At 36.7% G+C, this 72,089-nt stretch overlaps 2 protein-coding genes and 3 non-coding genes across 5 annotated transcripts; 3 read left to right on the top strand and 2 right to left on the bottom strand.

Annotated features, from left to right (window-relative positions):
* Positions 1–28,973: 28,973 nt before the first annotated feature.
* Positions 28,974–29,080, top strand: LOC116142206. The gene has a single exon (XR_004129968.1). It is a non-coding gene; the product is annotated as a small nucleolar RNA R71 (small nucleolar RNA).
* A 10,776-nt stretch (positions 29,081–39,856) lies between these two features.
* LOC116142211 lies at positions 39,857–39,963 on the top strand. Its single transcript, XR_004129972.1, has one exon. It is a non-coding gene; the product is annotated as a small nucleolar RNA R71 (small nucleolar RNA).
* Positions 39,964–42,327: 2,364 nt separating this feature from the next.
* Positions 42,328–42,431, bottom strand: LOC116142213. Its single transcript, XR_004129974.1, has one exon. It is a non-coding gene; the product is annotated as a small nucleolar RNA R71 (small nucleolar RNA).
* Positions 42,432–42,488: 57 nt separating this feature from the next.
* On the top strand, positions 42,489–49,358 carry LOC116142133. Its single transcript, XM_031427573.1, is given in 10 exon segments — positions 42,489–42,636; positions 42,745–42,997; positions 43,046–43,430; positions 43,511–43,644; positions 44,560–45,880; positions 45,883–46,126; positions 46,631–46,919; positions 46,921–47,200; positions 48,270–49,019; positions 49,134–49,358. Coding segments are annotated over 10 exon segments (4,029 nt in total).
* Positions 49,359–59,995: 10,637 nt separating this feature from the next.
* LOC116142186 (cytochrome P450 94C1) lies at positions 59,996–61,657 on the bottom strand. The gene has a single exon (XM_031427630.1). It carries the CDS (start codon positions 61,573–61,575, stop codon positions 60,067–60,069), a length of 1,509 nt encoding a protein of 502 aa, XP_031283490.1. The 5' UTR covers positions 61,576–61,657; the 3' UTR covers positions 59,996–60,066.
* Between the last annotated feature and the right edge of the window lie 10,432 nt (positions 61,658–72,089).

Below are 72,089 nucleotides of genomic sequence, written 5' to 3'. Positions count from 1 at the left end.
GGCACAGCAACTGTTGCAGCACTTTTAGTCCTACTACTCACTATCATTCAAACCATATGTTCTATCTTGCAAGTTGTGTTTATGTAATTTATATTTACAAGTTGTGTGGTAATTTTGTATTGAAGCTTGTTGTCTTAATAATGTAAAATGCTTGCTATGTATTTCATTATTTCTCATTCTCTCAATGTAGCACGTTTCATTTATATCTAATAATTTTCTTTTCTCAAACGAAGGCCAAGCCAGAAAATATTTTCTGGGGGGACGAAAATGTTATCTTCAATGGATAATGGGGCCAGAAAGTGGTCAAATAGTTACATTTATTAATGGGATTGCTAGATTCCGACACCAATGTGATCAATGTCTAGTGATCAATCTATTAGTGCTAGCGGTGTAGTCTAAATCATCACATTTGTAGTTGCTTCTAAAAAGCTAAAAGTTTGAATATAGATCTCGGCCAAATCAAACCTTCAATGCTATGAAACGTGGACAAATATGTTTATTTTATCTTCAATGACTGAAGAGTAGGAAACTTTTGTAGTTGTATAATTTAATGATAAATCCTGAAAACATAATGTATAAACTTTAAAACATGGATCACAAAATAAGGCTTTCCTGCTGGGCAATTCAATACACAATAATTTTTATATCAGTTCTCACCGTTTCCACTAAGAAAACCCAGATTTTGCGGATCTTTAACATCTCTGTCAATCTGCATTTGTCTTCCAAAAATTTTATAGATGTGACTAAGCCTTGGATTTCTTCCCTTTAGCTTCAGCAACTGGTTTTGTTTTGAAAGGCAGGAAGGTCTTGCCACCCATGAATGGTTATAAGACTTCTGGTACTTCAACACCATCTTCCTTCTGGTAGTTCTCAAGGATACAGCAAATGTTCCTTGCAGTAGGCATGATGACATAATTAATTCTCAAAAACATAACGGCTGTTGAGCAGTACTATCAAATTGATATTCTGATTTGTTACAATTAATTTTTTTCTTCAACTACGATAAAACTGTGAAGTAAATGTACATTCAATTACAATTAAGCATGAGAAGCTGGAAACCAGCAGAGCTTAGAATTAAAAGAAAAATATATAATCTCTTGACTAATTACGGGTAATTGCTGCTAATTATTCAAAACAGAGAGGTTTGATATAGTTTGACTAAATTACAGGGGATTTCACTAAAAATTTAGTAGATGCATGTCAAAACTACTTTCCGGGACTTAAACCTAGAAGAGGACGTCTATATGACGCAACCCAATGGTTTCTTTCTCAATGGACAAGCAAGGAAGGTATGCAAGTTGAAGAGATCCATTTATGGACTCAAGCAAGCATCAAGGAGCTGGAACATTCATTTTGATTAATCCGTAAAGGAATTCGGATTTATACAAAATGAAGACATGCCTTATGTATACAAGAAATTCATTGGGAGTGCAGGAACATTCTTATAGCATTGTATGTCGATAACATATTGATCACTGGGAATGATATACTGAACTTGCAAATGGTAAAGACTTGATTATCCAAGTCCTTATTCATGAAAGACTCAGGGGAAGCAACTTACATCCTTGGTATAAAGATCTATTGTGATAGATCTCATAGGTTGCTAGGACTAAGTCAAAGTATATACATTGACAAAGTACTGAAAAGACTCAGTATGGAAGATTTAAAGAAAGGTTATCTTCCAATGTCCCATGGCATTTATCTCTCTAAGGATATGTGTCCTAAAACACAAGAGGAGAGAGATAGGATTGGAGGTATTCCCTATGCTTTGGCAGTATGATTCATAATGTACACCATGTTATGTACTAGGATTGATGTCTCATATGCCTTGAGCATTTGTAGTAGATATCAATTAGGTCAAGGCAAAACACACTGGACAGTAGTAAAAAACATCCTTAAATACCTTAAGAGGACTAAGGATATATTCTTGATCTATGAAGGAGAAGATGATCTCACTATAAGACGATACAGTGATGATAGTTTTCAAACTAACTAGGATGACTATCGATCGCAGTTAGGTTACGTGTTCTGTCTTAATAGGCTGTAGTCAGCTAGAAAAATTTAAAACAACGCACTATAGCGGATTCTACAACGGAAGTCGAGTACATCGCATTGGGTGATGCAGCAAAAGAGGCTTTTTGGATCAAGAAGTTTGTGACTGAACTAGAGGTGGTTTCGAGCATTGTTGATCCAGTTGTGCTTTACTGCGACAATAATGGTGCCATAGCTCAGGCTAAAGAACAATGATCTCACCAAAGATGCAGGCATATACTCCGTCAATACCAGCTCATCATGGAAATCATGAAGAGAGGTGACATACAAATCGACAGAGTACCTACCGACAATAACATTGTAGACCCATTTACGAAAGCTCTGTCGTAGTAGAAGCATGATAGGTAAATAGGATCATATGTGATCAAACATATGAATGATTGACTATAGTGCAAGAGGAAAATTGTTAGAGTAAGTGCACTAGAGCCAATAATTTAGCTCTTGTAAACTCATTTCAAATAAATGCATAAAAGGCATAGCTTATTTATGAGCATATATACTGTAGCATCTCCTTACTATGCATCAAGAAAATAATATATGTCCTTAAAAATGCTAGAACCAGTGAAGAGGGAATTAAGTGTTATAAACCTTAATTGTGAGAATCCTATGAGCAAAAATGGTGGCCTTTCTTAAACCGTTCATAATCATAGTATAAATCTGACCAAGGACACAGATTATACGCAAAGACTATCATCACGTTGAATGACCTTATCAAAAGGTAGTGACAGATCTCACATGTCAAGGTTGTAGGCATCAACCTAGTGCAACACATGGGTGCTTGCTTGTACACTAGACTAACCCATCAAAGGACTCCAAACGAGATGCTAAACCTAATGTCTATGGAATATATCCTCTTACGGATGGTGGTCCATGTGGTCCTTCAACTTAAGATCACCAGAATGCTGTGTGTAAATATCGATGTGATTTGACGTTAACCTAACGTCGTCTCTTTTAGGGATTAACAAAATGGTAGTGATTGGTTACATCAAGAAGTACATTGTGGCTATGGTTGATTAACAAAGGATTCATCACTCCTAATTATAGGAAATCTTATCTTGGTGAGATATTTGGTTAAAGAACTACGACCTCAAATCCATGGCCACGGTGGAATCAAGTTGGTGCTCGAAACCAATTTTATAGTCATCAGATTCAAGAACCAAATATAGAACATGTCAAGGTAGCTTTTGAGGTAGACATTATTTTTGTACCTTAAACCTTGATGAGATAAAAGATGATGAAATAGATTGAATTGCACGATAACCATACAGAAGACAAGGTAAGCCTAAATCGCTGATTCTTTATTTACCGGAGAATCATGATGCCTTGCTAGAGGCCAATCTTGATTGGTGTACAAAAACACTAATCGCTTGATGCTTAATTAGTTATCGGCACATTACCGGCAAAGTAAAGAGCCTTCAGGTCACACACATAGAAGATAGTTAAGTGAGAAATGGAAATGGAAGGACAATCTTATCATTTGGCTGAAAAGGGCATTTCGATAATTTGGGAGTCCAGGGGCATTTTTGTCATTATGGGTGAAAATGGCACTTTGGTAATTTTGCTAAGGGGTTGACGCCATTATCCAATTTATTGGGAGAATTTTAGCAAAATTGGAATCATATTAATTTTAATTAATATGGAGAATATATATTTAATTTAATTTAATATATATTAAAACCCATTTATTAAATATGATAAATATACATATGGATTAAATAAATAGTAATATTTATTAAATTAAAATATGTATTTATATAGGAATTAAATAAATAGGAATATTTATTTAATTAGGATTCATATCTAAGGAGAATATCTTTAAGAGATATTCTAATCCTTATATCAAGGATTGTAATCCAATTCAAATAGGAATTAAAATGATTGTAATCAAATCCAAATAGGAATTAAGGATTTACAATCCTTATAGGATTCTTATATGGGATTGCCTATATAAAGTGTCATTAAGTTTTGATTTAATAGAGGAATTTCCACAAAGTTAATTTTGCAAATTGAATAGCAAAATTAACTCTCCCATTCATGCCAAACCCTAGCCACCTTTTGAGTTTTTCTCACACTAATTTCCACCACCTTTACTTAAGTTCTCCTATTGATCTAGTAGTCAATCCTAGGGTGATCTCGAGCCTGCCTTCATGTAGATATCAACCGACTCAATCCTACGTTGGATCAATAGCGAAGTATCTATGAACAGTATTCATGAATAGTGCCGATGAACAGTATTGAAAGTTCTAATCTAGAGAAGGAGCCACCAACGGGAGGTATATCACATAACCTTGTATGGTTGTTTTAATTTATGTTGATTAATTTAGTCGAAATTGTGATCTTGGGTAAGGGAATCGTGCCATGGCAAGAATAAGTTTTTTTGTTATTCCGCGCTTGCCACGGCACGGTTCCTACAATATGTGTACTTATTGAACTCTACACTCATAGCAACCGAAAGGACCAGTTGTTGTATCCTTGAGAACTACCGAAAGGAAGATGGTGTTGAAGTACCAGAAGTCTTACAACCATTCATGGGTGGCAAGACCTTCCTATCTTTCAAAACAAAACCAGTTGCTGAAGCTAAAGGGAAGAAATCCAAGGTTTAGTCACATCTTTCATAAAATTTTTGGAAGACAAATGCAGATTGATAGAGATGTCGAAGATCTGCAAAATCTGATTTTTCTTGGTGGAAACATTGAGAAGTGACATAAAAATTGTTGTGTATTGAATTGCCTAGCAGGATAGGGTTATTTTGTGATCCATGTCTTATAATTTATGCATTATGTTTTTAGGATTTGTCATTAAATTATAGAACTACAGAAGTTTGCTACTCTTCACTCTTCAGTCATTGAAGCTATAAACATATTTGTCAGAGTTTCATAGTCATTGAAGGTTTGATTTGGACGAGATCTATATTTAAAGTTTTTTTTTTTTTTTTTAAATAAAACAACTAGAAATGTGATTATTTAGACCAATGTTTTAATAACCAACCCAGGGTGAAACCCAGCAAAGTTGATGGGTCTCGAGTTGACTGATTTAACCGGGTTGATTGGCCAGTCAAACGAGGTGTTAAAAAGTTTAAAATTTAGCACATACACCCTAAAAAATTACACGTAAGTCCGCATAAGTTTGAAATTTAGCAAACACGCCTTAAACACAAATTAGCGGTTGATTCGTTGGCGGTGGTGACACATTAAATGCAACCCAAATCATCCCTTGAGCCCATTCCCCAGAAAATCTATACAAGATTTAGTCGAAATGGTTTCGATTTCATCTAGATCTCACCATCATTGGCATCAACAACCCAACCAAATCTCACCACCGTTGGCATCAATAACCCTCCCCATCACCACAAAAATACTTTCCTCAACCTCTTGACCAAAATTCATCTCACCCCAACCCCGTTCACCTTGACAATCATTGGCAAAAGCCGACTGTTGTTGCTGTGTTTTTTTCAATTTCTGGTCAATTAACTTACCGAAAATCACTTCCGTTGCCACCGTTGCACTCACCGGCACTTCCTATTCAAAAGCCCTGATATCTCAACATTCAATTGTTCGCCGATCAACATCCCACTTTGAGTCACAAGAAGTGCTTACCTCTCAAGCCCATGACATATTCTCCTAGGCTTACGCGGCTCTTATATTGGAGGTTTGGTTTGTTCCACTCTTTGTGGAGCGATCTCCTCATGATGCTCAACCATCTCTGATGGCACATCTTCTTGTCTGTCGTTTGATGCAACTTGTGGTTCTAAAACTTTATCAAGTTCTACCTTTCTTGCACCATCTTCTCTTTGAAGGAAATCCTTCTCTAAGACTCTAGTTCAAGCAACGAAAACTTTCTGCTTAGCTAGATCATAGAAATAGTATCCTCTTGTCTGTTTAGGATACCCCACAAAGATACACTTATTTGACTTTAAGGTAAGCTTGTTCGAAGTCAATTTCTTGACATAAGCATCATAACCCCAAACTCTTAGATGAGACAAAATGGATTTTTGCCCGTTCCATATTTCATATGGTGTCTTATCCGCTAATTTCGATGGTACACGTTTAAGTGTATATGTCGCAACCTTTAGGGCATAGCCTTGGAATGATGTGGGTAAATCTATGAAACTCATCATTGATCAAACCATATCCAACAAGGTTCGATTCCTCCTCTCAGACACTCCATTATGCTGAGGTGTGAGTTGAGATATAATCCCACATTCTCTAAGGTATGCGTCAAACTCTGAGCTCAAGTATTCTCCTCCCCTGTCTAATCGAAGAACCTTGATATTCTTGCCTAGTTGATTATTTACTTTGTTTTTGAATTCTTTGAACTTGTTAGAGGATTCAAACTTACGTCTCACTAAGCAGACATATCCAAATCTACTAAGGTTATCAGTAAACATGATGAAGAATATCCACCTCCTGTTTGTACTATTAGCGGTCCACACACATTACTATAGATGATGCCTAACAGTTCCTTTACCCTTTCACTGTGCCCAGCAAAAGGTGACTTGGTCATTTTGCCTACTAGGCATGACTTGCATACCTCATAAGACTTGAAGTCAAATGGGTCCAAAACTCTTTCCTTATGGAGCTTTGCTATGCAAGTTTGATTTACGTGACCAAGTCTACAATGCCACAGGTAAGTTTGATTAAAGCCATCAACCTTGGCTTTCTTATTCCCTAGATTGAAGATCTCATTATTATTGAATTCTAGAACATACAAACCAGTATGTAATCTTGCAATTCCATATTGAATACTATTCAAACTAATTGATAGCAATCCATTAGTTATCAAAAATTGATATCCAACACTATCCAAAGCGGACACAAAAATAATATTCTTTGAAATCAAAGGCATATAAAAACAATTTAAAAGTTCTAGTTCCGAGGCCTGAGGGCAAAATTAAATAATAATCCCCTACAGCTAATGCAACAACATGTACTCCATTCCTAACTCGTAGGTCCACCTCTCCTCAACCGAACAGTCCACTCTGTCGCAGTCCCTGCATATAAGTGCAAATATGAGAACCACATCCTTTGTTAATAACCCAAGATGTAACAAGAGAGACATTATTTCAGTCACATACATACTTTTAGAAGAAGATGTAGACTTCTTCTTCTTCTTGCTTGCTGTAAAGGTTTTGCAATGTTTCTTCTAGTGGCCAGGCTTACCACAATAAAAGAAAACTACCTTCCATCATCACAAATAGACTTAAGAGTATCCTAAGGTTTGGACTTGAGCTTGGGCTTGGTCTTAGCCTCACCATTCCTCTTGTCTACCCCTCAATCAGTGTTAGCAACTACTATCACTATTGGCTTCAACCTTTTGCTCTTACTATCCTTAACGAGCTCAAGGAGGGACCTCTCATTCATGCTCATGTTATATATGAACTGAGAATCTGGTAAGGGTTAAGTCGACTACCAGGTCACTTTCCAAACTAGAACCCAAAGTCTCAAATCTCTTGACATACCCAATCATGTTGAGTACATGAGGGCCAACTTTGGAACCCTTATCCATCTTGCTTTTTCCAGGTGATGTCATCACATTGCTCTTGAGGCAAAGCTTGTCCAATGGTATAATTTACTGTTAGACCCCTAGTACAATCTGAAGGTATCAATACATGTCTGAAAAATTACTACCATCCAGCCTGTTTTTTTTTATGATCAATCACAATGGGCGTCAACCCATTAAATGGATTTCTACAAGTACAAATTTTAAATAGAGTTAGTATTATTATTAATCGACAAGACCTTTTTTTTTTATCAATTAATAAGCTCCCACTATTTTTATTCAAGACTATTAAACTCGGGAAAGCCCATTGGTCTTCCTAGTGGGCCAAAATCCCATCATTCCTAATTTGACCTCTCACAGGGGCAAGTAGACCAAATAGGATAAGTAGGTAGGCCACAAGCTCTAGCTTACACCATTTAATAGCACCAACTTATTAAACTCATACGTAAGTACTACAGACAAACCAATTACACAATCCAATGTCACCAGCCATTGGATTGTGTAATTTGTGAGAATACATATAATGACCATATATATATATATAATAATATATATCAAAGATATATATATAATATATATTCTCACCATTTTATTATCTTATTTAGCATGTATCATTTGGCATTCAACCTTAGCATGCTTCTATAAATAAGACACTCAATAAACTCGCGTTAATACATGGCCATTCTAACATCAATTTCCTCGAGCTTAGAGGAAGTTGGTAGGTCACCCAAGGTTTATTCTTCTATTACAAAAAATAAAACATCTTCGAGATTCGTCACTCCTTTGCCTCGTCTTCAAAGCCTATTCTACTTTACATACAAATTTAAAGAAACCTTGAGTTACATTCGAGGGGATTTAGATGAGAAGAGAATTTATATTTAAGAATGGGAGGTAAGGCAGGACACACAAGTCCTATTTAAAACAAACAATTCCAAAATAATAAAACCTAAGGTATATGGTTGAGTACCGAACACCATGCATAATAGACACCAATCATATAATGCATAAATTCAAATTTACCATATTTGAATTTTTGGGTAAATTTCACTTTACCCCTTTTAATTTTACAGAGTTTGATATTGGTCCCTAAACTTCATAAAATTATGTTTAGTCTTTGTCTAGTTTGAAAAATGACTAAACAATCCAGAATAGCGACAACTTATTCTTTTATTGATGGCTAAGCGTGAAAGTTCAAAAGGCTTTTCTCCATTCCCTAAAATACCTTTATCTCATGGCAACGGGATAATTCCTTTTCAACCTTCTAATTCCCACATGAAAGATTGCGGGGTTTATCCTCATCAATGGAAACAACCATTAAACCTTAATTGCTCAAAACGAGCCGCTCCCACTAGGCCCAAGCATGTAGTGCAAGGCCTATAAGTCCCAGGTGCCTAGCTTTGTGTTGTCGAGGCAAGGAATTGTCGTGCGCTCATACACGCAGCAGGGACTATCGCTGTGCAGTTGCGCACACAGCATAGGGACAACGCTACATGCAAGCACGCAGTGTTGAGGCAAAGTGACATGTGCTAGCGCGCAGCAATTGCCAAGTGCCATGCACTAGGGGGTAATGCGTTGTGAGGCATATACTCCTGAGAAAGAGCCAGCCGTGCATTAAGGCATGACCAAGCGCCCTTGAGGCTACATGGTGGTATGCGACAATGCGCAACCAGGCATAGTCAAGCACAGCAACGTGCAACAGGAGGCAGGGCTACTGCGCACTAGTGCATAGTAAAAGGGGCAGATTGCCCTAGGGCTGTGCATACCAACACATAGCCATGGTTAGGGTGGCTGTGCACAATAGCACACAGCCATAGAATAGGGAGATGCATGAGCCAACATACAGCCATGGACAATGGTTGCGCACAGTGACACACAGCCCACAAAATTCAGCTTCAATGCCTAGGGTTTTTGAAGACCCTAATCCAACCAATCTTCCAAAAAAAAAAAAAAAAGAACTCATCAACAAAATTAAATCCAAAAACAGTAGGTTTAAAATTAAAATTAAAAACCTACACATGCCAATCTAGCACCTAATCACGTACATGCAATTAATAGCCGAATCAAAGCTTTGATACAACTTGTGAGAACTATGTCGTGGCAAGCGCGGACTCAAAAAAAAATTTATTCTTGCCATGGCACGATTCCCTTACCCAAGATCATGATTTCGACTAAATTAATAAACATGAATTAAAACAACCGTACATGGTTATGTGATATACCTCCCATTGGTGGCTCTTTCTCTAGATTAGGACTTTCAATAGTGTTCATTGGCACTATTCACAAGGGTATTGTTCACCACACTATTCATGGGTACCGCTCACAGATACTGTTCATGAGTACTTTGCTAACGATCCAACGTAGGATTGAGTCTGTCGGTATCCACACGAAGGCAGGTTTAGGATCACCCTAGGATTGACTGCTAGATCAATTGGAGGGCTTAAGAGAAGGTGGTGGAAATTAGTCTGAGAAAAACTCACAAGGTGGCTAAGTTTTGGCATGAATGGGAGAGTTAATTTTGCTATTCAATTCGCAAAACGAACTTTATGGAATTCCTCTATTAAATCAAAACCCAATGACACTTTATATAGACAATCGCAAATAAGAATCCAATAAGGATTGTAAATCCTTAATTCCTATTTGAATTGGATTGCAATCCTTGATATAAGGGATTAGAATATCTCTTAAAGATATTCTCCTTAAATATGAATCCTAATTAAATAAATATTCCTATTTATTTAACTCCTATATAAATACATATTCTAATTAAATAAATATTACTATTTATTTAATCCATATATATTTGTCATATTTAATATATGGGTTTTAATATATATTTAATTAAATGAAATATATATTCTCCATATTAATTAAAATTAATATGATTCCAATTTCGCTAAAATTCTCCCAATAAATTGGATAATGGTGTCAAGCCCTTAGCAAAATTGCCAAAGTGCCCTTTTCACCCATAATGACGAAAATGCCCCTAGATTCCCAAATTACCGAAATACCCTTTTTCGGCCCAAGGACAAGATTGTCCTTCCATTTCCATTTCTCAATTAACCACCTTCTATGTGTGAGACCTAAAGACTCTTCACTTTGTTGGTAGTGTCCCGATAACTAATTAAGCATCAAACAATTAGTGTTTTCGTACACCAATCAAGATGGGCCTCTAGCAAGGCATCATAATTCCCCGATAAGTAAAGAATCAGCAATTTAGGCTTACCTTGTCTTTGGTATGGTTACCATGCAGTTTGATCTATTTCATCATCTTTTATCTCATAAAGGTTTGAGGTACAGAAATAGTATCTACCTCAAAAGCTACTTGACATGTTCTATATTTAGTTCTTAAATTTGACGACTATAAAATTAGTTTTGAGCACCAACTCGACTCCACTGTGGCCATAGATTTGAGGTCGTAGTTCTTTAACCGAATATCTCACCGAGATAAGATCTCCTATAACCGAGAGTGATGAATTCTTTGTTGATCCACCACAGCCATAGTGTACTTCTTAATGTAACCAATCACCATCGTTCTGGTAATCCGTAAAAGAGACGACGTTAGGCTAGTGTCAATTCATATTGATATTTACACATGGCGCTCTGGTGATCTCAAGTTGAAGGACGACATGCACCACCATCCGTAAGAGGATATATTCCACAGACACTAGATTTACCATCTCGGGTGGAATCCTCTGATAGGTCAGTCCAGTGTTATTGCATAAGCAAGCACCAATGCGTTGCACCAGGTTAATGCCTACAACCTTGACATGTGAGATCTGTCACTACCTTTTGATAGGGTCATTCAACGCGATGGTAGTCTCTCTGTATAATCTGTGTCCTTGGTCAGATTTATACTATGACTATGGATGGTTTAAGAAGGGTCATCATTTGTGCTCTTAAGGTTCTCACAATTAAGGTTTATAACACCCAATTCCCTCGTCACTGGTTCCAACCTTTCTAAGGACATATACTATTTTCGTTACGCGTAGTAAATAGATGCTACAGTATATATGCTCATAAATAAGCTATGCCTTTTATTCATTTATTTGAAATGAGTTTACAAGAGCTAAATCGTTAGCTCTAGTGCACCAACTCTAACATGTATTGCTTCGTCTGTTCATTCCTCTGCAATATTTCAAAATTGCAATTCTTGCCACAAAAACAATATCAAAAGATTAAGGAATACTCTGATTAATTTCCATAACACCTACAAAGTTTTATTGGTAAATAATACAACATGATACCAACTATCCCCTTTAGAACCAGTACCTCAAGGAAAATCGATAACAAATTATGAGTAATACCAGTAGACGTTGTTAGCTTCTATATCATAATAGAGTTTGTTTATCTTGAAAATGAATAGAGGCATCACACTACTCATATCTTATGGCTTTACTCACACTAAATAGGAACAAGTAAATAGAACATACCTTTCTCTGTCCATATCGAATCTCCAATCTTCTCAACTGATAATTTGTACCATTTGAACATCACATCAACTCTCTATAGGTTTGTCATGCGGGAAACCATCCTTCTAAATTGTTGATATTTTTGTCAAACTTATGTTATGGTGACACATTTTGCCAAGTGGCATTTTCTCTTTGTTGTCTTGCCCATCAAGTTTATTTTGTTCATGATTTTCTTGTGTGACCTACCTTTACATGTGTCACAATTTCCCTATGTGGTCCTAAAAAGTTGTAAGGCTTTGTCTGTGGTCTCGCAAGAAAGAGAAAAGATATGTTTGTGGTCCAACCAAAAGTTGGAATTCTTTTTGTCCTCCACGTGTTCAACTGTCAAGTTCATGCCTTATACATTTTCATTTCATGTGTGTTCACGGTGGATGTGTGCTTGCACACTTATGTTAGATATATGCATGTTGCATTTCATTTCCCATTTTACTTCATGTGTGCACACCTTTCTGTTGTGCTAACATCGCATGTCTGACTCATTTTTCACAAGTTGCATTTTTATCTTTATCAGTTGAGATTTTTTCTTTGTATCTTTTGTATTGTCATGAGGACCACTTACAGGTGTCCCAATATCCTTTAGTGGTCTAGGGAAAATCAGCCTTTTCCTCTTTTTGGTTGTGGTCCCAAAAGATAGATGGAATCTTTTCCATTTTTGGACCAACATATTTCAGCCCTTGTTTGTTGACTTGGCAAGAATTGGGAAGCACGAAATTGGTCTATATCTTCTTCATTTTTGCTCATTTGTGAACTAACCTTTATGTTTGTTTTTTCCTTGTGCTCTGAAACTTTCAGAGAGTTTTCCTTAAAGGTTCCCTATATGTTATTATGCTAAACACTTATCATCCTTCATCTTTGTTGAGCTAAAAGGAAGTTCATCTTCTTCCTTGTATGTTTTTTCTTTTTGAACCTAAATATCTATTTTGTTGGTTCTCTGAACTTTTCAGAGAGCTATTCTTGGTTAGGTTCTTTATATGGATTTATGCTATGAACTTTCTTGTTTATCTTCATTGTTGAAATGCAGTTGGAACGTGATTCCTTTGCTAATGCTGGAGCGTGTCTTCAGCGACTGAAGCTTGGGTGGAGCTCAAGCATTTTCCAAGAGTGAACCTGGTGTGAAAAGATCTATGGTTCAACAAGACATTAAAGATTCAAAGGGTGGTGTTTAGTGTAACTAGAACAGGGAGTTCTTTTTGCTGTAGCTAAAATCAACTTTGAACTATATCTTGTAATGTTTGTCAATTAGTGGATTTGCTTCGACCTGGACAAGGTCCCATGGATGTAGGCTAAAAGTAGATTTAACCGAACCATGTATATGCTAGTGTGCTTTACATTTACTGCTTGATTATTATTGATTTTTTGTAAACCTAATTGTATTAACAAAACTTGGTAAATCATTCCTCTGCGTCTTTAAAAGTGGATACTTAAACACTGAAGTGTGTTAACTGAATTCCTAACATAAATCGTACTTCTTCGTAGTCGCATCATTCAAAGAACCAATGACAAGGGCCACAATTTGATAGGGGATGCCTAGCTGCATATAAAATAAAATTCAACTAGAGCTAAACCTTTTCTCATTAATTGGTTGATTATTGCTCAAAACTTTGCTACTAAAAAGATCCATATAAGAATCAAACTTATGATTGTCTCCTTGACAGAAACACACACAAATATAGAATTTGAATTTTGTTTCTCAAGGGTTAAAAATAAAGTCAGAATCCCAAAAATTGACATGTTGCATATGGTTGGCCTGTTTATCCTATAGGTTCCCTAATTTCTAGACAAAGATATAACAAAGATAACAAAATATTTAACCAAAAGTAAAGGGATGAATACGAGTGAATTATGTACAATTACATAATCATGTAGAAAGAAAGAAAATCATTATACCATCTTTGAGTTTTTAATCATTTCCTCGTGCATTTCTGATAATCCGTGAATTATACACTTTTCATAAGACCTTCTTGTCGAATTTCAGGTACTTTCTAGTGCATTTTGACCTGAATTATTGCTTAATTCTTTACTTTTCGTGTTTCAGGTTAAAATGGACATTTCGAGCAAATAAGGACAAAATTGGATATTTTTGACTCAGAAATTAGCGGATCTCAGAAGATAGGAGAGTTCCGGAGTAGGATAGCACGATGAAGCTTGTTCCCAAGGGAGAGCACCGAGAATCGAAGAATCAAACGAAGAAGCAAGCAGAGTGGCAGTTCTGTAATTTCAGAACTTTTCAAGAAGCTTCGCCCCGGCGAAGGAATTGTCTTCGCCGCGGCGAAGTAAGCCAGGGACGAGCGTGTCTGCTTCACTCTTCGCCGCGGCGAAGAAGAAAGTCATTATTTTCAGTTTTATTAAACACACAGTTTCGTTCTGTGCGTGTTTTGGCTGGGTTATTTGGACGAAGTATAAAAGAAAACCTTAGCCTTTTGCCCAGGAGTCTTCGTTTTTTTTAGGGTTAGCTACTTGTGAATTTTTGCTGAGGAAACTTTGAGCGATTTGGTTTGTTAAAGGGAGAAGACTCGATTTCTAACTAGAGGATTCATTTTTGGAAGATTTCTAATCTTTTATCTCAGTTTCATTATGTTGAACTGTTTATTTCCGATTTTCGTTTTTGTATTATTGATTTAGCTATGAACTAATATATTTTGGGTTAGGGTTTTGATGGTAGTTTGGATTTTAAATGGGTTAAGGGTTTGATTGTGTTATTTTCATATGAATATGCTTTGGTTGTGTGTTACTCTGATTTTTAATGCTGTATGTGATGAACATGTGAGATTGAGAAATGAATCATGTTAGGCTTCTTGGTAATCACCATTATAGTATTGGATGCTAGAGATAGATTTAAGAATTAATGAAATCATTATAGATTCTTTTGCTTAATGAGTTTGGAATTATTACCTTCAATTTGTTAGGTGCGGAAGTTAATAAGGATGAATAGGAAAATATAGCCCGAGAGGGTATGTTTAACTATTAGTGGTTCGATTTACAACCATTGTGTATGAATGTGAATGTAGTTAATTTTTAGGTTTAACCCATAAAAATCCAAATGAAGTCAAAACCCTACCCGTTTTACTTGAATTGATTATCCGTGTTTTCATATTGCTTTCTTAATTAAGTTTTAATCTTAGTTTAAAATTCATTGTTGTTTTTAATTAGAATTTGCTCCCACCAATCCAAAGAATTCGATTGCTTCAACTTGATAACATTAGGAAACTCATGCTTTGCTAACAATCCTCGGGGAACGATACTCTACCCATCATTTTATATACTTGAGCGACTAGTATACTTGCTACATTTTGCATGTTGTAAGAAACACGCATCAAGTTTTCGGCGTCGTTGCTGGGGACGTTTTAAGTTAACATTGAGTTTTTCTTTAGTTAGCTAGATTGAAGTTTTTATTTTTTTTGTTTTAATTTTCATTAGAATTGTGATCTCACTTTTCTTCACTTTTGTTCGTTTCAGTTTATGCGAAGAGCAAACGTCACCAGTGGTTTCTGTTGACCTTGAGCTTGAGAGAACCGTGAGAAGACGTAACAGAGAGAGAAGAGAAGAGAGAAGAGAGAATCTTGCTGTAAATCTGAAGAAGTAGTTGTTGAAATGGCTGAACAAGAAACAGGACCACTGAGGGATTCTCAGTTCCCATAGTGAAAGTAGTGGGTCGAGTATCACTAGACCTACAGTGCAAGCAACACATTTCGAGATCAAGCCGGCAATCATCCAGGATCTACAGTCGGTTAGATTTCAACGGTGATTTGAAGGAAGATCCGAATCAGCACATTGCAAATTTCCTGGAAATTTATGACACCTTCAAGTCAAATGGAGTGTCGGATGATGCTATTAGGCTGCGGTTATTCCCATTCTCATTGGGAAATAAAGCCAGGGTTGGTTAATGGCATTACCACCGGGAACAGTAACAACGTGGATGATCTAGCACAGAAATTCCTGACCAGTTCTTTCCTCCACTAAATCAGCGAAATTGAGAAATGATATCACATCATTTCTACAAGAAGAGTCCGAGTCATTGTATGAGCTTGGAGAGATACAGGAGTTATGAGGAAGTGTCCACCCATGGTTTGCCAGTTTTGCTTCAAGTCCAACATTTTCAATGGTTTGATGGGTATTTGGCAAACCATGGTGGATGCAGCTTCAGGAGGGGCCTTGCAGAATAAGACACCAGAAGAGGCGTATAGTTGCTTGAGGTTTTGGCAAGCAACAACTATCAAGACCAAATAAGAAGTTACACAAGGAAATCTTCGGGTCTTCATGAAGTTGATGCCTTCACAGCCCTCCAGCCTAACTCACTGCACTTCAAAATAGTTGGAACTATGTATGTAAACTCTATACAAGCCACCTCAACTAACATGTGATTTTTGTGTAGGAAACCATGTGAGCGCGAGTGTCAAGTTGGAAACACATTAGCTTCGTCATCTTCATCAACGAAGCAATGAATTACTTGGCAGGAAATCAGAACAACCGAACAACCCGTACTCCAACACATACACCCCAGGGTGGAAAATCATCCAAATCTGGCTTGGGGAAATCAGACACCAGCAAAATAACCAATGGAACTAGAGGCCAGTTCCAATAACCAACCAGGGGTGACCAACAACCAGGAGATCAAAGAGTGACGAAGTTGGAGGATATGTTTGGTAAATTCATGCAAGAGACCACAGGTTTCATGAATGAGACACAAAATTTAGAAACCAGGGTGTCCATTCGGAATCTTGAGGAACAGATGGGCCAATTGGCCGAGAAGCTTAGTATAGACCACAGGGTTCTCTACCAAGCAATACAGTAACTAACCCCTGAGCAAGTAATGCAATTTCATTGAGAAGTGGGAGAGTTTTGAAGAGGTGAGAGATCCAAGGAAAGAGGAAACTTCATCAAATAAAAATGAAGATTCTGATGAAGAAATTGAAGCGGAAGAGAAACCACCTAGCCTAAGTAAAGATGAGCAAGCAGGAAGAAGGGAAAAAGAAAAGGGAGAAAATTGCCATTCCCCCAAAATCCTACCAATTTGGCGCATCACACACCATCGTACCCTTTCCTCAGAACCTCAGAAAAGAAAATTAGGATAAGCAGTTTATTAAATTTCTTGATGTTTTTAAAAACTGCAGATTACATTCTTTTTGCAGATGCATTGCAACAGATGCCGAGCTACGCAAAATTTCTTAGAAGAAATTTTAATCAACAGAGGAAGCTAAGATGAGGAAACAGTGATGCTTACGGAGGAGTGCAGTGCCATTCTCTAGAAAAATTACCCTCGAAGCTCAAGGATCCCAGGGAGTTTTACAATCCCCTGTAAAATGAGATATCACCTTTGATCGAGTTTTATGTGACCTGGTGCTAGCATTAACCTTATGCCTTTTTTCTGTTTTCAGAAACTAGGAATGGTGAAGTTAGCCGACACCATAGTGCTTGCAACTTGCAGATCGATCATAAAGCTCCGAGGGCATTGTGGAAGTGGTTGATTAAGGTGGACAGTTTATTTTTCCTGTGGATTTCTTTGTTTTTGGACATGGAAGAAGACAAAGAGATCCCTCTTATCCTAGGACGACCGTTCCTAACCACTGAAAGAGTGTTAATTGACGTTCAAGAAGGGAGTTGATCATGAGATGCAAGATGAAGAAATAACATTTGTCCTTGAATCAATGAAAGCCCCACCTAACAGAGTCCTGCCTAAAAAATCGATGTGGTAAATCGTCAAGAGTTGAGCCTGCCAACTGAATATCTCAAGGTAGAAATTAAGAACTGCATTGTAAAACTGAATAAGTTCGGAAGTGAGGATCAAGACGGTAGGGTTGCACAAAATTCTACACGAGCCACAGTTGAGTTTAAGTTTGAATAAGGCACGGGTAATCGGGATCAAAAAGGGTGAAGTTAAGAAACAAAACAGAAGGCAGTGAGTGAGAAAATCGAGCTGCCAAAGTAGTGACCAAGGGTTGGAAATGGGTGGTGAACTTTCAACAAAGCCACTGTGTGAAAAAGATCATCAGCAATTGAAGCTCCAGTACAAAGGAAATTTTCGGGATGTGAGTACTTGGACAGTCTGGGCTGATTGAGGATTGAGATAGTCAAGCTTTCGACTATAAACAAGCGCTTCTTGGGAGGCAACCCAAGCGTTGTTAACTTTTTGTTTTCATTTGGTTGTTATTTTTGTTTAAATTCAATTCTAGTTTCTATGAATTTTTATGTATTGTTTTTGGGTGTTTCAGGTGACTTTTTCAGCAAAGATAGGAATCCAAATGCTTCAGGAGTCGCTGCGGCGAAGATTGTTCTTCGCCGGGCGAAGAAAGATGAAAAACGAGTATTGCTCCTGCAGATTTCGCCCCGGCGAAGTATATTGTCTTCGCCGCGGCGAAGAGTGATTTAATTTTGTGAAAATTGGCTAAGGCAGTTTGCGTGGCAAGAACTTTCTCACCGGGGCGAGAAAGCCTTGTTTCCTCGGGAAGTTTTCGCCCCAGCGAAGAATTTTTCTTCGCCGCAGCAAAACCTGAAATTTTTTTGGTTCATGAACGAAGAACGTCGCCGCAGCAAAGTTTTCTTCTTCGCCGCGGCGACAAAGCTTTTCTATAATACTCGCTTTACTTTTTTTCATTTTCACGCCGCCTTGCATTTTGAGTTGAGAGAAATTTTCAAACTTCCATCTTTTGCTTCCATTTTGTTTTTCCACACAAATTTCTTACTCCACAATATCCCTAACACCCAAACAACCATTTTCAACAACAATTTTTCGCGAAAATTTCACGAAAATTTTTGGATCGAATTTGGGGCTTTCCAATCTGGGTCGTTTCCGGTTCAATTGGTGGTGCACACTCCTTCATTTTAGTAAGATCTCAATAACCCAAAGCTTTGTTTCGAAAAATTTCAAGTTTCTAAGCATAGATCTGAGAATTTTGTTGCGATTGAATTGAGAATTGTTTGGTGATTTTGAGTTGTGATTGTGATTGAGGAAGAGTGGTTTGTGCAGTAACTGATTGTTAGGAGTGTGGGTGTTGAACTTTTGGAGTGTTTGTGTGAAATTGAAAAATTTGTAGTTTGGGGGTGAATTGCGAATTTTTGGAAGTGTAGGTTGTTTTTGCAGGTTTCAAGTGGCTGTGTAGAATTAGGTCTGAATTTTTGGGGTTGAAATTTTGGATTGGAATTTCATTTGGAAAAATGGCTCCGAATATTAAGCAACCGTACAAGGGCAAGGGCAAGAGTAAGAGTAAGGGGAAGAGTGTTGACAACCGGTTTGTAAATGATGAGGCCCGCAAAAGGTATGAGGCGGCAATTCAAAGAAAGGATAAAGGGATTATTCCGGAGCGCGGTTTAACTGCTACTCAGGCTTTTGACTGGAGTAGAGGGAGATAGTGGGAAATGTTTTTGCGAGCTCCTGAGCAGTTGGCTGTTTAGCCGCTGGTAAAGGAGTTCTATGCCAATCTCCCGGAGTGTAAGGAAGAGACTGTTTTTGTAAGAGGGGAGGAAGTGCCTTTTACGGGGAAGGAAATCAATGATTTCTTTCATTTGCCGGAAATCCTCAGTGATGAGTATGTGCAGTTCAAGAGATCATGGATTGATGACGGCTTAATCCTTCCAGTTATTGCAAAACCGAGTGCAGAGTGGGCAGTGTCCAAGAAGCAGAAAAAGACTCTTAAGGGCACGCAGTTGACACCGATGGCTCGGCTGTGGCAATACTTTATCTGTGCGAGACTAATGCCGGAATCACACTACAGTACCGTGACTCACGAGAAAGCAGTGCTGCTCTATTCGATTGCCACAGGGAAGAGTATTGATGTGGGGGACATGATTTTTAACAGCATTATGACAGGCTATTCGCAAGTGTACGAAATCGTGCAAGTAGTAAAACTCGAGTAAACGAGTGTCGAATCCCAAGGGAACTACCTACCAAGTACCAAACTATTATAATCTATTGCTATTTGATTAAACTGAAGTTTAAGAATGAATTTAATGAAAAAGTAAATAAACTAAAAACTAAGTACTAAATAAAGGCAGAATTTGTAAATACTTTGAAGTGAAAATCAATATGACTAAACCTAGGGCATAGATTTCACACCAATTTAATCCTATGCATTGACATTTGTTGTTGACCTAATCGAGTGTATTCTAAAAGCCAAATCCCCTATTATTCCACTAACTCTCTCTCTCGAGCAATTAGCAAATTAACCCGTAAACAACAACCCAAGATATCTCTAAATTGGATTTAGGAGCTAAGAGATCATTAAGCTCTTTGGAATTTACCGGAGCCTCATAGATCGCGGTAACCTACCTCTAGCGTTCGCTCAATCTATGGTTTTATTACCTAAGACAAATCAGGTTTCATCTCTCGATCTCAACCTAACCCTTGAAATCATTCAACCCTCGGGCCCTTGANTCTTGGATCAATTCATAAAGACGTCTCAAAAATTGCATATACACAAAATAAATAGATTAATTAAAAATCACCTAAAACTCACAGACAATGCAAACATCAATTTCATTTTCGTTATCGACCCTAGAACATCCATACAACCACAAACCATTAGTCTACAAACTCGGATGGTGTTATGCACAACATTCATGAACAAAATTTTGATCTCAGTATTCGGGTTATGACTTATATGTGAATCATGGAATCAAACTCCATAGGCTCACTTTTCACATCACTCTCCACTAATGTAGAATTTCACATTACCTTGGATCAATAGGTCTTTGTAAAGGTTGTAACTTTAGGCCAAGGTATGGGTTCCAAGAAAATGATAGGAATAACAAAGTAAGAGAACTCGGTTTTCCTCATGCAAACTCTAAAATCAAATCGAACTCCACTTCTTCTCAACCACCAACCAATATGTCCACTTTTTCACAACCCTCAAACTTGTATCTTTCTTATTTTTGATACCATAAATGCGGCAGGGGAGATGCGTCTAAGGTGTATGTGGCGTTGTTATACCAGAGGTCGCCAAGTACTGCTAGGCAGTTTTTAAGGCGGGTTCTGGTTTCCAGCCGAAATACCCTTAAACTAGGCAGAATTTTTTTTTTTTTTTTTTTAAACTTAATAAAAATAAGAAGGCTGAAACATGCACACATGCACATCCCCACTGATTTTACAAACACTCCACAACCCCCAACCAATTTCTTCGCACACGTGGGTTGTGACAACCACACTTTCTTACCAAAACTCGTAATAAGCTTGAAGAACAATAAAGGCTCTTAATGATAAAGCAAGTAGGATTGTGTTTTAGGCTCAAAATCAGGATAGGGTAAACATTAAGTTCAAAGAACGAAAAACAAGGCTAAGTTGTGTTTACAAAGGCTCAAAGGGCTAACTAGCGATGGCAAAAACAAGGGTTGGCTTGAAAGGCTCAATCGGTCCAAAAATAGCCTAAATCATTTCCTAAGTGATGTGAATTCTAGGATTTCACCTTGAGTGATTATCAAATGAATTCTAGAGTTTGTTGAAATCACAATAAAGTTCATGTAAACTTCATACATAACACGTCTCTAAGTAGGTGACTGAACCACTTTCAATCCACAGTTCACTAGGGTCTCAACTTCATGTCATTAATATTCACAGACATCCGTAAGCAAAGGTAAAAATTAATGTACTCCATTAGTTCTAATTATTGCAATCACATTCCTATCATAGACATATGACTCATCCAAGAGACAAAAATAAAACTCACAACCTAAAATGAAAGAATAAATAAAAATGCTCTCTAAATCCATACAAAAACAAATTTTGCTCAATTTAAGTTTCTTAAATTCCTACCCCCAACCAATAAAATCAACATTGTCCCCAATGTAAAGCGTATGAGTAAAAGAAAGAGAACGTTACCGCATTCCTCAACAAAATAAAGCCGTCCAGTCGTATACACCAGTCGTTCTATCAAAACAGAAAAACCACTAAACAGACCTTGTCGGTCATCAGAGTTATGCAAAATACAAGAATGGCCAAAAAGAGCATGAACAAAGAACAACAAAACAATAAAACAAAATAGACTAATAGTTCACAAAGACTCAAAGAACGCACAATAGACAAAATAAAAGTACATCAAAACAGAAAAATAAAAGCGACTAAAACAACTGCATTGACAACATTAACTAAAATCTACTCCTCCATACTCTCCTCAGAATCCTCATCAGGAGCATCACCGTGCTTTTCATCCGCCGGGTACACAAAATTAGTCCATTCACACCCCGGTGCTGCTATCCCAGCATGAGCAAGTTGCAATCTTTGCATCTCATGTTGCACCCTCATTTGCCCACTCATCCATGTCATCCAAGCCTCTTGACGATTCTGTTGCTGTTTCAACTTTTCGATGTCTTCATTCAGCTTTAACAATTGATCTTTTTGGGAAAGCTTCGACGATGAAGATGCTTTGGTCCTGGGTACCTCTACTCTGCCCCCACTGGTTAAATTTTGCAGAAACTACACGGTAAGACACACTCCTTACGGAATAAAAACTTCTTCAGCATTCAATGGCACTTCCGCTTGCGTACACAATGCAGTAATCAGGTGGGGAAAATAAAAGCCCGTCTTGGAACGCTTTGCCGAATGGGTAATCTCTTGAAAGATAATTTCACCCACATTCATCCTCATCTTCTGGCGGATAGCATACATTAAGATTGCCCTAGCTTTACTAACAGTACTCATGTGCTTGGATGGCATCAATCGAGAGCATACAAAATATAACCACATGCGCGAAATTGAGTCCAAGAACTTACTTTCAAAACGGATGTGTTCCCCAGCCGCAATAAACCATGTAGCTCTCCCTTCAGTCAAAGAGTTTATTACTACGTCAAAATCCACTTGTTACTTGAATGCGGCATAGGCATCGTCATCGAACTCAACTTGCGGCAGCCCATAAAATTCATTAATCGCAGCTGCATTAAACACGATCTCTTTACCTCTTACTATGGTTCTCCCGTCAACGCTATCAGGAGTGTTGGCATAAAACTCCTTTACCACAGAGGCAACAGCAGGTGCCGGGGGCTCTTTGCAAAATTTCTCCCAACCTAGAGCTTGAATCACATCAGTTATTCCCTCAAAAGCTTCTGTAAACACCAGCCCTCGTTCTTCAATAAATCGCCCCGGTTGCTTTGCAAAATTTTCATACATTTCCTGAGCAGCCTGGCTAACAAACCAGGTATCACTAAAGGCCTGCCTTTTTCCTTTGTCACTCCTATCACTTCTTGGTTTTCTTTTGGGTGCCATTATCACAATTTTGAACTCAACCCAAATACTCAGTCAAAATACTAACACTGCTCAACAGAAATCAACTCACTCCCACAAACAACAACTGCCCTTCTTCAATCAAACACAATCACAACAATAAACACTCCCACGAAAATCACCCAATCTCTATCAATAGTCACAATCAACACAAAATCATCCCACACTTCCACAAAATTCAATTCAATGGGTTTCCAACTTCACCAATCAAAATTACTTTGCAAATTGGGTGAGAAACACTTACTTGAGCCTTGATCTGTCCAAATATGCCTTGAATTGATATTGATTAGATGAAATTTCGAAAACCCCCAATTTCTCTTTAGAAACCCTAACCTTGATTTTTTCGCGAAAACTCCTCTGGTCTCCTTAATCTGCATAATGTGATGGGAATTTGAGTGTGTTAGTAAGCAATGGAGTACAAATTGAATGATTTAAATGAAATTTGGTGAAGAGCAACTGTGGGAGAGAGAAGCATGTAATGTAGATTGTTTGAAAATAGAAGAAGAAGAAGCTGATTTAAACGCAATATTGCGTTGCCTGGTGCGATCGCTGCGGCAACACATCGTTGTTATCGTCGCAGTATCACTCTGGATTCACGCTTGCTGCAGCGATTAAACTCGTTGTTGCGGCGAGCGTGATTAATTTCAGATGGGTTATGTCATGCGTGTCATTCACACTCGCTGCAGCGATAAAGTGTACCGCTGCGGCGAGCGTAATGTCCTTCCAATTTATCCTTTTGTTCGTTGTGGCAATCACCTGCAAACAATTCGAAAATTAAAAACATGACACATAAAACTTAAAACGAAAGAAAATAAAAAATACGAAACAGAACCTCGTTATACGTAAATAAAAATAAAATAAAAATAAAAATAAACCAAACAGAACCGAAATATTGGGTTGCCTCCCAACAAGCGCTTGTTTCAAGTCTTAAGCTCGACTCCTTTTCTATCGTCAATTAGGATTCTGAAGAAGAATTGAAACCCTCTCATCGGCATTCCCATTCTCAATATAAGGTTTCAATCTTTGCCTGTTGACTTTGAATGTTCCCTTCGTCGGGTGGTGAAGCTCTATCGCCCCATGCGGAAACACTCGATGAATGATGAATGGGCCAGACCATCTTGAGCGTAATTTTCCTAGAAAAAGTCGCAGTCTCGAGTTGAACAACAGCACTTTGTCACCCTCCTGGAATTCCCTGTTCACAATGTGTTTGTCATGCCACTGCTTAGTCTTTTCTTTGTAAATCCGGGCATTCCCGTATGCATCATTGTGAAACTCTTCCATCTCATTGAGTTGCAGTAAACGTTTTGCTCCAGCGGCTTGTAGATCAAAATTCAGAAACTTTATTGCCCAATACGACCTGTGCTCTAACTCCACTGGCAAGTGACAAGCTCTTTCGTAAACCATCCTATAGGGCGACATTCCTATTGGTGTTTTGAATGCCGTCCTATATGCCCATAGTGCATCATCAAGCTTAGTTGCCCAATCCTTTCGAGAGGTGTTCACTGTCTTTTCCAGGATTCGTTTCAGCTCCCTATTTGAAACTTCGACTTGGCCACTAGTTTGCGGGTGATATGGGGTTGCAACTCGATGTGTAACTCCGTACTTGCTTAACAATGCTATGAATTGACGATTGCAAAAGTGAGAACCACCATCACTGATAATGGCTCTTAGCGTGCCAAACCTTGAAAAGATATTATTCGTTATGAACTTGATAACGACACGAGCATCGTTTGTTGGCAACGCAGCAGCTTCCACCCACTTCGATACATAATCTACAGCAACCAAAATGAAACGGTTAGAAAACGAAGAAGGAAAAGGTCCCATAAAATCTATCCCCTAAACATCAAACAATTCTACTTCCAGGATATTGTTTAAAGGCATGGCATTTCTCCTTGACATATTCCCAACCTGTTGACACTCATCACAACTCATCACAAAACAAAAAGCATCTTTAAAAAGAGAAGGCTAGAAAAATCCTGATTGAAGAACTTTTGCAGCGGTCTTTGTCGAACCGAAATGACCACCAACTTCCATAGAATGACAGTGACGAAGTATATTCATCATCTCTTCCTCTGGCACAAAAATGGATCCTCCCAGAAGTAGTACTTTAAATCTGCAAAAAATTTCTTTCGTCTCTGAGAGTTCATTTCAGGGGGCATAACCTTTCGTGCCAAGGAGTTAGCAATGTCCGCAAACCATGGTCCTTCCTGAATAACAAACAATTGTTCATTCGGGAAGTATTCATTGATTAGCTTTTCTTCCTCTTGAACTTCTTCATTGGATTCCAATCGGGATAAATGGTCAGCCACTTGATTTTCTGTTCCTTTTTTGTCCTTGATCTCCAAGTCGAATTCCTGTAGGAGCAATACCCATCACAATAATCTTGGCTTGGAGTCCCGTTTTGCTAGGAGGTACTTCAGTGCAGCATGGTCCGTGTATACGATGACCTTGGTACCTAGCAAATAAGAACGAAACTTATCAATAGAAAACACTACTGCTAAAAATTCTTTCTCAGTAGTGGCATAATTCAGTTGAGGTCCCGTTAACGTCTTACTGGCATAATAAATCACATGCAAGACCTTACCTTTTCGCTATCCTAAAACAGCCCCTAAAGCATAATCACTCGCATCACACATGAGTTCAAAGGGTAATTCCCAATCAGGCGCAACAATAATATGAGTAGAAATTAATTTTTCTTTTAAACAATTAAATGCGTCTAAACACTCTTGACTAAAATTAAAAGGAACATCCTTAGCTAATAAATCACAAAGAGGTTTAGAGATTTTAGAAAAATCATGTATGAATCTCCTATAAAAGCCCGCATGCCCAAGGAAGCTTCTGACAACCTTCACTGAATTTGGAGGTGGTAGTTTCTCAATGACTTCAATCTTCGCTCGATCCACCTCAATGTCGTTCGCTGATATCCGATGACCTAACACGATCTCATCTCGTACCATGAAGTGGCATTTTTCCCAATTGAGCACCAAGTTAGTGTCAACACATCTTTGCAAAACATTAGACAGGTTAGATTAACACTCATCAAAAGAATTTCCAAAAACAGAAAAATCGTCCATAAAAACTTCAATGGACTTCTCAACCATATCGGAAAAAATTGAAATCATGCAACGTTGAAAAGTTGCAGGAGCATTGCACAAGCCAAAAGGCATTCTTCGATAGGCGAATGTTTCGTATGGGCACGTGAAAGTCGTCTTCTCTTGATCTTCCAGCGTTATGACAATTTGGTTGTAGCCTGAATATCCATCTAGGAAACAGTAGAACTCATGGCCCGCTAACTTCTCCAACATATGATCGATGAATGGCAATGGAAAATGATCCTTACGAGTCGCGAAATTCAGTTTGCGGTAGTCAATACATACTCTCCATCCTATGACTGTTCGTGTTGGAATCAGCTCGTTGTTGTCATTCCGGACCACTGTCATTCCTCCCTTCTTTGGCACCACTTGGACTGGACTCACCCATGCACTATCCAAAATTGGATATATTATTCCTACATCTAAAAGCTTCAACACCTCCTTCTTGACCACTTCTTGCATTGATGGATTCAATCTTCTCTGTGGTTGGACAGTAGGCTTGTAACTTTCCTCCATTAGGATCCTATGCGTGCAGATTGAAGGACTGATACCTTTGATATCCGCAATTGTCCATCCAATGGCCTTCTTGTACCTTCTCAAAATGCGCAGCAACTTTTCTTCCTCTACAACACTCAAATAAGCATTAATAATGACTGGAAAAAATTTACCGTCTTCTAAAAATGCATACCTTAAATGAGATGGTAGTTGCTTGAGCTCAAGTGTAGGCGCCTTCGTGATTGGTAAAGTTGACTGAGACTCCACATCTCCAATTTCTCTGATCAATTTACCCTCGGGACGACCTAAGGGTGGTAAAGCTCTTAAGTATCTTAGACACTCACTTATCTCTTCACTATCAACTTCATCCTCCTAGTCTCTAGAATTCATCAAACAATTCTGTAAAGGCAAAATTTGGTAGTTCTCTTCAAAATTCTGCTCCACTATGGTGTCGAGAACATCAATCTTAAAACATGAATCTAACTCAGACGGACGCTTCATAGACTTGAAAACATCAAATTCTACTTGCTCATCTTCTACCCTTAAGATCAATTTCCCTTGGTGGACATCTATCAATGTTCTACCCGTGGCCAGAAAAGGTCGCCCTAAAATTAGAGGTATTTCCCTATCTTCCTCCATATCTAGCACTATGAAATCTATGGGAAAAATCAGTTTGTCTACCTTAATCAGGACGTCTTCGACTACCCCCCTAGGATATGTGATCGATCGATTAGCTAATTGGAGAGACACGGTGGTTGGCTTCACTTCTCCCAATCCAAGCTTCCTGTAAATGGAAAACGACATTAAGTTAATACTAGCTCCTAAATCGCATAACACTTTATCAAAATAAAAACTACCAATAATACAAGGGATAGGAAAACTCCCTGGATCTCGTAGTTTAGGTGGTAGTTTCTTTTGAATCAGCACGCTGCATTCCTCTGTCAGCATGACTTTTTCGTGTTCCTCGAATTTCCTCTTGTGCATGAGGATCTCCTTCAAAAATTTTGCATACTTCGGCATCTGTTCAAGCATATCAAAAAAAGGAATATTAATATGTAAACTTCGAAACATGTCAATGAACTTACCAAGTTGCTTGTCGAGCTTCTGATTCTTCAACCGTTGTGGGTACGGCAAGGTTGCCTGTCTTGAAAGAGTTTTCTGCTCATTTGTTCGGTCCTCACGGCCACCATATTCATCACCGCGGCTATCGTTGGATAATCCTAACGAAATTTGAATAGCCTCACGCTCGCCGCGGCGACTAGTTTCATCACCGCGGTGATCGTTCTTTCTTCTAACGAAATTCTCTGCATCCTCACGCTCACCGCGGCCACCATCTTCTTCGCCGCGGCGATCGTCCTTCTGCTCATCCTTCAGGTTTTGTTATATCCTCTATTTTTCACCCTTCGAATTTTCCAAACTTCTTCCACTCCTCAGGGTGATTGCATGTGCCTGTTCTTTGGGATTTTTCTCTGTGTCACTCGGTAAAACCCATTGACCTCTTCTCGCTAATATATTGTGAATCTGCCCAATTTGAGTCTCAAGGTTCCTAATAGATGCAGATTGGTTTTGAACCAGGACGTCGGTCTTCTCAAACCTCTTGCTTGTCTCCTCAATGAACTTGGTTAATGTATTTTCCAAGTTTGATTTTTGTTCTTGATATTGAAATGCAGGAGCTTGTTTTTGCTCATTATTGTTGCTCCATGAAAAATTTGGGTGTTTCCTCCATGCTGGATTATAAGTATTAGAATATGGATTCCCTTGCCCTCTTTGGAAATTGTTGACGTGGTTGGCTTGTTCATGCTGAGCAAACTGGTTTCCCTCTTGGCAATCGTTCGACGCATGATTTCCTGCACAAAGGTCACATGTTAGAGAAGAAGATTCAATTGCATTAATTTTTAACACATTACCTAATTGCTTCTGGATGTTCGTAAGTTGAGCAGCCAGTGCAGTGTAACTGTCGACTTCGTGCACTCCCGCTGATCTCTTGTTGAATTTCTTTCTGGAGTCCTCATATAGTTGTTGTTCACCATCACCTCGATCAGATTGTATGCTTCTTCTGGCGTTTTGGTGTTCAAGGCTCCCTCACTTGCAGCATCAATCATGGCTTGAATGGTTGGTAGCAAACCTTGGTAAAACGTTTGCACTTCTGACCAGATTGGTATACCATGGTGTGGGCACCTCCGTAAGAGATCCTTAAACCTTTGCCATGCTTCATACAATGACTCTGAATCTTGTTGGTAAAAGTTGGTAATCTCACTCTTCAGTTTGGCCGACTTGGCAGGTGGAAAATACTTAGTGAGGAACGCTTGAGCCAACTCATTCCATGTTGTGATGCTCCCAGATGGCAATGAAATCAACCAAGCCTTAGCTTTATCCCGTAGAGAGAATGGGAAAAGCCTTAGTCTGATTGCATCCTTGGATACCCCATTATGCTTGAATGTGTCGCACAACTNGCTCAATCTATGGTTTTATTACCTAAGACAAATCAGGTTTCATCTCTCGATCTCAACCTAACCCATGATATCATTCAACTCTCGGGCCCTTGAGAATTGAAAGCATTATGCACAATAATAAAACTTAGAATTAAAAGCTCAATAAGAATTAACAACAAACCAAGTCAACACATAATAATAAATAGAGATACATCTTAGCCCTAGAAAAGAAAATTAGTTCATAATGAAAATAACAAAATCCATCATTCTATTCAATGACATTAGTTCAAGAAAGAAAAAGATAAAAACTTCTCTAATCGGTGAACGAGAGCTCTCAGGATCCCGATCTCCAACTTGATAGCCGTCTTCTTCCTTCTCCAAAAGTCCTCCTTAATTTCTTAAAAACTCTCCTTTATATCTCTGGGGTTCTTGGTCGTGCTTAAGAAAAAGATTAGAAAACTTAGCCCATTCAAATTCGGATTAGGGTAATGACTTAACACAAACCCGTGACCCATCGCCGCGGTGATCGTTCTTTCTATCCAAAGCATCCATAATCTTTAGAATTAGATGAAGTCATAAACACAAACATTGTAGCTCTCTGAATAATATTTCCAACGCCACCAGAATCATCAAATTCCAACTTCTACAGCTCAAGTTATGACAGAAACATCGAGGCATACTCATGATGAAGAATTTCCAAATTTTCCGTAACATCTTCGACTTGCCACAACTCCTTCATTTCGACCCTGATTCTTGTGCCGTTTGTTCCTACGCATCATGAATCCTATCGACATCATTCTTTTCCCTTCAAACAAGTTTTTGGTGCCATTGCCAGGGAATTATTTTTTTTTACCAATATCAATATGAAATATTTAGTTGCTAATTTGATTTGTTTTATTTTTGCTCAGAAATTAATTTTTACTTTTATTTTGTTTTGTTTGTTTCTTTTAGTTAGATATTGGAGAGTTTACGTTCAAAAGGTGGTGGTGATCTTAATCCCTTAGACCCTAAAATCGAGAGAACAATCTGATAGTTAAGAAAAGTGATGGCAAGCAACAACTATATGATGCCTTCGAAATAGAATTTTTCAAGGAGAGTAGAAGGAGTTCATGAATTAGATTTAGATAGTTACACTGCTTTGGCCGCTCAAGTTTCAACTATTCAACAACAATTGGGTGCTGCACTCAAAGTTAATGCTATCAAGTCTCCTACTTCAGTTTGTGAAATTAGAGATTGCCAAAGAGAAAGTCCGTTTGCAGAACCCGNTAAACTTCTCTAATCGGTGAACGAGAGCTTTCAAGATCCCGATCTCCAACTTGGTAGCCGTCTTCTTCTCCTTCCAAAAGTCCTCTTTAATTTCTTAAAAACTCTCTTTTATATCCCTGGGGTTCTTGGTCGTGCTTAGGAAAAAGATTAGAAAACTTAACCCATTCAGATTCGGATTAGGGTAATGAATTAACACAAACCCGTGACCCATCACCGCAGTGGTAAGAATGGTCACCGCGGTGATCGTTCTTTATGTCCAAGGCATCCATAATCTTCAGAATTTAAATAAGTCATCAACACAAACATTGTAGCTCTCTGAATAAGCTTTCCAACGCCATTAGAATCATTGAATTCTGATTTTCACAGCTCAAGTTATGACAAAAATATCAAGGCATACTCATGATGAAAGATTTCCAGATTTTCCGTAACATCTTCGAAGTGCCACAACTTCATCATTTCGACCCTGATTCTTGTGCCGTTTGTTCCTACACGTCATGAATCCTATCAACATCATTCTTTTCCCTTCAACAACCTGTTTGAGCCTGAAAACACTCAACATGCACCCGTGATCCCATAAATGGTATTTATGAAAGAAATAATCCAAATTCCATACTTTAAGCACATTTTTCCATAAATAAACCAATTAAATCACTAACAAAATATCAACATTCAAGCTCTTATCACAACCCCAACCAGCTTTTCGCTAGTCCCTAGCAAAATACGCGATAAAATAAGTCTCTAAGCTTAAAAAGAAAACAATTAATTAAAAACCTAAATCTAAACTATCCTAAATCACTTTTGTAGATTGACACGATTGCATTTAGCCTATGCAACAAGCCTTTAAAACCCTAGGTGGCCCTAGTTGGACGAGTTGTAGTCTCGTGAGGGTTTCCAGTGATGATACCCACAAACACCCATACTAAACTTATCCTAAACTCCAACAGTAACAAAAACATAAACATAAAAAGAACACACTAACAAAAAAGTCTTGGATCAATTCATAAAGATGTCTCAAAAATTACATATACACAAAATAAATAGATTAATTAAAAATCACCTAAAATTCACAGACAATGTAAATATCAATTTCATTTTCGTTGTCGACCCTAGAACATCCATACAACCACAAACCATTAGTCTACAAACTCAGATGGTGTTATGCATAACATTCATGACAAAATTTTGATCTCAGTATTCGGGTTATGACTTATAGGTGAATCATGGAATCAAACTCCATAGGCTCACTTTTCACATCACTCTCCGCTAATGTAGAATTTCACATTACCTTGGATCAATAGGTCTTTGTAAAGGTTGTAACTTTAGGCCAAGGTATGGGTTCCAAGAAAATGATAGGAATAACAAAGTAAGAGACTCACTTTTCCTCATGCAACTCTAAAATCAATTCGAACTCCATTTCTTCTCAACCACCAACCAACATGTCCACTAATTTACAACCCTCAAACTTGTATCTTTTTTTTTTTTTTTTTTTTTAAAAAAAAAACTTAGATGCGGCGAGGGAGATGCGTCTAAGGTGTACGTGGCGTTGTTATACCAGAGGTTGCCAAAGCAATTTCTTCGCATAAACCGGGATTGTGGCACAACTACACTTCCTCTCCAATACTCATATTAAGCTTGGACAACAATTAAGTCTCTTAAGGATAAAATGGGTAGGATTGTGTTTTAGGCTCATAATCAGGATAGGGTAAAAATTAAGTTAACAGAAAGAAAAACAAGGCTAAATTGTGTTTAAAAGGCTCAAATGGCTAACTAGCGACGACAATAACAAGGGTTGGCTTGAAAAGCTCAATCGGTCCAAAAACAGCCTAAATCATTTCCTAAGTGATGTGAATTCTAGGATTTGGCCTTAAGTGATTATCAAGTGAGTTCTAGAGTTTGTTGAAATCACAATAAAGTTCATGTAAACTTTATACATAACACGTCTCTAAGTAGGTGACTGAACCACTTTCAATCCACAGTTCACTAGGGTCTCAACTTCATGTCATTAATATTCACACACATCCGTAAGCAGAGGTAAAAATTAATATCCTCTATTAGTTCTATGTTATTGCAATCACATTCCTATCATAGACATATGACTTCATCCAAGAGACAAAAATAAAACTCACAACCTAAAATGAAAGAATAAATACAAATGCTCTCTGAATCCATACAAAAACAAATGCTGCTCAATTTAAATTTCTTAAATTCCTGCCCCCAACCAATAAAATCAACATTGTCCCCAAGGTTAAGCGTAAGAGTAAAAGAAAGAAAACGTTACCGCATTCCTGAACAAAATAAAGCCGTCCAGTCGTATACACCAATCGTTCTATCAAAACAGAAAAACCACTAAACAGACTTTGTCGGCCATTAACTACATCAAAATAGAAAAATAAACAACGACCAACATAAATTGCAGTAACAACATTAACTAAAGTTTACTCCTCCATACTCTCCTCAGAATCCTCATCAGGAACATCACCATGCTCCTCATCCGCCGGGTACACAAAATCAGTCCATTCACACCCCGGTGATGCTATCCCAGCATGTGCAAGTTACAATCTTTGCATCTCATGTTACACCCTTATTTGCCCACTCATCCATGTCATCCAGGCCTCTTGACGATTCTGTTGCTGTATCACTTTTTCGATGTCTTCATTCAACTTCAGCAATTGATCTTTTTGGGAAAGCTTTGACGATGAAGATGATTTGGTCCTGGGTACCTCTATTCTGCCCCCACCGGTTAAATTTTGTAGAAACTGCATAGTAAGGCTCACTCCTTATGGAATAAAAACTTCTTCAACATTCAATGGCACTTCCGCTTGCGTACACAATGCAGTAATCAGGTGGGGAAAATAAAAGCCCATCCTGGAACGCTTTGTCGAATGAGTAATCTCTTGAAAGATAATTTCACCCACATTCATCCTCATTTTCTAGCGGATAGCATACATTAAGATTGCCCTAGCTTTACTCATAGTACTCATGTGCTTGGATGGCATCAATCGGGAAGATACAAAATATAACCACATGCAGGAAATTGAGTCCAAGAACTTACTTTCAAAGCGGATGTGTTCCCCAGCTGCAATAAACCATGTACCTCTCCCCTCAGTCAAAGTGTTTATTACTGCGTTAAAATCCACTTGTTGCTTGAATGCGGCATAGGCATCGTCATCAAACTCAACTTGCGGCAGCCCATAAAATTCATTAATCACAGCGACATTAAACACTATCTCTTTGCCTTTTACTATGGTTCTCCCGTCAACGCTATCCAGAGCGTTGGCATAAAATTCTTTTACCACAGAGGAAACAGCAGGCGCCGGAGGCTCTTTGCAGAATTTCTCCCAACCCAGAGCTTGAATCACATCAGTTATTCCCTCAAAAGCTTCTGTAAACACCAGCCCTCGTTCTTCAATAAATCGCCCCGGTTGTTTTGCAAAATTTTCATACCTTTCCTGGGCAGCCTAGCTAACAAACCGAGAATCACTGGAAGCCTGCCCTTTACCTTTTTCTCTCCTATCAATTTTGAGCTTTCTTTTGGGTGCCATTTATCACTATTTCGAACTCAACCCAAATACTCAGTCAAAATACTAACACTGCTCAACGAAAATCAACTCACTCCCACAAACAGCAACTGCCCTTCTTCAATCAAACACAATCTCAACCATAAACACTCCCATGAAAATCACCAAATCTCAATCAATATTCACAACCGACACAAAATCATCCACACTTCCACAAAACTCAGATCAATGGATTCCACCCTTCCGCACTCAAAATTTCAATGCAAAATCGTTGAGAAACACTTACTTGAATCTCGATCTATCCAAAAACGCCTTGAATTGAGATGGATTAGAGGAAATTTCAAAAATCCCCAAATCTCTTGTGAAACCCTAACCTTGGTTTTTGCGAAAAAAATTCCACTTGCGCCCTTCTAAATCTGCATGATGAAATGGTGATTTGAATGTGTTAGCAAGCAATGGAGTAGCAAATTGAAATTGGGTTGAAGAAATTTTCAGGAAAGGAGAGAGTTTGGTGAAAGGCAATTGTGGAAGAGAAAGGTAACGGAAAATGTTGTAAAATAGAAGAAGAAACTGATTTAAACGCGAAAAAATTTGCGTAGCCTGTTGCGATCGCTGCGGCGATAGTATGCGTCGCCGCGACGATCGCTGTTATCGTCGCGGCGTCACTGGATTCACGCTCGCTGTAGCGATGAGACTCATTGTTGCGGCGAGCGTGATTTTATCCAGATGTGTTCCATCGTGCGCGTAGTCACGCTCGCTGCAGCGATTAAATTTACCGTCGCGGCGAGCGTGATTAGTCTTCTGCCTGATCCTTGCGTGCGTTTTGTCAATCACCTGAAAATCAATCCGAAATCCTGAATTAACAAACTAAAAATGCAACATGATAACATAAAAATAAAATAAAAATTACTAACTAAAAACACACTAAATAAAATAAAATAAAATAACATAAAATAAAACTCAAACAGAATCGAAAATTTGGGTTGCCTCCCAAAAAGCGCTTGTTTAAAGTCTTAAGCTCGACTCCTTTTCTGTCGTCAATTAGGATTCTGAAGAAGAATTGAAACCCTCTCGTCAGCATTGCCATTCTCAATATAAAGTTTCAATCTTTGCCTGTTGACTTTGAATGTTCCCTTCGTCGGGTGGTGAAGCTCTATCGTCCCATGCGGAAACACGCGATGAATGATGAATGGGTCAGACCATCTTGAGCGCAATTTTCCTGGAAAAAGTCGCAGTCTCGAGTTGAACAATAGCACTTTGTCGCCCTCCTTGAATTCCTTGTTCACAATGTGTTTGTCATGCCACTGCTTAGTCTTTTCTTTGTAAATTCGGGCATTCTCGTATGCATCATTGCGAAACTCTTCCATCTCATTGAGTTGCAGTAAACGTTTTGCTCTAGCAGCTTGTAGATTAAAATTCAGAAACTTTACTGCCCAATACGACCTGTGCTCTAACGCCACTGGCAAGTGACAAGCTTTTCCGTAAACCATCCTATAGGGCAACATTCCTATTGGTGTTTTGAATGCCGTCCTATATGCCCATAGTGCATCATCAAGCTTAGTCGCCCAATCCTTTCGAGATGTGTTCACTGTCTTCTCCAGGATTCGTTTCAGCTCCCTATTCGAAACTTTGACTTGGCCATTGGTTTGCAGATGATATGGGGTCGCAACTCGATGTGTAACTCCATACTTGCTTAACAGGGCTGTGAATTGGCGATTGCAAAAGTGAGAACCACCATCACTGATAATGGCTCTTGGCGTGCCAAACCTTGAAAAGACATTCTTCTTTACGAACTTGATAACGACACGAGCATCGTTTGTTGGCAACACAGCAGTTTCCACCCACTTCGACACATAATCTACAGCAACCAAAATGAAACGGTTAGAAAACGAAGAAGGAAAAGGTCCCATAAAATATATCCCCCAAACATCAAACAATTCTACTTCTAGGATATTATTTAAAGGCATAGCATTTCTCCTAGAAATATTCCCAACCCGTTGATACTCATCACAAAATGAAAAGCATCTTTAAAAAGAGTAGGCCAGAAAAATCCTGATTGAAAAACTTTTGCAGCGGTCTTTGTCGAACCAAAATGACCACCAACTTCCATTGAGTGACAGTGACGAATTATATTCGTCATCTCTTCCTCTGGCACACATCGTCTTATCATCTGATCAGCGCAATGCTTGTACAAAAATGGATCCTCCCAGAAGTAGTACTTTAAATCTGCAAAAAATTTCTTTCGTCTCTGGGAGTTCATTCCAGGGGGCATAACCTTTCTTGCCAAGTAGTTAGCAATATCCGCAAACCATGGTCCTTCCTGAATAGCAAACAACTGCTCATCAGGGAAGTATTTGTTGATTGGCTTTTCTTCCTCTTGAACTTCTTCATTGGACTCCAATCGGGATAGATGGTCAGCCACTTGATTTTCTGTTCCTTTCTTGTCCTTAATCTCCAAGTCGAATTCCTGTAGGAGCAATACCCATCGCAATAATCTTGGCTTGGAGTCCCGTTTTGCTAGAAGGTACTTCAATGCAGCATGGTCTGTGTACACGATGACCTTGGTACCTAGCAAATAAGAACGAAACTTATCAATAGAAAATACTACTACTAAAAATTCTTTCTCAGTAGTGGCATAATTCAGCTGTGGTCCCGTTTAAGTCTTACTGGCATAATAAATCACATGCAAGACCTTACCTTTTTGCTGTCTTAAAATAGCTCCTAAAGCATAATCGCTCACATCACACATGAGTTCAAAAGGTAGTTCCCAATCGGGCGCAACAATAATAGGAGCATAAATTAATTTTTCTTTCAAGCACTTAAATGCATCTAAACACTCTTGACTGAAACTAAAAGGAACATACTTAGCTAATAAATCACAAAGAGGTTTAGAGATTTTAGAAAAATCCTGTATGAATCTCCTATAAAAGCCTGCATGCCCAAGGAAGCATCTGACAGCCCTTACTAAATTTGGAGGTGGTAGTTTCTCAATAACTTCATTCTTCGCTCGATCTACCTCAATGTCGTTCGCTGATATCTGATGACCCAACACGATCCCATCTCGTACCATGAAATGGCATTTTTCCCAATTGAGCACCAAGTTAGTGTCAACACATCTCTGCAAAACATTAGACAAGTTAGTTAAACAATCATTGAAAGAATTTCCAAAAACAGAAAAATCGTCCATGAAAACTTCAATGGACTTCTCAACCATATAGGAAAAAATCGAGATCATGCAACGTTGAAAAGTTGCAGGAGCGTTGCATAGGCCAAAAGGCATTCTTCGATAGGCGAATGTTCCATATGGGCATGTGAAAGTCGTCTTCTCTTGATCTTCCGGCGCTATTGCAATTTGGTTGTAGCCTGAATATCCATCTAGGAAGCAGTAGAACTCATGGCCTGCTAACCTCTCAAACATTTGATCGATGAATGGCAATGGAAAATGGTCTTTACGAGTCACGAAATTCAGCTTGCGATAGTCGATACATACTCTCCATCCCGTGACTGTTCGTGTCGGAATCAGCTCGTTGTTGTCATTTCGGACCACTGTCATTCCTCCTTTCTTTTTTACCACTTGGATTGGACTCACCCATGCACTATCTGAAATTGGATATATTATTCCTGCATCTAAAAGCTTTAACACCTCATTCTTGACCACTTCTTGCATCGATGGATTCAATCTTCGCTGTGGTTGGACATTAGGCTTGAAACTTTCCTCTATTAAGATCTTGTGCATGCAGATTGAAGGACTGATACCTTTGATATCCGTAATTGTCCATCCAAGGGCCTTCTTGTACCTTCTCAAAATGCGCAGCAACTTTTCTTCCTCTAAAACACTCAAAGAAGCATTAATAATGACTGGAAAGAATTTACCCTCTTCTAAAAATGCATACCTTAAATGAGATGGTAGTTGCTTGAGCTCAAGTGTAGGCGCCTTCGTGATTGGTAAAGTTAACTGAGACTCCATAGCTCCAATTTCTCTGATCAATTTACCCTCGGGACGACCTAAGGGTGGTAAAGCTCTTAAGTATCTTAGACACTCACTTAACTCTTCACTATCAACTTCATCCTCTTGGTCTCTAGAATTCATCAAACAATTCTCTAAAGGCAGAATTGGGTAGTTCTCTTCAAAATTCTGCTACACTATGGTGTCGAGAACATCAATCTTAAAGCATGAATCTAACTCAGACGGACGCTTCATAGACTTGAATACATCAAATTCTACTTGCTCATCCTCTACCCTTAAGATCAATTTTCCTTGGTGGACATCTATCAATGTTCTACTCGTGGCCAGAAAAGGTCGCCCTAAAATTAAAGGTATTTCCCTATCTTCCTCCATATCTAGCACAAAGATTCTAGTGGGAATATCAGTTTATCTACCTTAATCAGGACGTCTTCGACTACCCCCCTAGGATATGTGATCGATCAATCAGCTAATTAGAGAGACATGGTGGTTGGCTTCACTTCTCCCAATCCAAGTTTCTTGTAAATGGAAAACGGCATTAAGTTAATACTAGCCCCTAAATCGCATAGCACTTTATCAAAATAACAACTACCAATAATACAAGGGACAGTAAAACTCCCTGGATCTCGTAGTTTAGGTGGTAGTTTCTTTTGAATCAGCGTACTGCATTCCTCTGTCAGCATGACTTTCTCGTGTTTCTCAAATTTTCTCTTGTGCGTGAGGATCTCCTTCAAAAATTTCGCATACTTCGGCATCTGTTCAAGCATATCAACAAAAGGAATATTAATATCTAAACTGTGAAACATGTCAATGAACTTACCGAATTGCTTGTCGAGCTTCTGATTCTTTAACAGTTGTGGATACGGCAAGGTTGACTGGCTTGAAAGATTATTTTGCTCATTTGTATGGTCGCCGCGGCCACCAGATTCATCGCCACAGCGATCGTAGGATAATCTTGATGAAATTTGACTATTTTCACGATCGCCGCGGCGATCGTCCTTCTTTCTGACGGATCATTCTTCCTGCTCACGCTCACCGCGGCCACCATCTTAATCGCTGCGTCGATCGTTCTTCTGATCATCCTTCAAGTTTAGTTCTATCCTCTGTTTTTCACCTTGTGAATTTTCCAAATTTTTTCCACTCCTCAGGGTGATTGCATATGCCTGTTCCTTGGGATTTTTCTCAGTATCACTCGGTAAAACCCCTTGACCTCTTCCCGCCAATATGTTGTGAATCTGCCCAATTTGAGTCTCTAGGTTCCTTATAGATGCAGATTGGTTCTGAACCAGGACGTCGGTCTTCTCAAACCTCTTGCTTGTCTCCTCAATGAACTTGGTTAATGCATTTTCCAAGTTTGATTTTTGCTCTTGAGGTTGAAAAACAGGTGCTTGTTTTTGCTCATTGTTATTGCTCCATGAAAAATTCAGGTGTTTCCTCCATGCTGGATTATACGAATTCCCTTGTCCTCTTTGGAAATTGTTGACGTAGTTGGCTTGTTCATGCTGAGCAAACTGGTTTCCCTCTTGGCAATCGCTCGACGCATGATTTCCTGCACAAAGGTCACATGTTAGAGATGACGATTCAATTGCATTAATTTTCAACACATTACCTAATTGCTTCTGGATGTTCGTAAGTTGAGCACCCAATGCAGTGTAACTATCAACTTCATGCACTCCCGCTGATCTCCTTGCTGAATTTCATTCTGAAGTCCTCATATAGTTGTTGTTCGCCATTACCTTGATCAGATTGTATGCTTCTTCTGGTGTTTTGGTGTTCAAGGCTCCCCCACTTGCAGCATCTATCATGGCTTGAATGGTTGGTAGCAAACCTTGGTAGAACATTTGCACTTGTGACCAGATTGGTATCCCATGATGTGAGCACCTCCGTAGAAGATCCTTAAACCTTTCCCATGCTTCATACAATGACTCTGGATCCTGTTGATAGAAGTTGGTAATCTCACTCCTTCGTTTGGCCGACTTGGCAGGTGGAAAATACTTAGTGACGAACGCTTAAGCCAACTTGTTCCATGTCGTGATGCTCCCAGATGGCAATGAAATCAACCAAGCCTTAGCTTTATCCCGTAGAGAGAATGGGAAAAGCCTTAGTCTGATTGCATCCTCAGATACCCCATTATGCTAGAATGTGTCGCACAACTCGAGGAAATTTGCGATATGCAGGTTGGGATCATCATTTGGTAACCCAGCAAATTGGATTGACTACTGAATCATTCCAATAATTGCTGGCTTAATCTCGAAATTGTTCGCTTGAACGGGTGGTCTCCTGATACTTGAATAACAACCATCAATAGTAGGCCTAGAATAGTCCTTTAATGCTCTCTGAACCACTGCTGCTCCACCCATTGCATTTCCTCCTAAATTATCCTCATTCTCATTCTCTTGGTTTTGCATATTAGGATTGATAACTCCTGTGTTAGCCATTGCCTGTTCAGATTCAGCTTGCCTCTTTTCTCTTCTCAACTATTTTGCGGTTCTCTCGATCTCAAAATCAAGTGGATTAAGATGACCACGACCTCTAGAACGTAAACTCTCCAGATTCTAGCTGAAAACCACAAATAAGACAAACAAAAATAACAATTAATTAGTAAATAGAAATGAAACAAATCAAATTAGCAACTAAATATTTCATATTGATATTGGTAAAATAAAAATAGTTCCCCGGCATCAGCGCCAAAAACTTGACAGACTTTTCGCAAGTGTACGAAATCTTGCAAGTAGTAAAACTCGAGTAAGCAAGTGTCGAATCCCAAGGGAACTACCTACCAAGTACCAAACTATTATATTCTATTGCTATTTGATTAAACTGAAGTTTAAGAATGAATTCAATGAAAAAGTAAATAAACTAAAAGCTAAGTACTAAATAAAGGCAGAATTTGTAAACACTTTGAAGTAAAGATCAATATGACTAAACCTAGGGCATAGATTTCGCACCAATTTAATCCTATGCATTGACACCTGTTGTTAACCTAATTAAGCGTATTCTAAAGGCCAAATCCCCTAGTCTTCCACTAACTCTCTCTCGAGCAATTAGCAAATTAACCCTTAAGCAACAATCCAAGATATCTTTAAGTTGGATTTAGGAGCTAAGAGATCATTAAGCTCTATGGAATTTACCGGAGCCTCACAGATCGCGGTAACGTATCTCTAGCGTTCGCTCAATCTATGGTTTTATTACTTAAGGAAAATCAGGTTTCATCTCTCGATCTCAACCTAATCCATGATATCATTCAACTCTCGGGCCCTGAGAATTGAAAGCATTACACACGATAATAAAACTTAGAAATCATGCTCAATATAGAATCAAAATAATAATGTCAACACATGTTCATAAATTGGGCTACATCTTTAGCCCTAGAAAAGAAAGTTAGTTCATAATGAAAATAACAAAACCCATCATTCTAATCAATGACATCAATTCAAGAAAAAGATAAACTTCTCTAATCGGTGAACGAGAGCTTTCAAGATCCCGATCTCCAACTTGGTAGCCGTCTTCTTCTCCTTCCAAAAGTCCTCTTTAATTTCTTAAAAACTCTCTTTTATATCCCTGGGGTTCTTGTTCGTGCTTAGGAAAAAGATTAGAAAACTTAACCCATTCAGATTCGGATTAGGGTAATGAATTAACACAAATCCGTGACCCATCGCCGTGGCGGTAAGAATGGTCATCATGATGATCATTCTTTATGTCCAAGGCATCCATAATATTCAGAATTTAAACAAGTCATCAACATGAACATTGTAGCTCTCTGAATAAGCTTTCCAATGCCACTAGAATCATTGAATTCTGATTTCCATAGCTCAAGTTATGACAGAAACATCGAGGCATACTCATGATGAAAGATTTCCAGATTTCCCGTAAACATCTTTGAAGTGCCACAACTTCATCATTTCGACCCGGATTCTTGTGCCGTTTTTTCCTATGTGTCGTGAATCCTATCAACATCATTATTTTCCCTTCAACAACCTGTTTGGGCCTGAAAACACTGAACATGCACCCGTGATCCCATAAATGGTATTTATGAAAGAAATAATCCAAATTCCATACTTTAAGCACAATTTTCCATAAATAAACCATTTAAATCACTAACAAAATATCAACATTCAAGCTCTTATTAGCATATCGCAAATTTCCTCGAGTTGTGCGACACATTCAAGCATAATGGGGTATCCGAGGATGCAATCAGACTAAGGCTTTTCTCATTCTCTCTACGGGATAAAGCTAAGGCTTGGTTGATTTCATTGCCATCTGGGAGCATCACGACATGGAATAAGTTGGCTCAAGCGTTCCTCACTAAGTACTTTCCACTTGCCAAGTCGGCCAAACTGAGTGAGATTACCAACTTTTATGAACAAGACTCAGAGTCATTGTATGAAGCATGGGAAAGGTTTAAGGATCTCTTACGGAGGTGCCCACACCATGGTATACCAATCTGGTCACAAGTGAAACATTCTACCAAAGGTTGCTACCAACTATTCAAGCTATGATTGATGCTGCAAGTAGGGGAGCCTTGAACAATAAAACGCCTGAGGAAGCATACAATCTAATTGAGGTGATGGCGAACAACAACTATATGAGGACTTCGGAAAGAAATTCAACAAGGAGATCAGCGGGAGTGCACGAAGTCGACAGTTACACTGCATTGGCTGCTCAACTTACTAACATCCAGAAGCAATTAGGTAATGTGTTGAAAATAAATGCAATTGAATCTTCCTCTCTAACATGTGACCTTTGTGCAGGAAATCATGTGTCGAACGATTGCCAAGAGGGAAACCAGTTTGCTCAGCCTGAACAAGCCAACTACGTCAACAATTTCCAAAGAGGGCAAGGGAATCCGTATTCCAATACTTATAATCCAGCATGGAGGAAACACCCAAATTTTTCATGGAGCAACAACAATGAGCAAAAACAAGCTCCTGTTTTTCAACCTCAAGAGCAAAAATCAAACTTGGAAAATGCATTAACCAAGTTCATTAAGAAGACAAGCAAGAGGTTTGAGAAGACCGATGTCCTGGTTCAAAATCAATCTGCATAGATCAGGAACTTTGAGACGCAGATTGGGCAGATTCACAATATATTAGCGGGAAGAGGTCAAGGGGTTTTACCGAGTGATACAGAGAAAAATCTCAAGGAACAGGCACATGCAATCACCCTAAGGAGTGGAAGAAGTTTGGAAAATTCGGAGGGTGAAAAACAGAGGATAAAACAAAACCTGAAGGATAAGCAGAAAGACGATTGCCGCGGCGATGAAGATGGTGGCCACGGTGAGCGTGAGAAGGAAGAAAATTCCATCAGAAGGAAGGACGGTCACCACGGCGAGCATGATTTTGTTCCAAATTCATCAGGCTTATTAGACGATCATCGCGGCGATGAACCCTCTCGCCGCGGCGAGCGAACATTTGAGCAGAAACCCTCGTCGAGCCAGGCAACTCTGCCATACCCACAACGGTTGAAGAATCAGAAGCTCGACAAGCAATTCGGTAAGTTCATTGACATGTTTCGAAGTTTACATATTATATTCCTTTTGTTGATATGCTTGAACAGATGCCGAAGTATGCGAAGCTTCTGAAGGAGATCCTCACCCACAAGAGAAAATTCGAGGAACACGAGAAGGTTATGCTCATGGAGGAATGCAGCGCGTTGATTCAAAAGAAACTACCACCTAAACTACGAGATCCAGGGAGTTTTACTATCCTTTGTATTATTGGTAGTTGTTATTTTGACAAAGTGTTATGTGATTTAGGGGCTAGTATCAACTTAATGCATTTTTCCATCTACAGGAAGCCTGGATTGGGAGAAGTGAAGCCGACCACCGTGTCTCTCCAATTAGCCGATCGATCGATCACATATCCTAGGAGGGTAGTCGAAGACGTCCTGATTAAGGTAGACAAATTGATTTTCCCAGTGGATTTCATAGTGCTAGACATGGAAAAAGATAGGGAAATACCTTTAATTTTAGGACGACCTTTTCTGGCCACGGGTAGAACATTGTATAGATGTCCACCAAGGGAAGTTGATCTTAAGGTAGAAGATGAGCAAGTAGAATTTGATGTTTTCAAGTCTATAAAGTGTCCATCTGAATTAGATTCATGTTTTAAGATTGATGTTCTCGACACCATAGTGGAGCAGAATTTTGAAGAGAACTACCCAATTCTGCCTTTAGAGAATTGTTTGATGAATTCTAGGGACTAGGAGGAAGAAGTTTATAGTGAAAAGATAAGGGAGTGTCTAAGATACTTAAGTGCTTTACCACCCTTAGGTCGTCCCGAGGCTAAATTGATCAAAGAAATTGGAGCCGTGGAGTCTCAGTCAACTTTACCAATCACAAAGGCCCCTACACTTGAGCTCAAGCAACTACCATCTCATCTAAGGTATGCATTTTTAGAAGAGGGTAATTTTTTTCCAATCATTATTAATGCTTCTTTGAGTGTTGTAGATGAAGAAAAGTTGCTGTGCATTTTGAGAAAATACAAGAAGGCCATTGGATGGACAATTACGGATATCAAAGGTATCAGTCCTTCAATCTGCACGCACAAGATCTTAATGGAGGAAAGTTACAAGCCTATTATCCAACCACAGAGAAGATTGAATCCATCAATCCAAGAAGTGGTCAAGAAGGAGGTGTTGAAGCTTTTAGATGCAGGAATAATATATCCAATTTCGGATAGTGCATGGGTGAGCCCAGTCCAAGTGGTGCCAAAGAAGAAAGGAATGACAGTGGTCCGGAATGACAACAACAAGCTGATTCCAACACGAACAGTCACGGGATGGAAAGTACGTATTGACTACCGTAAACTGAATTCCGCGACTCGTAAGGATCATTTTCCATTGCCATTCATCGATCAAATGTTGGAGAGGTTAACGGGCCATGAGTTCTATTGTTTCCTTGATGGATATTTAGGCTACAACCAAATTGCCATAGCGCCAGAAGATCAAGAGAATACTACTTTCACATGCCCATACGGAATATTCGCCTATCGAAGAATGCCTTTTGGCTTGTGCAATGCTCCTGCAACGTTTCAACGTTGCATGATCTCAATTTTTTCTGATATGGTTGAGAAGTCCATTGAAGTTTTCATAGACTATTTTTCTGTTTTTGGAAATTCTTTTGATGAGTGTTTAACTAACTTGTCTAATGTTTTGCAGAGATGTGTTGACACTAACTTGGTGCTCAATTGGGAAAAATGCCACTTTATGGTACGAGATGGAATCGTGTTAGGTCATTGGATATCAGCAAACGGCATTGAGGTGGATCGAGCGAAGATTGAAGTCATTGAGAAACTACCACCTCCAAATTCAGTGAAGGCTGTCAGAAGCTTCCTTGGGCATGTGGGCTTTTATAGGAGATTCATACAGGATTTTTCTAAAATCTCTAAACCTCTTTGTGATTTATTAGCTAAGGATGTTCCTTTTAATTTCAGTCAAGAGTGTTTAGATGCATTTAATTGTTTAAAAGAAAAATTAATTTATGCTCCTATTATTGTTGCGCCCGATTGGGAATTACCTTTTGAACTCATGTGTGATGTGAGTGATTATGCTTTAGGGGCTGTTTTAGGACAGCGAAAAGGTAAGGTCTTGCATGTGATTTATTATGCCAGTAAGACTTTAACGGGACCTCAGCTAAATTATGCCACTACTGAGAAAGAATTTTTAGCAGTAGTGTTTTCTATTGATATGTTTCGTTCTTATTTGCTAGGTACCAAGGTCATCGTGTACACGGACCATGCTGCACTGAAATACCTCCTAGCAAAACGGGACTCCAAGCCAAGATTATTGCGATGGGTATTGCTCCTACAGGAATTCGACTTGGAGATCAAAGACAAGAAAGGAACAGAAAATCAAGTGGCTGACTATTTATCCCGATTGGAATCAATGAAGAAGTTCGAGAGGAAGAAAAGCCAATCAACGAATACTTCCCAGATTAGCAATTTTTTGAAATTCAGGAAGGACCATGGTTTGCGGACATTGCTAACTACTTGGCACGAAAGGTTATGCCCCCTGGAATGAACTCCCAGAGATGAAAGAAATTTTTTGCAGATTTAAAGTACTACTTCTGGGAGGATCCATTTTTGTTCAAGCATTACGCCGATCAGATGATAAGACGATGTGTGCTAGAGGAAGAGATGACGAATATACTTCGTCACTATCATTCAATGGAAGTTGGTGGTCATTTTGGTTCGACAAAGACCGCTGCAAAAGTTCTTCAATCAGGATTTTTCTGGCCTACTCTTTGTAAAGATGCTTTTCATTTTGTTATGAGTTGTGATGAGTGTCAACGGGTTGGGAATATTTCTAGGAGAAATGTCATGCCTTTAAATAATATCCTAGAAGTAGAATTGTTTGATGTTTGGGGGATAGATTTTATAGGACCTTTTCCTTCTTCGTTTTCTAACCGTTTCATTTTGGTTGCTGTAGATTATGTGTCGAAGTGGGTGGAAGCTGCTGCATTGCCAACAAACGATGCTCGTGTCGTTATCAAGTTTATAAAGAAGAATATCTTTTCAAGGTTTGGCACGCCAAGAGCCATTATCAGTGATGGTGGTTCTCACTTCTATAATTGTCAATTCGCAGCATTATTAAGCAAGTATAGGGTTACACATCGAGTTGCAACTCCATATCACCCGCAAACCAGTGGCCAAGTCCAAGTTTCAAATAGGGAGCTGAAATGAATCTTGGAAAAGACAGTGAACACCTCTCGAAAGGATTGGGCAATTAAGCTTGATGATGCACTATGGGCGTACAGGACGGCATTCAAAACACCAATAGGAATGTCATCCTATAGGATGATTTATGGAAAAGCTTGTCACTTGCCAGTGGAGTTAGAGCACAGGTCGTATTGGGCAGTAAAGTTTCTGAATTTTGATTTACAAGCCGCTGGAGCAAAACGTTTACTGCAACTCAATGAGATGGAAGAGTGCATACGAGAATGCCCGGATTTACAAAGACAAGACTAAGCAGTGGCATGACAAACACATTGTGAACAAGGAATTCAAGGAGGGTGACAAAGTGTTGTTGTTCAACTCGAGACTGCGACTTTTTCCAGGAAAATTGTGCTCAAGATGGTCTAGCCCGTTCATCATTCATCGCGTGTTTCCGCATGGGGCGATAGAGCTTCACCACCCGACGAAAGGAACATTCAAAGTCAATGGGCAAAAATTGAAACCTTATATTGAGAATGGGAATGCCGACGAGAGGGTTTCAATTCTTCTTCAGAATCCTAATTGACAACAGAAAAGGAGTCGAGCTTAAGACTTTAAACAAGCGCTTGTTGGGAGGCAACCCAATATTTCAGTTCTGTTTGGTTTATTTTTATTTTTATTTTTAATTTTTAATTTTTTTTATTTTTATTTACGTGTAATGAGGTTTTGTTTCGTATTTTTTTTTTTCTTTTGTTTTAAGTTTTATATGTTATGTTTTTAATTTTTGGTTTGTTTGCAGGTGATTGCCAAAACGAACATAAGGATAAATTAGAAGGCTAGTACGCTCGCCGCGGCGATACACTTTATCACTGTAGCGAGCGTGAATGACGCGCATGACAGAACTCATCTGAAATTAATCATGCTCGCCGCGGCAATGATTTTAATCGCTGCAGCGAGCGTGAATCCAGTGACGCCGCGACGATAACAGCGATCGCCACGGCGACGCATACGATCGCCGCAGCGATTGCACCAGGCAACGCAATATTGCATTTAAATCAGCTTTTTCTTCTTCTATTTTCAAACAATCTTCCTTACATGCTTCTCTCTCCCACAGTTGCTCTCCACCAAATTTTGTTTAAATCATTCAATTTTTTTTTTTTTTTTTTTTTTTTTACTCTAGTGCTCACTAACACACTCACTCTCATATCAAATTTCACAGATTAAAAGGTGCAAGTGGAATTTTTTTCGCAAAAATCAAGGTTAGGGTTTCACAAGCGATTTGGGGATTTTCGAAACTTCATCTAATCCATTTCAATTCAAGGCGTATTTGGACAGAACAAGATTCAAGTAAGTGTTTCTCAACCATTTTGCATTGAAATATTGAGTGCGGAAGGGTGGAATCCATTGATCTGAGTTTTGTGGAAGTGTGGATGATTTTATGTTGGTTGTGAATATTGATAGAGATTTGGTGATTTTCGTGGGAGTGTTTATTTCTGTGATTGTGTTTGATTGAAGAAGGGTAGTTGATTTTTGTGGGAGTGAGGTGATTTTCGTTGAGATTGAGGGTGATTTCACTGAGTGTTTGGATTGAGTTCGAAATAGTGATAATGGCACCCAAATGAAAGCCCAGAATTGATAGGAGAGAAAAGGGTAAACGGCAGGCCTCTAGTGATACCCGGTTTGTTAGCCAGGCTGCTCAGGAAAGGTATGAAAATTTTGCAAAGCAACCGGGGCGATTTATTGAAGAACGAGGGCTCGTGTTTACAGAAGGTTTTGAGGGAATAACTGATGTGATTCAAGCTCTAGGTTGGGAGAAATTTTGCAAAGAGCCCCCGGTGCCTGCTGTTGCCTCTGTGGTAAAGGAGTTTTATGCCAACGCTCCTGATAGCGTTGACGAGAGAACTATAGTAAGAGGTAAAGAGATCGTGTTTAATGCAGCTGCGATCAATGAATTTTATGGGCTACCGCAAGTTGAGTTCGATGATGATGCCTATGCTGCATTCAAGCAACAAGTGGATTTTGACACAGTAATAAACTCTTTGACTGAAGGGAGAGCTACATGGTTTATTGCGGCTGGGGAACACATCCATTTTGAAAGTAAGTTCTTGGACTCAATTTCGTGCATGTGGTTATATTTTGTATGCTCTCGATTGATGCCATCCAAGCACATGAGTACTGTTAGTAAAGCTAGGGCGATCTTAATGTATGTTATCCGCCAGAAGATAAGGATGAATGTGGGTGAAATTATCTTTCAAGAGATTACCCATTCGGCAAAGCGTACCGAGACGGGCTTTCATTTTCCCCACCTGATTACTGCATTGTGTACACAAGCGGAAGTGCCATTGAATGCTGAAGAAGTTTTTATTCCGCAAGGAGTGTGTCTTACCGTGCAGTTTCTACAAAATTTAACTAGTGGGGGCAGAGTAGAGGCACCCAGGACCAAAGCATCTTAATCGTCGAAGCTTTCCCAAAAAGATCAATTGTTGAAGCTGAATGACGACATCGAAAAGTTGAAACAGCAACAGAATTGTCAAGAGGCCTGGATGACATGGATGAGTAGGCAAATGAGGGTGCAACATGAGATGCAAATATTGCAACTTGCGCATGCTGGGATAGCAGCACCGAGGTGTGAATGGACTGATTTTGTGTACCCGGCGGATGAGGAGCACGCTGATGTTCCTGATGAGGATTTTGAGGAGAGTATGGAAGAGTAGATTTTAGTTAATGTTGTCAATGCAGTTGTTTTAGTCGCTTTTATTTTTCTGTTTTGATGTACTTTTATTTTGTCTATTGTGTGTTCTTTGAGTCTTTGTGAATTGTTCGTCTATTTTGTTTTATTGTTTTGTTGTTCTTTGTTCATGCTCTTTTTGTCCATTCTTCTATTGTGCATAACTCTGATGGTCGACAAGGTCTATTTAGTGGTTTTTCTGTTTTGATAGAACGACTGATGTATACGACTGGAGGGCTTTATTTTGTTAAGGAATGCGGTAACGTTCTTTTTCTTTTACTCTTACGCGCTTCACATTGGGGACAATGTTGATTTTATTTGTTGGGGGTAGGAATTTAAGAAACTTAAATTGAGCAAAATTTGTTTTTGTATGGATTTAGAGAGCATTTGTATTTATTCTTTCATTTTAGGTTGTGAGTTTTATTTTTGTCTCTTGGATGAAGTCATATGTCTATGATAGGAATGTGATTGCAATAACATAGAACTAATGGAGGACATTAATTTTTACCTTTGCTTACGGATGTGTGAATATTAATGACATGAAGTTGAGACCCTAGTGAACTGTGGATTGAAAGTGGTTCAGTCACCTACTTAGAGACGTGTTATGTATGAAGTTTACATGAACTTTATTGTGATTTCAACAAACTCTAGAACTCATTTGATAATCACTCAAGGCGAAATCCTAGAATTCACATCACTTAGGAAATGATTTAGGCTGTTTTTGGACCGATTGAGCCTTTCAAGCCAACCCTTGTTTTTGTCATCGCTAGTTAGCCCTTTGAGCCTTTGTAAACACAATTTAGCCTTATTTTTCGTTCTTTGAACTTAATGTTTACCCTATCCTGATTATGAGCCTAAAGCACAATCCTACCCGCTTTGTCATTAAGGGACTTTATTGTTCTTCAAGTTTATTATGAGTTTTGGAAAGAAAGTGTGGTTGTCACAACCCACGTGTGCGAAGAAATTGGTTGGGGGTTGTGGAGTGTTTGTAAAATCAGTGGGGAAATTGGTTGGGGGTTGTGGAGTGCTTGTAAAATCAGTGGGGAAATTGGTTAGAGGTTGTGGAGTGTTTGTAAAAACAATGGGGATGTGCATGTGTGCATGTTTCAGCCTTCTTAATTTTATTCAGTTAAAAAAAAAAAAAAATTGGCATTGTGCCTAGTTTAAGGGTATTTCGGCTGGAAACCAGAACTTGCCTTAAAAACTATCTAGTAGTACTTGGCTACCTCTGGTATAACAACGCCACGTACACCTTAGACGCATCTCTCCCGCCGCATTTATGGTATCAAAAAAAAGAAAGATACAAGTTTGAGGGTTGTAAATTAGTGGACATATTGGTTGGTGGTTGAGAAGAAGTGGAGTTCGATTTGATTTTAGAAGTTGCATAAGGAAAATTGAGTCTCTTACTTTGTTTTTCATATCATTTCCTTGGACCCATACCCTGGCCTAAAGTTACAACCTTTACAAAGACCTATTGATCCCAGGTAATGTGAAATTCTACATTAGTGGAGAGTGGTTTGAAAAGCGAGCCTATGGAGTTTGATTCCATGATTCACATATAAGTCATAACCCGAATACTGAGATCAAAATTTTGTTCATGAATGTTGTGCATAACACCATCCGAGTTTGTAGACTAATGGTTTGTGGTTGTATGGATGTTCTAGGGTCGATAACGAAAATGAAATTGATGTTTGCATTGTCTGTGAGTTTTAGGTGATTTTTAATTAATCTATTTATTTTGTGTATATGCAATTTTTGAGACGTCTTTATGAATTGATCCAAGACTTTTTGTTAGTGTGTTCTTGTTATGTTTATGTTTTTGTTACTTTTGGAGTTTAGGATAAGTTTAGTGTGGATGTTTGTGGGTATCATCGCTGGAAACCCTCACGAGACTTCAACTCGTCCAACTAGGGCCACCTAGGAGTTTAGAGGCTTGTTACATACGCTAAATGCAATCTTGTCAATCTACGAAAGTGATTTAGGATAGTTTAGATTTAGGTTTTTAATTAGTTGTTTTCTTGTCAAGCTTAGAGACTTATTTTATCGCTTATTTTGCTAGGGACTAGCAAAAAGCTGGTTGGGGGTTGTGATAAGAGCTTGAATGTTGATATTTTGTTAGTGATTTAATTGGTTTATTTATGGAAAAATGTGTTTAAAATGTGGAATTTGGATTAATTCTTTCATAAATACTATTTATGGGATCACAGGTGCATGTTGAGTGTTTTCAGGCTCAAACAGGTTGTTGAAGGGAAAAGAATGATGTCGATAGGATTCACGACGCGTAGGAACAAACGGCACAAGAATCAGGGTCGAAATGAAGGAGTTGTGGTACATCGAAGATGTTACGGAAAATCTGGAAATTCTTCATCATGAGTATGTCTCGATGTTTCTGTCATAACTTGAGCTGTAGAAGTCAGAATTTGACGATTCTGATGGCGCTGGAAAGCTTATTCAGAGAGCTAAAATGTTTGTGTTGATGATATCATCTAATTCTGAAGTTTACAGATGCTTTGGACAGAAGGAACAATCACCGCGGTGACCATTCTTACCGCCACGGCGATGGGTCACGGGTTTGTGTTAATTCATTACCCTAATCCAAATCTGAATGGGCTAACTTTTCTAATCTTTTTCCTAAGCACGACCAAGAACCCCAGGGATATAAAAGAGAGTTTTTAAGAAATTAAATAGGACTTTTTGGAGGAAGAAGAAGACAGCTATCAAGTTGGAGATCGGGATCCTGAGAGCTCTCGTTCACCGATTAGAGAAGTTTTTATCTTTTTCTTTCTTGAACTGATATCATTGAATAGAATGATGGATTTTGTTATTTTCATTATGAACTAATTTTCTTTTCTAGGGCTAAGATGTAACTCAATTTATGAATATGTGTTGACTTGGATTGTTGTTAATTCTTATTGAGCTTTTAATTCTAAGTTTTATTATTGTTCATAATGCTTTCAATTCTCAAGGGCCCGAGAGTTGAATGATATCATGGGTTAGGTTGAGATCGAGAGATGAAACCTGATTTGTCTTAGGTAATAAAACCATAGATTGAGCGAACGCTAGAGATAGGTTACCAAGATCTGTGAGGCTCCGGTAAATTCCATAGAGCTTAATGATCTCTTAACTCCTAAATCCAACTTAGAGATATCTTGGGTTGTTGCTTAAGAGTTAATTTGCTAATTGCTCAAGAGAGAGTTAGTGGAATAATAGGGGATTTGGCTTTTAGAATACGCTTGATTAGGTTAACAATAGATGTCAATGCATAGGATTAAATTGGTGTGAAATCTATGCCCTAAGTTTAGTCATATTGATTTTTACTTCACAGTGTTTACAAATTCTGCCTTTGTTTAGTGCTTAGTTTTTAGTTTATTATTTTATTTCATTAAAGTCATTCTTAAAGTTCTGTTTTATCAAATAGCAACAGAATAGACTAATTTGGTACTTGGTAGGTAGTTTCCTTGGAATTCGACACTTGTTTACTCGAGCTTTATTACTTGCACGATTTCGTATACTTGCGAATAGCCTGTCATATATCAATTTTGTTGAGAACCAATTTGATCAATCATGTAGTCATTTTCATCAAATGATGATGTTCTAAGTATAAGCGGCAATTATTGAATTTATTTTTACCATGTATAATTAATCAACCATCCTATATTTTGGAATATCTTTATAGCACAAATACCGCTATTTTGAGCTCAAAGTCGTCACTTGTTGCACTCCTATGAAATCATCACTCACCTCTAATTTCTTTTTTATTTTTTTTAATGAACTTTAATAGATAATTTTGGTTTATTTTTTATTTATATACATATTTATTATAATTTATTAAAAATATTAAATCCTTACCATTTTTTATTTATCCATTATATAAAAATTGAATGACGGGTTAACCCTTCGCTGAATAAATATATCCTCTGCATGTGACCTCAAAGAGTCCCAAATGTCAGATTGGACTGGGTTGGATTTTCCTTTTGTCGGGCTGGATTGTATTGTATAGTAGTTGCACCCACCCGAACCCAGTGCACTGAAAATCGTGTTTACTTGAGAGGACCCCAAATTGCTCAAACAATTCTGAAAAAATAAAAAATAAAAAAAATCTTAACAACTGTAGACAACACGCTCTTTCAAATCTCAATATTAAACGCCAATCCTCGAACTCTTTCCAATTCCTTGCTTATTCTATGTTCGATATTTCACACGTAATCACTAATCAGCAATGAAGAACAACAAATCTATCATAAAAATAATAGCAAATCGAAAGAAGAACCACTGGCTGTCCATAGCAAATCCAGCAATATAAGGACTGCAAAAGCCTCTCTGTCCATCATCAGTAGTTTTATTTTAAAAGTTTGCTTCAAATTGGGTGTGCGTGGATGCATGAATGCCTCAAGTTAAACAATTACTTTCTTGTGTGTCGAATCTGTTTGGGGCTCCCATTTACAATACAATATAATATAAATAAGTTAACTGGATAAGTTGGGGAAAGTGTGACCGACTGTTCATGCTTCCACGAAACGTACCTATCAACAACACATTTATTAATTAAATGTTAATGACTCATCTTGTTATTAAAATAAATTAATATGCTTGATTTGGAATCATATTTATTTTTAGTATGTAAAAGAATCAAGAAGATACTATATTTTTTTGAAAGTTGTTTTGATTTGGTTTTGTATACTATTTGTAGAAGTATACATATAGTCAGACGTATTTGTAATAGTTTATTGACATAAATCTTTCTCCTTTTATTAAATTATACAAAATCTTTCTCTTTATATACATATACATAGTATGTAAAAGAATCAAGAAGATACTATATTTTTTTGAAAGTTGTTTTGATTTGGTTTTGTATACTATTTGTAGAAGAATACATATAGTCAGACGTATTTGTAATAGTTTATTGACATAAATCTTTCTCCTTTTATTAAATTATACAAAATCTTTCTCTTTATATACATATACATAGTATGTAAAAGAATCAAGAAGATACTATATTTTTTTGAAAGTTGTTTTGATTTGGTTTTGTATACTATTTGTAGAAGTATATATATAGTCAAACGTATTTGTAATAGTATATTGACATAAATCTTTCTCCTTTTATTAAATTATACAAAATCTTTCTCTTTCATATATATATATATATAGACGTATTTGTAATAGTATGTAATCGGGATGTTTGAACCAGCTTGCGTCTACTTCAAGTAATCTCATCTCCAGAGTCTATTGAACATTTTATAAATCTAAAGAACCAGGTAAGCCACAATATATTATTATAGTATGTTACCCCAAGGTTTGAACCCAAGAACTTAAGAAAGTAAATAAACAACGTTAACCGTCAAACTAACACCTTAGGGTTTTTCTCTTTCATATTGCCTTCCATTGATTTAAAAGATTTTAATGAGGAAAAAAGATTGCATTAATAAGTAGAGGAAAGATAACAGATATAAATTAATTTTATAAATATTTGATTTCCACCTCATTCTCATCTTGAGTCCTTGACCATTCATTTTGCTTTAATCCAAACAATTCAGACTTGTATAAAATTAGGAGGGCTGCTGATCCCTCTCTCTCTCTCTCTCTCTCTCTCATATATATATATATATATATATATATATATAATGTTACACTTACAAAGAAACCTTACAAAGATTTTCATATAAACTGATGATTTTCATATAAAGTGATGTGCCAACAAATGAATTAAAGAGTGAATATAATGAGTTTGACTTTTTGTTTCACTCTTCTATTCATTTTTTGCTACCTCACTTTGTATAGAGATCTTTATAAGATTTCTTCGTAAGTAACTAAGTATAGTATTATTGTATATATTTACATATTTGAATTCTTTAACGAGTAGTTTGGATCATATAATATTTTATTATAAGGAGATGTTATATTAACGGAAAGATAGATCACCTTGAAGATTATTGAGAATGTTTAAAAAATGTGTTTGGTTGGTTCAAATAAATTGGTGAATAATATGTTTGGTTGAGAGGATAAATAGGTGGGTATGTTATATAGATTACTAAATTACACTCCTTTTAAATATTAATATAATATTATTTTTTATTATTATTTTTGAATAGTTCTTTTAACCCTCTACATTTAAAATATTGCTAAAACACCCCTACCATATAAAACTTTAATTTGTAGCAAAATCACCACCAGCCAGCCACTGCCAGTCAACCACCACCGTCGATAGTTGACGGAATGGTGCACGATTGGTCGTATATGGTCAGTCGTGCATCAGCAAAGTCATTTCCAACCATGGATTACAAATCTATGGCCATTTCACGGCCAAATCTGTAGCCGTGAAACGACCATAGAAACGCCAGATTTGGACGTTTCCGATCATGAATCTATGATCCATGGTCGGAAAAGGCCCTACCATTGCACAACCAACCAGATCTTGTCATTCATGCACCATTACGACAACTGATGCCAACAGTCGACGGTGATGAGAACGATCGGTAGTGGTCTTAGGTGGCTAGGGGTATTTTGTTAACTTTTAAACTTTTTTGTGGCTGTAGTGTTTTAGCTAATTTCTCAAATGTAGAGAGGCTGAGTAATTATTATTTGATAAACATTTGAAGGCAATTGTATCTGAAATGGTATTTAATTAAGGACAAAATAGGTATAAAACTAAGATTACTCGGTAATCTTTTAATCCCCGCACCGGGGGGTATCGGATTATCCCCAATATTACCAGTAGTAAACACTGTTTGTAATAAAATTATTCCTATAATATTTTATTACTTGCAAACCAAATATCAGAATCTTGTAAAATAGACGAAGATTATTCCCGTTATCTGGTATGTCTCCGATCCAAATGCACCCTAAAAGGAAACATATGTGCCTAGCGTATTTCTTTGTGCCAATCGAATTCCCTTCTAGGAGTTAGTGTTAAAATGGTGGTGGCATAAGCTTCTTGTGTAAAACATGGAAAGCATTAAAAAGCTAGTTAATTAAGCGAGCTTGGCACCGTTTAATTGCAACTACCGCCTCACTATATCCTTCTCTCAATGCAATTATAAAAAGTAGAAGCACAAATTCCTTTTGTCGCAGTTTCTGTCCAAACATTGCACACAGGACTTATCAACTAAGCTGAATCGATGGATAACTTAGTTAAAAGAGTTTATCGCTAATACTTCATCAAATTTCAACCTGAGAGAGAGAGAGAGAGAGAGAGAGAGAGAGAAACGATGTATTACTTTCTTAACGTTTCAGTGTCTTTGTAATAAACATACACAGTCAAAGTTTACAGCCAACCATGTGTTAATTAAATACCTAAATTTTATTATGATATATAAATTAAAGGAAGGAAAAATAAATTTAAACATTTGGAAATTATATTCTATGTATATAATGAGTTTTAAATTCCTTCTCATGAATCATGACATTCCAGAAAATGAAGTGCGGTTCACTTTTATGAAGTCAAATTTCAATTACTTTTGTATATAATGTTTAATATACAAGTATATTTATCAAAAGGAGAGCTGTGTTCTGATTAGTTCGAGATTTTCTGATATAAAACTCAGGTGATGATTACATAGAGATTTCATAAATCTTTGAAGTCAATAGAACTACAATTCCTTTTGTTATTATAAAGACACATAATTAAGAAGAAAAAACTAATTAAAATTGAGGTTGAGGGTAGTACAAATACTACCTAGATAACGTAAATTGTTCTTCAACTCAATCTTTAAGGCCGACAAGAGTGAAGCATAGACTGCATCGTAAAGGCAATATGTTGAATTATATGCATTTGAAGGATGAAAATCATGAGTTATGCATGCGGCTGTCAATATATATATATCATTTTATGTCTGCGGATAATATAAAAAAAATAACAACATAAATGAAATAAACATGTTTATTCTTTCTCTGTTCGGTGCTATCCCATTCGTTCTCTTTCTCTCAAATAAGTGCAGGTTTCTTCTCTTCATTAATTACCTTAATTAATATATACAAGAGTAAGGTTGATAATTTGATTGGGAAGTGAAAATAATTAAAGGTTAATTAGTTTATTATTTATCTAATTAATTATATCTTGAAAGAATCATGCGTCTTCTTTCTTCTCATGAACCTACACAAATGACAGAGAATGGTTAGGTAATAGTCATATTAAGTGCACATTTTCATTTATTCCTTATCCACGCTCGGCATTTATAACACATGATCAACTCAATTCACCACAAGTATATATGATCGAGGATTACTTGAAAACATTCGTTAAAATAATGTATATTAAGTCGTGAATTTCAATTGCTGCAATGGTGTTGCATGCAGCAGCAAGCATTGAGGTTTAGGAAAAAGAAAACGGTATATATTCTTTTTTTGGGTAATTAAGTTTTAAATAGAAAAAGAAAAAGAATGTACAAAAAAATATATAAAGGCAATCAGCCTACCACATGACAAACCCTTTGGATAGTACAGAAACCAAAAGTTTAACTAAGATAAAAGAATTACACAAGACACTATCTTTTAATGTACCTCCTACCATAAAACAAACCTCGGGTTAGGACAAATACAAAAGTCTATACAAGATCATATCCAAAACATATACAAGACAATCACTACCAAAACAAAGCCAATTAACAAAAATTCATCCTTTAAAAATGCGGTCCATATTCTTCAAAACTATAGTTATGAACCAATCCACCACGTGTTCTTCTTGAATGTGTGGAATTAACTCGAAAGAGTTATAGTTCCACATGAGAAACAGTTGCACACCTCTCATTTGTATACACAGTTTGTATAGAGTACTAATTTCTACGTACTTGTGAAATTGATTAATTTTGTTATAGAGTAGCTATCTAATACTAGTTAGTTATTTGTTGTTGTCCCAATCACATGATCTGTGATACCAAAACTTTTTTCTATAAGTTAAAGACTTCTTTTCCTTTTCTCTTAAATAATGCATTTATTTTTCTCAATTTCTCAATTTTACAAGTTTATATACAGATTTTTTTTTTTTTTTTTTATATTATATGAAAGGGAAAGAGTATTCTTCCTTTGCCTTTCTTCTCATACATATGCACTTACGTAATGCTATTCATGAAAAAGTATATAATAATTCGAAATGCAATATGACACTAGCTGAGCTATTTGAGAACATTATAGTATAGGCATAGCGCTACCTACTGCATATAAATATTGCAGAAATACTATAATTGAAAGTGCGTGGCAGCAGTTCATACAGTGCAATTTTTCAATTGATTTTACTATTATTTCCTTCGAGAGATCAAAAAAATATATATATATATATATTTTGATTGATCAATTGAACTTGTACATACGAAAGAAAAAGAATTAATTTATAAAGAAGGTAGTTTGTCTTAAACCAGATTTATCTATTAACATTGTAATCAGTCTTTTAGGGAGTGTTTATTTGAGCTTATGAAAATTAACTTATAAGTATAAGCTAAAATTAATTTATAAGCATTTGAAATTTTAAGCAATTACGTATTTGGTTAAAGTACTTATAAGTGATTGATAAATAATTGACGTGTTTGGTAAAATGTAGCTTATAAGTATATTTTATTATAAAATTACTAAAAAAGATACTGCATTAAACAAGAGCATACTATAGAATTTTAAAATTAAACAAGAATAATATAGTAATATACTTGATCAAACTAGCTTATAAGCAAAGTGCTTATAAGCCAAAAAAAAAAAAAGTACCTCCTCCAACTTATTTTTTTTAGCTTATAAGTTCAATTTATAAACTTAAAAAAATTATAAATAAATAAATCAATTTAATTTTAAAATTTATAAATAAATTTAATCAATTTATAAACTTAAACAAACACCCTCTATAAGTTATTAGAGCAGATGCTTGATCCAAATAAAATAAATAAAATAAAAGGGAGCCAATGCACATACATATAGAATATATTTTAAGGTCTCGTGGGGCTCGTTCACTCGAAAATCAAGAAGGATTATATTAATTAATTACTGTACTTGATATCATTGGGGTAGTATTAATAGTTAAAGAGTTAATTGGTGAATCATCTGAACATGCACCATCACTTCTAATCAATTTCTTTTCCCTTTTTACTTCTGTGATATAAAATACGGACTCTCCATCATATTTTAACTTATCGTTTCGATATTTGAATTATTCCGAGTCACCAGATGAACATGTATATTTGATCCATATAGGATATATTTAATGGAGTAATTAATTAAGCCTACCACTTTGGTACTTACTTTAATTAGAGTAATACTATTTACACTAATCAAATCATACTAATTTAAGTATTAACTGAGGTAATTAAAATTTTGAATTTTGAATTTTTTTTATAAAAGAAACTGACATGATAATAAGAATGATAATAAGAAAGGTCTATCATATCAAGTATTAATTGAGATAATTAAAATTTTAAATTTTTTATTTTATAAAGAAAACTAACGTGATATCAATTAGCAATTAGTACTTAGAATGGGTTTAGGTTAGCTCAGATAGTATTATTCTTTTAATTAAGCTTGACACTTGTCAAATTAATTTGTTTACGGATATACATCAAGTCTTCCTCACTCCAAAAAGTAAAGACTGAAAAGAGGAAAAACAAAACTAATTAAAAGGCGTACATCGGTCAAACTATGTGAGTAGGATATGTACAATGTGATTATTAATTAAGGTCAGCCCTGACAATAAACGCCCCAACGATGGTGTTTTTTTCTGTGTCTCAATCTCTTCTTTGTTGAACCATTACAGGTAAACCCCCTCTCATAGTCGCAGTCAAACCGGGGGCAAACCGTGGTGACTGATTTGGTTCCACCAACCTGACTTTAAACTGCCTCACCATGGCAAGAGCCACACTTCTCATTTCTACTAGGGCCATTTCTTTGCCCAAACAAACCCTAAGCCCACCTTGAAAAACTGGATACTTAAACGGGTTTTCGGGTTTGAATTTGCCTTCTTTTAACCATCTCTCCGGCTTAAATTCGAGACAATCGGGACCCCAAATCCGCTCCATCCGCCCCATTGCATATGGATGATAAGTAACCCTACTGCCTTTTCTAACAAATGTACCATCCGGCAACACGTCATTATCTTGAGCGAACTTTGAATCAAACTGTACTGGCGGATATAGCCTCATACTTTCATGTACCGCAGCGTTTAAGTAATGCATATTTCGAATTTGTTCATAGCTGACAAAACCTTGGTTCGGGTCAATGACTCGGTCTGACTCTTCCTTGATCGATGACTCGACTTCCGGGTGTTGAGATAACAAGAAGAAAAAGCTGGTTAAGCCTGAGGCTACCGTGTCACGGCCAGCTAAAAGGAAGCTGACGACAATGTCTCGGAGATATTTGTCATCGTTGATGGAACCCATGAATCTTGATAGAAGATCATTCTTGGTGGAGAATCCCAATTTGTGGCGTTCATTTATCATTTTCTCGGCTAGTTCATTCACCAATTTTAACGCTTCTTTCAGCTTTTTCTCGGTGCCCAAATTCAGCAGCCGCTTCATTTTCCAAATTACTGGTGATGAAGCCAATCCTCTTTCAGCAGATATCTTCGATGCAAGATCGAAAGCGACTGCAAATTCTGATAAAGGCATACTCAGCTGGAGACAACCGGGGTCTAAACCGAACGAGAATCTGCAAATATTATCGAACGAAAATCGACGAAATACTTCTTGGAGATCTAACACCGTTTCTTTTTCAGAAACCGATGATAAGAGAGGGATTAGCCTGGACTGAATCTCAGACATGACAAGATCGAAAGCATAGTGATGTATAGAGACACTACCGAGCTCAAAACTCGCCATTTTTCTTTGAAACTTCCAGGAATCGCCATCGACATTGAATATACCACGACCCAGAAGATCACCCAAGATAACAGAGAAAGGTTTGCCTTTAGGGTAGTTATCGAACCTGGTTTTGAGGATGTGCTCGACGTTTTCGGGGTTGGCAGTGATGATATTTCCAAGGACATGAAGATGTATAGTCCCGGTTGGTGATTTCCCAAGAAGATGTGTGTACCAATCACAAAGATTAGGAAAATCCTTGGACCAACTGGTAGTGAGAAAACTCCGGCAAGTCTCACACTGACACCAGGGCTTGAGCTTCAGGAATAGAAAGATGAAGAAAGAAAACAAGGAGAATGAGGCAGTGAAAGTGAAGAAAATGAAGCAGAAAGTGGTGGAGAGAGAGTGCAGCCACAAAGACGGATCAAAATCAAAACCCATTTGATAAAACAAAGAAAGAGAAAGAGAAAGAGAGAAAGATGAAGGAAGATGGTGGGTGAGGAGTTGTGTGGAGGAGGAAACGGAGGCATTATATATTGATAAATGTTAAGAGGTAAATGTAACGATAGGGACAAAAAGCCAAAGGAGTTTCATTACATTTACTACTTGCCTTATTTCTAAAAATTTCTAGCTGTTGACACCCATGAATTTTAATGTAGCATGAATAACGCGTGCGCAAAATAACAATGGTCTGTCTCTTCACCGGTTGTATACGTCATCGTCATGCCTTTCTTTCTTTATTTGAATATTTCCAAACATGTGCTCTTCTATCTTTAGTATTTATTATTATTATTTGTGTTGTTGACAACTTGATGTCGGCTGTCTAGTCAATTACCAAATCACTGCCGTTTCGGCTGCCATCAATTAATTCTCCGTCTTTTACATTTATTAATTTCACGTGAAATTGAAATTAAGTTGAATCTCTAGACTTATTAAAACATATACAGTTATCCCTACAATCTCATATATATATGCGCGCTATCATGGATGAAATATCAATTTCAACTAAAATTCACGTTTTACAAATAAAATACCCTCTTTAAAGAAGCATTTGCATTGCCTTGGGAAATTTTGCATTGCATTTGAAATACACCCTTAAACAAGAGTCATTAGTCCATAAATTAGGGCTTTATTAATCTGTTGTCATCAAAATATGAGCATAATAACTCTTCCTTGAGTCAACAACAATAAGAGGCCACTTCATCGGCACAATCTATCTCAATACACATGGACGAATGACGATTGAGATGCAACGAAGAAAATATACCTTTTGTAATAACTAAAAAACCGTGGGCCAAAAAAAAAAACACTCTTGTCCATGACATAATAAAATGATTGGGGACTCATTTATGAAGGGGGTGGGTGATATCACACCCTGACATTAGTAGGCTTTTTGTACCATATTTATATAGTAAAATACCTGTAAGAGATTGGACTTTACTCGATTGAATTAAACTGATTTATTTCAATGCTCACCATATTGAAGTAGCATGTGAACAATTGTCACCACTTCACTCTGATGAGGATCTAAATGGTGGAAAACACTTTTGTCTTTTTAGTTTTTACGTCATTGTTAAGAGTGCGTCGAGACTGGAGGATTTCTATTGCGAGATTTCTGGAAGGAGCCATGTGTTCTCACGAAAGAGGGTTATGTCATCACCCGACGCTTATAATCTTCATTTGCAATGGACAGTGGTCAATTATACAGTGCCTAAGCATTGATAAGATAAGGCCTTACTTAGGTGACCCTCACTTATCTCATGTCATGCCTAGGGAATTTTCCTATTTAAGAAAATCTAGATTTAATGAATTGTTTTTTTGAATAACGAGATTTTTACATCAATTTACGTGTACATTAATTAATCTTTAGATACTTGAGAATTACAACTCGAACTCAAGACTTTTTTAATAATATATTTTAAAAACTTTATCTCATGTCATGCTTATAGGATTTTCCTATTTAAAAAAATATAGTTTACGCGTACATCAACTAATCCTCAAATACCTTGGAATTAAGATTCGAACTCAGAGTCTTTTCAGTAATACATCTAAGAGTCTTTATCTAATTACTCAGTCACCCAAAGATTGTTTATTACTTAATGGAAGTTCCCCTTCCCTTCTAAAGAGAGTTTATTACTTAGACTTTGCCTAAGTCAAGCTAATAAAAAGAAAAAAAATCTTGTTAATGATCTCTTCTTATTTGGTAAGGAATCCATTAACCAATTTTGATTGGTAGAAAGAGAGATGTTTATTTGAAATTCAACCACTATGGTAATTAGTAAGGGGTGTATGATAGGTTTATTTTTAGTCAAATTCTTCTCTCTTTCTTCATATTTATGCTCAATTAACCTGACAGTTAGCAGTGTATTCGTTGAGCATTGAAGGACTAACCTCGTCGAACCCTCTTGTCGGCATGCTTTGGCCTCTATTGATTTTGTAAGTCAGGAGAGTGGACAGAATTTTAAATACATAATGTAACAAGTTCTTAAATAGCTAATTAGGTAAGAATGTATAAGATAGATATAATGATGGGATCTTAATAGTTGGCCCGAATTTTTAAGGGTTTAAACAAAAATAACCAACTCTACCAATTTTAAACCAAATGAATAAGCAAATGTATATTTTGACATAGCTACCCATCTTGTATTGTTTTATTTAAACTAAAATTCTTGTCATTTTAACATGGATCACACAACAATAACACATAACTGTAACTTAATATAATCATAAATGTTATTAAAAAGAAAAAAGAAAAAGAAAAAAAAACAATCCTGTCTAAACTAATATATTACTCTAGAATCCAAATTTCAATTGAATTGTAAAATACCATGCTTTTCAAACCAAATTTCCAACTCCTTCCAATATATATATATATATATATATATATAGGGGAAACAACTAATAAATACTAAACTAATACTTCAATTTGTCAAGAAATTGAAACAACTCAAAAATGAATTTCAAAAACATAAAAGAAAGGGAAAAAAATCAAAGAGTAGGAGAGAGAAACCGAAAGAAAGAGAGAAACTGAGAGAAAGCTTGGGTGGGTATCTTAGAAAAATTAACACCTTTATTTTGCTAAATCCCTTTTATTTTTGGATAATTTAATAATATCCCTTCTCTAGTTCTCTAATAAGAAGGTTCTTACGTAAATGTTCCAAAGATCATGTTTAAATATCATTAAATTTATTATTATTAGACTAAAATAATATTTTACAAATGAATATAATGGTATTTAAACTTGTTTTTCACAAAATTTAGATAAAGAGCACCTTACTGGAAAATCATGATTAATTAATACTGTATATACATATTAGAAGATTCATTTATGTATAAAATTCACAGAAATTGCATGTGCTTTTCTTTTTCTTTTTTTCTTCTTTTTGAATAAAATAGTAAAGTACTTTTAACCAAAACTCTTTTTAGGAAAAAAAAAAATATATATATATATATATATGAAGCTAGGTAGGCATTAAAATGCCTCCATTGACCAACCTGAAAACGTTCAGATTCACTGCTCGAGGTCATAAAGAAGAAAACTAAATCAAGAATTTCATCCACTAATTTAAAACACGTTCTTTTTAATTAACCTGCATGCACCGCTTAGAAAAAGTAAGATCATTTTGAAACGACACGTCCACTGATTCAACCATAATACCAACACATTATTATCCTTTAGAACTTTCTTCATTGACTTATAAGAAGTTGTAGCCGGCCCTGTATCCCATAACATACTGATAATAAAGTTAAGTTCCTTAAATATATAAAATGGAAATAGAAATTGGGGTAAATTAATTATCTTAAATTTGCCGCTGCCCCCTAAATTCAACGACGTTAATTTTGTAAACTTCTTGTGTAGTCTTTACTCTTTACTGCTATTTAGTCGCGAAGTCGGCAAATGTGGGCGTATGTCGGGCGCATGCTTGAGAAATATAGAAAGCAAACCCGAAATTTTCTTCCTATGTAGACAATACCATATTGTCTTTACTTTATGTAGAATTATTTCTATAATTTATCACTACTTAAAATACTCTTATATATTCACTCGATAATTTTATAATATATCTTTTATATATATGATTATATTCTATTTTTATAAGCTTTATTTTGATGAAATTTTTTTGATATTAACTATCGTAAATGTTTATCATCAATCAATTGAAATTGTAAATTATAGCGATATCTATATATAATTTATAAATTTTTGTTTTCCAAACATTGTTGTGTTGTCAATCCAGAGAGGATGATTCGTTATTAGGAGAGAATATATTTAGATTGACTCAATTTGGAATGAAGATATTCAGATTAACTTAGATTCTAATTAAAGTAGTTGGAGATCGTGCAACTTCCTAATTCTATGTAATTGAATCTTATCTTAATTATATCATGTAAATGAGTGCTATATAAACCCATTATAACTTGTTTTCAAGGGGGCTAGGAAATTGTTCTAAGAAAATCTTCCTATGAATTATACTATTTTTTATAAGCTCTCAAAAATAATAAGATAACAGTGGACGTAGACTTAAGTTCTAACTTGCCGAACCATTTTAAAAATCTCTCTGCCATTTACTTTATTGCATTTATTATTCATCCACTGCTGATTATCCGTAATCACGCACATATTCATTCTGGTTCTGACATGGTCAATCAGAATTCTCTGATTGGTGCAGATTTTTGAATCAACACACATATAGAATATAAATTTCACTCCACGGAATGGGAAAAGGAGGTTATTTCTTGTATAATTTAATTAAAGTAAATTGATGTCAACTTGCAGTTGTACTTAGGGGTGTTCAAAAGCAGTTAACCGAACCAGTTTTTCGGTTCAGAAAAATTTTTGAACCGAAACTGAATCGGTTTGGAGGGAAAACCGGTTTTTCGGTTAACCGGTTTTGAACCGTTTTTCCCTTTTTTTTTTATAAAACCTTTTTTTTATTTTTTCCTAAATTAAATTGTAAATATAAACAATACATATCTAAATAAAAATTAAACATTTATACATATCCATTGATCACTACTAACAATACATTAAAAATATTATAATTTTTTATTTAATATATAATATATAATATTATTATTATTTTATTTTATATATAATTATTATTATTATTATTNCGCTTAGAAAAAGTAAGATCATTTTGAAACGACACGTCCACTGATTCAACCATAATACCAACACATTATTATCCTTTAGAACTTTCTTCATTGACTTATAAGAAGTTGTAGCCGGCCCTGTATCCCATAACATACTGATAATAAAGTTAAGTTCCTTAAATATATAAAATGGAAATAGAAATTGGGGTAAATTAATTATCTTAAATTTGCCGCTGCCCCCTAAATTCAACGGCGTTAATTTTTAAAACTTCTTGTGTAGTCTTTACTCTTTGCTGCTATTTAGTCGCGAAGTCGGCAAATGTGGGCGTATGTCGGGCGCATGCTTGAGAAAGCAAACCCGAAATTTTCTTGTATAATTTAATTAAAATAAATTGATGCCAACTTGCAGTTGTACTAAAGGAAAGTAGGCCCGTATTAAATAGAAGTACCGTACGAGAGAATATAGTGAATTTGTCTTTTTATAATTGAGTAATACTAATTTTATAAAGACAAATACAAATGGGGTATACAAAGATAATTTAATTAGGTTTTTGTTTGTCCCTCTTTTCTCTAATTTTAAAATTAATTAGGGTTTTTGTTTACATTCATTTTCCCCAATTCCAAACTTAATAACAACTTTTGTTTACTCATTTTTTTTTTCCCAATTGTCAAAATATAAAAAATACTTTAAAAGTAAGGAACTCTAACAATAAGTAAGTTACAAAATATAGAAAAAATCAATTAATTACCATAAATCTGAAGAAAGTGTTGGGAGCATTAATTGTTTGTACTGTAAATTGTGGGCAGTGCCGAAGCGCCGACTTATTGACTATTGTGACAGCAATAGCAACTACCAAGAGAAGCATGTTTTGAAAACATGCTGCGCACGTTTTAAATAAGGCAGAAAGCAGCAGGATAAGGATTTAAGCCCACTTTCTTCATGTTTAACTCACAAAATTGGGTTATGTATTATAGTTGAACGGACGTTGGGTTTATAGATGTGGTTATGAATTGAGTTGAACCATTCCACTTAGTTTGGTTTGGCTATGAATTGAATGATGTGATTGTTATGGCCCCTCTTGTCATTTTGCAAATTTCAAAGGTTTCGGAAAGAATGAGAATTATGAAGATAACAGTAGCAATTTTTTTAATAAATTTTAGTACATTGAGTGTCGAAGTGATATTCTAAAATATCTTACTAGTTGCATATATTAAATTAAATTGAAATTTTCATATTTTACAATTAAAAATTTGTCCTTCAACCATATGTACCATTTTGATATTCTACTTTATAGGTCAGACGTATCTATGCTATAAATTTAACATTTTTACGCAATTATAAAATTAATTGTAGGCAAACCTATCAACTAATTAAGAGGTTATATATATATTATTCATATATATTTGGTAAATTGAAAAGGAAATAAAATTTATTAGAAAATTTGGGAAATCAATTTTTTACCAAGACCAAAGTGGCTTTAACTTTTAAATTCCAGGTTGACCACCTAACAATAATTTTCAAATGAAACTTTAATTAGTTGGTGGGTCATCTACTGTCTAAGAAGTAAGAACATCTTTAAAGGACTCTTTATATGATCCAAACTCTTTATTATAAAGAGTCTATCTATAAAAACAAGAGTCCAACAGACTTTTTATCTTTAAAATATAAATTATAGAGTAAGTTTGACTCTCTACATTTAGAGAGTTAAATTTCACTCTCTATCATAATTTTAATTAATAAACTACAAGTTCTTATGTATTTTATTTATTAATTTTCTCTCCCATTAAATCTCTTTCTTAAAAATAAAGAGCATGTTCATTAAATTTAAAGAGTTTATTGGATTTGAATAAAAATTGATTTATTTATATTTAAAAATTAATAAAGATGCTCTTTATTTATATGAAAGATGTTCTTTATTTATATAAAATATGCTATTCAAAATAAAGAGTACCATTGAGGATGTTCTAAGCATCTCTAAAAGACTCTTTATATGACCCAAACTCTTTATTATAAAGAGTCTATTCATAAAAACAAGAGTCCAACATACTCTTTATTTTTAAAATATAAATTAGAGAGTGGGTTTGACTCTCCACATTTAGAGAGTCAAATTTCACTCTCTATCATAATTTTAATTAATAAACTACAAGTTTCTATGCATTTTATTTATTAATTTTAAGTATCTTTCTTAAAAATAAAGAACATCTTCATTAAATTTAAAGAGTCTATTAGATTTGAATAAAAATTGTGTTTTTTATATTTAAAAATTAATAAAAGTACTCTTTATTTATATGAAATATACTCTTCAAAATAAAAAGCACCATTAAAAATGCTCTAAAAAAAATTAAAACAAGGGTTAACTACACCAACCTCCCTTGAGGTTTCAATAAATACAATTACACTTCTCAAGTCTCAAAAAATATTGATAAATCTTTCATGTTTTCGTTTATTAATAATAATTATTAGTAAGAACTTTCATTTCTATATTTAAATATTTAATTAAAAGTTAGAAAAATTGATGAATTTTGCCGAAATTAAGGGGTGTATTGTATTAATTCTAAACATTAAAGGAGGTAATTGTATTTTACCCATAAAAAAGTTTCTATTTTAGTTTAACAAAAGGGTTCGTCCCAATGACAATTGACAACCACCCAATTTAACATGTTTTCCATGTTTCACACAAGCTGCTAGCCCTCATGTCCATTTAATTGAATACTTCAAATTATTATAATTAATTCTCAATTTGTTTGAGAAAACAAAATTGATATTGATAGTTACTTAAAATAAATCAAAAGTTTGAATTCAGAAGTCAACTAAATACATATTTTAATTATTTTAACAAATAATAATTATATATGCATAATGGGGTGACCATTTCTATCAAAACCAAATTGTATCAATTAAATTAATTCTTATTAAGTTTATTCATATTTTTATATTGACTGCCCGTTGGAATATGGAAAATCACGTGGTCTAGCTAGTATTAGATTAATTAATTAGTTCCATCTCGGACTCATTATATTAGTAATTATAAATTAAAAGGGTTAAGTTCATGTCATTGCCTCAAACAAACAATTTAAAGTCGCTTCAATCAAGTTGGGCAAACGTTTGGAGAATGTCTTCACAAGAAGAGACACAGGTTAGGGCTTGTTTGGAGCATTGGTTATTTAATCTCAATTAATTAACTATTTTTTAGTATAATAAAACCATGATATCGTAACAATTAATTAACAAGAAGAAAAGGCATCAGCCAGACCACGAGCCCAATTGGGCGAGGAAATTAATATGACTTGTTCAAGAGATTTTTATCTACATGGGATTTAAAAAGGGGCTAGAATTTGGTAGTCCATGGGCCATGATGGGCTCACAGTAGTCCAGTCCTGGAACGAAAATAGAGCACCAGACACATTGATCCGTCACTAACACTCCACAAATACATAAATACCCTCCATTTAATTTTTTTCTTTAGGGGGCATTTGGTTCAGGGAATGTTGGATTACTGGAAAGTTCATTACCTCGAAGATTATTGGGAATCTTTAGGAAAATGTGTTTGGTTAATTGATGGGTATGTTATATTAATATGTTTGATTGGGAGGAATAAATTCGTGGGTATGTTATTTAAATTATTGAATTATTCTCTAATTAAATATTATTATCATATTATTTTTTAATATTGATTATTATAATCCCCTGCATTTAAAAACTTAGCAAAAACAACCCCATAATAAAAGTTTGAAAAATCAACAAAGCACTCCCACTAACCCAGCCACTGCCGGCCACCGAGAACCACTACAGGCCACCGGCAGCTGGCAACCTAATGGCACACGGAAGGCAGGAAATGGTTCCCGTGCATCGTATGGCCATTTCCAGCCAGAGATCTGGTCGAAAAGGGCCAGACATGACGGATTTATCCGTCGACGACCAGATCGACGGATCTAGCCTTTGACCATATCGGCACACGACGACCATTTTTGGCCTTCCGTGCGCCGTTCCAACGGCGGCTGGCCGCGGCGATGGTTGTCGGCGGCAGGTGGGTGGGGGTGGTGGCTTGGTAGGGCTGCAATTTGTTTTAAATTCAAGGGTAATTTTATCCAAAAAGTTAATTAATTGGGGTGAAATAGTAAAAGACATTTATGTAAATAAATTTTAAAATAAGGGCATTATTGTCCTAAAATTTTATTAATAAGCGATATAATTGTAACAAAAAATGATATCCCTGGTAATCTTAGAATACTTAAGAAAATGAAGGTAATCAGATTACCTCCAATATTATCAGTAGTAACCACTATTGGTATTTAAAGATTACTGGTATCTTATATTACTTGACAACTAAACATGGTAATCAAGTAATATAAGATGACTTAACCCCAATAATCCCACATAACCCCCAACCAAACGCCACCTTAAAATTATAAATCATTCCTAATCTTTACCTAACACTAGACTGGCAAAGTGTTGTTTGTACTCGCGAGTAAACGGGTATCCGATCCAAACGGACAGGTATGGATAACACTATTAATTACCCGTTTGAAATTTATCCGAATCTGGCCCACCCGTGGAAAAAACGGGTGGGCCGGATAATACCCTAGGTACCCGCATTTAAAAAAAAAAAAAAAAAGGCAGAAAATGTAAAAAGTAAAAACCTAACTCACTCAACTTTCACTCTCACCTTCGCCGAACTGTAGCCGCCTCACATAGCAGCTCAGCTCTCAATCTCTCTCACTCTCACCCCAGTCTAATGCCGAACTGCAGCAACCACTGTCTGACAGTCTCTCTCACTCTCACCGTCTTACGCAGCAACTCTTAATCTGACAATCTCTCTCTCTCTCAAGTCTCATCGTCTCAACCGTTGCTGTCTCACGCAACTCATTCTCTCACTGTCTCACACTCTCAAGTCACCGTATTACATTACCGAGCAACTCCTCACTCCTCAATCAAGAGACTCAAGACAAGGAAGGCTCTGCACAAATTGGTTTTTGACTTTAGGTTATATTTTACATTTTAGTATTTTACTAGTTGATTGATTATTTTTTAGACCCCTGTTGAACTGATATTTGTCTATTTGATGATTCTTCTGTTAGTTGATATAATTAAGCGACATTGAACAATGAACATGCTGTTTAAATTTAAACTACAGAATGTGATTTATAGTTTTTTGTTATCTCATATCAAAATTGAAATTATCTAGTGAATAGTTGGTCTCTCGACCCTGGATGTTAATTGTAATATTTGGTAAATTGTTTTCGTTTTCTTTCACTGGTGTGGTGTTTATATTAAACGAAATAATATCATTTTAAAAACTTTTCTTACAGTCTTGCTTGCTATAAATAGCTATGCAGTTTTATAATTTCAGAATGTGTGTATGATGCATTTATGTGATTTATCACTCAATTGTTGCATTATGTAGGTGGACTAATGAGAGAGAGAGAACATGTTGTTTTTTAGTCTCACTGTTTTTTTGCTGTTTTTGAGTTGAAGAGTGTTAAGTTGGAAAAATCCAACCATTTGGTAGGGCTGGTTTGCTTGTGAAATATTTGGGAGTGTTTTGTTTTTGATTCTTTTGGATGAATTGTTATGGTTGGTTGATTAAATATAAATACTCTATTTTATCCTTTAGATTGGCATGGAGGAATCTACAAATATGTTTAATGAGGTGATAGAAAGTGGCCGTAATGTAGCTGAACCTCCATCCAGTGCTAGTATTTTTTGTCCAAAAAAATGTTAAGTTTAAGATGTTTGGGGTCAATTTACAACATTTCTAGATGAAAAAGGAAATGAGAGGGCAAAGTGTTTGATTTGTAGTAAGTCTTATGCATGTGGTAGTTCCACTCATGGGACTAAAAATTTGAAGCGTCATATGGAA

Source organism: Pistacia vera, unplaced genomic scaffold (assembly GCF_008641045.1).
Source record: "Pistacia vera cultivar Batoury unplaced genomic scaffold, PisVer_v2 Contig405, whole genome shotgun sequence".
NCBI classification, from domain to species: Eukaryota; Viridiplantae; Streptophyta; class Magnoliopsida; order Sapindales; family Anacardiaceae; genus Pistacia; species Pistacia vera.
This window is presented reverse-complemented; position numbering and strand designations above follow the sequence as displayed.

What these genes read in the sequence shown, in the direction of transcription:
- LOC116142186 (XM_031427630.1), bottom strand. Translation starts at nt 61,575, where the DNA reads ATGGGTTTTGATTTTGATCCGTCTTTGTGGCTGCACTCTCTCTCCACC.